Raw genomic sequence first — 72,089 nt, forward strand, 5'->3', positions numbered from 1 at the left:
AGGGATAGATTTAAAAAAGGAGTTACCAGGGTTATTAGCTTATGGCCATGCTAAGGGTATCTTTTCTAATCCTCATACAGTTCATGAGTTATCAGAGTGGAGAAAGTTTGGGGAAATATTGTGGGATACAGTACTAGACGATGATAAGTCAGCAAAGAAATTCGGGAAGTTATGGCGGGTGGTGTATAACACATTACTTCAGCAGGTCTCTGAGAGAAAGGCAGCAGAAAGGGCGACAGAAGCTCATAAGAGGAATATAGGGTATGGTCGTGAAGATGATCCCCTGGCACCTCCTGTAACTAAGGTACTTATGCCTAAGAGTCCCCAGCAAAGTGGTGTGGAGGATTTCTCTATAGGCGCAGTGGAACCGTCTGCACCTTTCCTGTCAGAGGGGGAGGGCGAGTCGGATGGTGGGGGTAAGAGCAAGCCAGCTTTGCCTCGGCCACCAGCTTCAGGCGGGTCGGATGGTGGGGGTGGGAGCAAGCCAGCTTCGCCTCTGCCGCCAGCCTTGCCTCCGCCGCTACCCCTCAGTGAGCCAGCTCCGGTTACAGCTTTGGTGGGGGAAGGGCCCATTTCCCCGCGCGAGCCGGCTCCAGCGGGGGGGCGGATTGCCCCCCGCAGGCTGGCTCCGCTTGAGTCGGCTCCGGTTTCACTGTCAGCTCCAGCGGGGGAGGGGGGGCCCCTGCTTCCCACGCACGAGCCAGTCCCTGCTTCACTGCCCCCCCCGCGCGAAAACTCGGTGTCTGCACCAAAGCGCCAGCAGCATAGCACCCTTAAAGAGCCAGATCCCATCCCAGGGGCACACCGTGATCCATGGGGGGAGATGGCTAAACAGAGGAGGGAAGCTTGGGCTGCTTTGGCCAAAGAAGTAATGCAAATGGGGGATGGTGAGGCGGTGGAAATAGCTTCTAGTCTTGCATGTCCAGTTACATGCACACCACAGTATGATGCACAGGGGAACCTTACGCATAATATAGCAGAATATACTCCCTTAGATTGGAAGCTGTTAACTCAGCTACGTTCTACGGTTAGTCAGTTTGGAGTAAAAAGTGAACCTGTTAAGCAAATGTTAGATTATCTTTTTAATACTCAGGTTTTATGTCCTAATGATTTAAGAGGAATAGTTCGGTTGATATTCACTCAGCATCAGCAGTTATTATTTAACGCCCATTGGCACGCGTTGGTAAATGAATCGGTTGCTGTACAACGAGCCCAGGGAGACCCATTACATGGGGTGACAGTAGAGGAGCTGATGGGCTTAGGGGCATATTTGCGTACAGAGGCACAGATGATATCAGGAGCTGATAAACTTAGAGAGTCTATGAGGTTAGTGCGTGCTGCAATAGATAAGGTTAAAGAGCCATTATATGGGCATTAAGCAAGGAAGGGAAGAATTATTTGGAAATTTTATCGATAGAACAGCTACTGCTATAGATCGGGCTGGTGTTGCACGGCGCTATTGAAGCAGGTGTGCCTTGCAAAATAGCAATCCATCAACCCAAAGAGTGTTAGCTACTTTAGGGACAAATTGGACTATTGAGGAAGCATTAGAGCGAATGGCATTAATGCCAACAGCTTCACAGGCATTTATAGAAGAAGCCTTAAAGGAATTAGGATTAGGGTTGCAAAAGCATAGTCTACTCAAAATCAGGTGTTAGCTGCTCTTGCTTCTCTCCGAAATGGCTCACTGGCATTCACGAAAGGAGGTTCAAAACCATTCATCAAGTGTTACCGATGCGGCAATGAGGGACGGACACAAGTTACCGCCGTGACATCGGAGACACCAGCTGCTGCCGTGACATCGCTGCTACCTCCTGTCTGCAACCCGCAACAACAGGGAGCCTCGGCTTGGATTTATCAGCATCAGTAGACGTCACACTAATGACGAACCGGCCTGAGAGGATACCCACTGGAGTAAAGGGTCCTCTTATATTAAATGGACAAACATGTGGAGCATTATTGCTGGGATGTTCCTCTATAACTATGTTGGGATTATTTGTTTTGCCTGGTGTTATCGATGCGGACTTTACAGGGGAAATACAAATTATGGTTTACACCCTTTATCCTCCGATTAAAATTACAAAAGGACAATGCATTGCACAATTGGTACCACTGTCACAAATGACATCAGGATTACAATCATTTACTGGGCAAGCACGGGATGAAAAAGGTTTTGGCTCTACTGGTGTTACACTTTTAACTGTGGATTTACAAAATAGACCAAAACAAAAGGTTGAAATTACCTATGGGCATCAAAGCATAACCCTTTATGGATTATTGGATACAGGAGCAGATACTAGCATCATTTCTCCAGAAGCATGGCCACAACATTGGCCTCTATTTCCCTCATCAAACATGCTCACAGGAGTGGGAGGATTTACATTGGCAAGCAGGTCGCCGTCTTTGTCTGTGTGCATTGAGAATCAACAAATATCTGCTGTGTTTTCAATTGTTCAACTGCCTCCTACAGTTTCCTGCTTAATTGGAAGGGACATTTTAACACAATTGGGAGTGGTGTTAACTAATCAGCACCCTTTGGGGTAATTGCCATTGCTTGGACTTTCCCCATTCCACTCACCTGGAAAACGGATACACCGGTGATGGTTAAGCAATGGCCATTAAAAGGGGAGAGTCTTATGCATGCCCATGAATTGGTACAGGAACAATATACAAAGGGACACCTACGACTGTCCACAAGCCCTTGGAATACACCTATTTTTGTAATCAAAAAGAAATCAGGGAAATATCGTTTGATACATGATTTGAGGGCTGTAAATGACCAAATGGAACCAATGGGGGCCTTACAGCCTGGTCTTCCAAATCCAGCTATGATTCCAGAACACTGGCCACTTTTAATTATTGACCTAAAGGATTGTTTTTTCACTAATAGCCTGCATCCTGATGACATGAAGAGATTTGCTTTTACTTTACCAGCAATAAATCTTGGGGAACCAGATAAAAGATTTGAATGGACATCTCTTCCGCAGGGCATGCGCAACTCCCCCACTTTATGTCAGCTTTATGTTGATGCTGCATTACAGCTAATACGTCGTAAATGGCCAGCAACTATAATATATCATTACATGGACGATATTTTGTTTGCACAGCAACAGCCATTCTCCTCTTTACAGATTAACACCATTATAAATACTCTTGCTGCATATCCACTTGTTATTGCTGCAGAGAAAATTCAGACTACAAAGCCCTGGAAATATTTGGGATGGACTTTGACGGATCAAATAGTGATACCACAAAAATTGGAATTACAATTGGACATTAAAACTCTACATGATGCACAGAAGTTGCTGGGAGACTTACAGTGGCTGAAGCCTATTGTGGGAATACCAAATCACTTATTAGAAGCCCTACAGCCTTTGTTAAAAGGCGTGGACCCTACTACTCCTGTACACCTGACAAAGGAGCATCGTCTTGCCTTGCAGCAAATTAGTAACTGTGTACAGCAAGGGTATGTGTCTCGTCGACAACTCGACCACCCCATTGACCTTACTATTTGGAATAGCCCTTGCCACTTGCTTGGTGCTCTCTCTCAGTTGCAAAAGAAAACGGGGGAGATACGGGTGTTGGAATGGTTATCACCACCACTACAGCATAAGAAAACAATATCTTCAAAAATTGAACAATTGACTGCATTAATCAAAAAGGGGCGTCTCAGAATTCTTGAAGTGGATGGTAGAGAACCTGCTACTATTAGATTACCTATGGAAAAAGAAACCTTGGACTGGTACTTGATAAATTCAAAGAATTTACAAGAAGCATTATTGATGTCACCTGCTAAAGTAGAGACTAGTAAATTAGTGCCTAGAGTTTTGCAATGGATGACAGAATGGAATTCGATCACTCGACCTTTGAGAGAAGAAAACCCCATAGAAGGAGCTATTACAGTTTTTACAGATGCAGGAAAGAAATCAAGGCGTGCTGCTGTTACCTGGCAAGAAAAAGGACAATGGAAGCATCAACTCCTCACAGCAGACCCTGCAGTTAGCTTACAAACTTTGGAATTGTTAGCAGTAGTATGGGCGGTGTCCAACTTACAGAAGCCTTTAAATGTGGTCACAGACTCTATGTATGTTGCAGGAGTAGTCAAACGAATAGAGGAAGCAGCAATTAAGGAAGTGAATAATAAACGATTGTATGAGTTACTGATACAGTTAAGGAAGGCTTTACGAGAAAGAAAGGCAGCATATTCTGTGATTCATATTAGGAGCCATAAGTGGTCTGAAGGTTTAGGAGAAGGGAATGAACGTGCAGATAAATTGGTTACCCTACCCATTGATAATTCTTGTCCTAATGACAAGCACACATTGGCCAGAGAAGCACATAGTAGATATCATCAAAATGCAAGAGGTTTAGCAAAACACTTTGAGCTGAGTTTGTCAGAAGCCAAGGCCATTGTCAGAGCATGTCCAACATGTAGTTATCATAATGGTGGGATAGGTCTAGGCATTGGAGTTAATCCTCGAGGTTTAAAAATAAATGAGATATGGCAAATGGATGTTACACACATAGCTAGATTCGGTAAAGTCAAGCATGTGCACGTCACCATAGATACATACAGTCATTACATATGGGCTACGGCTCAGGCAGGACAGAAAGCTATACAGGTTATCAGACATCTGTTAAGTTGTTTCGCTGTTATGGGAGTTCCAAAGAGTATCAAAACAGATAATGGTCGAGGTTATGTAAGTGCTAGGGTCCGGAAATTTTTGAATCAGTGGTCTGTTAAGCACGTGACAGGTATTCCACACTCTTCTACTGGACAGGCAATAGTGGAAAGAGCAAACGGTACCCTTAAGCAGTATATTGAAAAACATCAAGATTTGACAGATCCACAAGCATGTTTGGCTAAGGTTTTGTATGTGATTAATCATTTATGCATTTTTGGGGAAGATGATACCCCCCCTGCAATGAAACATCATTCAAGGTCAGGTCAGGAAAATACTAAGGAAACAGAGGTCTGGGTTAAGTATTAGAACCCGAGTACAGGATTATGGGAAAAACCTGCAAAAGTATTATATTGGGGTCGGGGGTATCTTTGTGTTTCCTCACCTACAGGGCCTTTGTGGGTGCCTGCTAAGTGGACTAAACCTGTTTTTGATGCAGCCTCTGGTGGATCGCCTTACGGAGGAGGACAAGGAGCGACTGGGGAAGAAACTGCTTCTAGTCCTACAACCACTACTGTTTCAATTGAAGGGGTATTCGGAAGCGGTGGACAGAGCACTGACACGTCACTACCGGACGGCCCAGGAGTTGATTCGTTTCATTGACTCATTATCAACTTTTCACTTAACAGATCCAGCGAAACTACATTGCCTTGACTGTCACAATCCACATTGTGCTGCCTGGATAGCTCTACGTTGTGGGGGTTGTGAAAGAACTTTTTGGATAGAACAATCATTATTACGGGATTTGTGGTGTCATACTTGTGAACACGAGCATACGTGGGGAAAAAGCTGGCAAGATGAATTAAGGAGACAAACGGGGCAAAACGCATATATATCTTTAAGTCTTTATGAGTCTCCTGAACAGAAAGTTCTTGCTTATTATCGATGGGAAATACAATGTATTGTAAATAGAATTAAGGTTCAAAGTAAATCACGTATAGTTTCTATAAGGTGTAGGAAATTAGTGCCTTTAACACAGCATTCAATTGTAGGACCCTTCCAAGGAGATCCTGATAGAGCATTAGATTGCTGCATTGATAAGTTGCAAAAATTAAGTTTGAAAGTGGCAGGACCAGTGAAATTAGGAGCAGCAAGGTTGAAGACAGATAAGAAAAGGAAGGCAAAAAGGGAACGGTCTCATTTGAATAGGGGTATCAGTGATTGCTAATTAATTTTCTATGATTAGAACACTTTTACAGTTGTGGGACCCTCGGGAGGATATAGTTGTTGAGGAGGATAACGAACAAGAACTACGATTACGAAATAAGATACGTCTCGTGTTAAAGAAAGACCTTGAGCTGTTAGCCTCATATAGTAAAAAGGCTGAAGAGGCTTTGCGATCACCACCATTGAATTGGTTGCTTTGGATTGAAGAACCACAATTTTATACTGGTCCTTTCTTATATTCACTTCCTTGTTATGTTTGCAAAAGGGATAATGATAAGTGCTATGCATGGGTAGCTTTGCATTGTGCAGATTGTAATCAGGTTTATTGGTATTCACAGAGGTCAGTAGATTATTTATGGTGTGCCCCTTGTTCTGGAAGGTGGATTCGAAATTATTTCTGGGTTAGAGCTCTTGAACAAAGTACTGGCCTGCCAGGACGGACAGGATTACAGCTCTTTGAGAGTGCAGAACAAGTGATTATAGCATATCTTAGGTGGAAGTTACAGGAAAACCTTAGAATATTTGAAATTACTAAAGCCTCACGCATCATAGCAGCTCGCTGTAAAGCTGATTTGCCTTCAAACTTACCTCATGCTATACCTGTGAGCAAGGATGCTGATTTAGAATTAGATCAGTATATTCAAAAATTGACTCAGCCTTACAATAGACAATCTAGCGAACCAGGGAAAAGACAGCAAAGAAAGGAAAAACGACGTAAGCAGAAGGAAGAAAAGGAGAAGCAAAGCAAGCAGAAAGAAAAATGAGGTTTGCTTTTGTTATACTGCTCAATGCTGTAGCAAGTGAAGCAGTAGGAGTAACACACTTTAGTCAACCAAGGGAAAATTTAGGGGTGACACTTGCTAATCAAACTAACCAATCATCACTTTGTCTTAGTCTTGGAGGAGTCACTAACCCATTTCGAACATGCCTGGTGGGACTTCCGGTGTGGTCTCCGGGAGAATTATGCAGTTTGATAAACAATCAAACCTTATGTATGTCTAACATGTCAAACATCACATTACCAGTACAAAAAGGGTATACTGCAGGTCAGAGTGATGGCTATCGTCAATGCTTACTAATCCAGTCACTTAACACCTCTTTGCATTCTCCTCCTGAAGAGTTGGATCTTTTTGGAAGTACAAATGCCAGCATATCTAACACTACAGCTGGTGGATGGTTTAGCTTCAAACTTTTGGGTGCTCAGAATTTAAACCAACCTAAAGAAACATGGGCCACCCTAGATTCATCCCTGAATGTGAGTGAATTCTCTCCACAGCATTACAGTCAATGTAACGGCACAAATATCACAGCACCAATGAAATTACCCACAGGAATATTTTTGATTTGTGGAGACAGGGCATGGAATGGTATACCAGCTAAACCACAAGGTGGACCCTGTTTTTTGGGAAAATTGTCATTGTTTCATCCTAATGTGTCCTTGCTAATGCAGCTGAGTCAAAATTCAAACAGGAGAAAACGTAGCATACATGACTTAGACTTCAGCAAGTTAGGAGATCCATGGTTTTGGGGTACATTCAAACAGGTGGTGGTTTCAACTATCTTACCAGGAGGATCTGCCAATAAAGCCATGAATTTAGCAAAACAATTAGGATGCTGGGCAAGGGATGAGCTGAACAAGACATCACAAATTCTAGACATGTTAACTGCAGATGTGCAAAGTGTTAACCATGCTGTTTTGCAAAATAGAGCTGCTGTAGATTTTTTGCTCTTAGCACAAGGGCATGGATGTGAAGAGTTCGAGGGAATGTGTTGCATGAATCTGTCTGATCATTCAGTGTCCATTCACACTAAGATAAAAGAACTGCAACAGGGACTTCACAAACTTAAAGAAGAAGACGGTTTAGGAATTGACGAATGGCTTAAAGGCTTAGGACTTGGACCGTGGCTGAGGAACCTTGTGATCTATGCTATAGGACTGCTGGGTGTAATTTTACTGTTTTAGCTTATTTTGCCTTGTATCTTTAACTGTATTCAAAACATGGTCAGCCGTACAATAGCAAAAACATGGCAAACTAATCTCCTTGCACAAGAAGAAAAAGGGGGAAATGTGGAGAGTATTATTAATAATTGGTTAGCTGAGAAAGGCCATACTGACATAATGCCACTGGTTAAGCTGAAGGAGAAAAGTCAGCAGTCAGCAAGCTGAAAGGAAGAGTCAGCAGCGACCTTGCTGCAACATGAGGATAGGGAGTTGAGATTAGTCCTGAATATATCCTAAGAATATGTAGAAAGTATCAAAAGTAGAACCATAGGAATGTAGAAGTAGGCGTAGGTGCTGATATGTAAGCTGACCAATCCTGAGCTCAACTTTTGCAATATGTATGAAGCTCATTATTAACTGTATTTAACCCGCCGTACTGATCAATAAAACTGAGCCTGTGATGATCAAATTGATGTCCTGGTTCCCTTCCGCCGACAAAAGATCTTTCCAGTTTTGAAACGGAGAGCAGCTGTTTTTGCATGGATTTCTAACTGCTATGGGCAGGCCCCGTTTCCATCATCCCCAGTGGGAGAAGACCCGGTGGGGGATGAGTTGGGGCTTCCCAGCCCCCCCTGCTTTGCGGCGGGGGGGGCTGAAACTTCGTCGCGCGAAGAAATTTTTTTTACTCTTTCTCCGGAGCCTGCACAGATGGACTGGTCTCTTTCCCCTCCTTCTCCTCCGCAGGGGGGATGGGAGTGGATGGGCCTTCCACAGCCGGCCTCTCAGACCCCGCCCCACTCAGAGATGGGGGTGGCACCGGTCCCCGGGGCCCCCCCGCCCCTGCCAGTGCCGCGTCTGCTTCCAAGACCCGCCTCGCCAGCACGGCCGCCGCTCCGGGCGATCCCGTCTCCGCCTCTCCAGGTGGTCCCGCCCGCGGCTTCACCGGCTTCCTTTACTGTGGCTGAGTCGCTGTTGCTAGGCAACAACGACGCGTCTCCAGCTTCCGGCTCAGCGGAGGAGGGATTCTCTCCAGCCCCTTCGGCCCCTCCGCCGCTTCCACTGGCTGCCCCAGCAGTTCTGCCGCTATCAGAGACTCTGTCGTCCGTATCGGCATCAGAGACTGCCCTGGAACCAGCGGCTTGTTCGAGCTTGGACGATCCCGGGCCGGTTGCCTCTGTAGCAGCGGCCCCGGTGGCTGGTCTCTCCTTCCGTGGAGCGAAGGGTGTCCACCAGCTGACTGTGGGGGCAGTGTATCTGCCTGCGTTCAAGATCAGCATTCTCGGCAGGTTGAGGGGTGGCTTTTCGGGGATTGTCCCATGGAGGTTGCCATCTCTGCCGCCTCTCTTGCGCCCTAGTGGCGGGGGGCAGGTGCATCCCGAGAGCTCTGCTTTTGGTCCCCAGCCTGGAGGGTGTGGGGATGAAGCCATGGGGCGGATAAGAGACAAACCCAATGCATGTGCATTGCAGGGGAAGAGGGCACAGATGGAGGAGACCATAGCTGGTTTGCTGTGGGAAACAAACATCTCTAGACCCCAGATGGGATTTCTGGGGAAGGCTTCTATTTCCCTGCTGCTGGCATGCCTCAGTGCTTTTGGGAAAAGGAAGCGTGTCACCACCCGTGCTGCCATTGTGCTGGCAGCAGGGTGCAGGCCTGTGGGAATGCAGAGGTTGCCTCATGGCTTTGGCCTGGGCCATTGGGCTCAGGAAGTTCCTGGGCCAGGGCCATCACTTGGCCTCTTGATGTTTCTGGGAGTTGTGGTTTCTCCTACTGGTTCTGGCCCCACTTTGTGGGCCAGTTTTGGGGTTCCTGGTCCATCATGGGCCAGGGCTCCCAGGGCTTTTCCTTCTCTGGCACTGCTCTGCTCGGCTGCTGCTCTTTTCTTTTCGATAAAAAAAAAAAAAAAAAAAAAAAAAAAAAAAAAAAAATTGAAAATAGCGGGCAGCAGCTCTGAAGCACTGAAACAGCAGTTCTGAAGCACTGAAGCATTGAACGGCCAGAAAAGGACATTCTAAAAGTTGTTCAAATTGTTTGAAATTGTTTGAAATTGTGTTATGATTGTCAATGGTTTGTGATAACTATTGATGGGACTTTTGCAGCAAGTCTGTTTTCAGGACCAAAAAGGATTCTCAGATATCCCAAGAGAAACAACTTCCGCTCATGGACTGTTCCTGAGACTCAGCTGGTTGGACTTGAATTTTCTTTGCATTGTTTTTTGCATTTTCTTCGATTGTAGGATTGTTTTAGTGATTTGTTAGTATTGTATATTTTACAGGTGAAGAAATTTCCTGTTCATTTCACATCAGCATTTTTCTTTTTAATTTATACAATTTAGAAAGGTGAGATATCTCAGACATTTTTTCATAGAAATCCTGCCTTTGGGATTTGTTCATCTTCTGGGAGGCTGAGGCCCCGGAAGGAGAATGTAAACAATTGTTATCGGCTGCTGTGAAATGTAACAGGTGCCCCTGTGATTGGCTCATGCTCCGTGTTTACACTTAAGGGCCAATCACAGGACCAAGCTCGGGGACAGATTCCCTGGACACAGAACTTTGTTAGGCATTCTTTCCTATGCTATTCTTAGCTTAGCAGCCTCTGCAACTTCTCGCTTTACTCTTTTTAGTATAGTTATAATGTATTTTATATCATATATCAATAAATCCAGCCTTTTGATCATCAAACAAGATTCTTGAACTTCTCCCATCCTGGAGACCTCATCAGGACACTGTAATAGTGTTACACTCTGGGTCCTCTCCTCGTGGAACAATGGAGGCCACTGTGACACTGCAGGGCGTTGTTGAACTGAGGGGCCATTGTGACACTATGAAACCAAGGAGAGCCTTTTGAGACCCTGGGACCCCATGGAACCAAGGGGCCATTGTGACACTGCAGGGACTGGTGGAACTAAGGTGTGGGGGGTTCAGTGCTGCTAAATGCCAGTCCCCCCACCAGAGTATACTTACTCATTTTCTGCTGTGAGATAGAAGGAAAGCAAAGCAGGCTTAAGGCTTTAAAAGGGTATAAGGAAAACTTTATTAACAGTAACTAAAAGAAAAAATAATTTCAATCACAATAAGACTTTTAAAACTTTTCTCCTCTCCCCACAACCTTCTCTTTCCCTCTCAGCTGAGAAACAACTCAGTCAGTTTATCACCTCTAGAATAGTATTTGTTCAGTTCACTTAGGGAGAAGAGTCCCTTTTGTCATTTTATGGACACTTCTCCACAAGAAAACAGTTTTCTTGTGGCTTTTAATTTCCATGAAGAGCAACTGCGCAGGACTCTGCAATCGTGAATCCCTCCCATCTTTTTGCAGCCTTCTCACAGTTGTGTTTATGGACTATGCACACTTATGGGATATTAATTTAACTGTGAGATGTTTAAGAGCAAAGCTACTCTTTATTTGTTTCTGAGATAATCTTCATCTCTGGGAACAGAGGTCTTCTTCTTCTTTTCCCGGGGGCAAAGGGTATTCATCATTCTTCACTCTCTGTCTATTCAAACTTCTCATGGGATCACAGCTACTTCAGCATCTGCTTGCTTTAGCAGAAATGTCTTTGCTCAAACCTACAATTTGAACACTTCATCCCCACATACTTTAAATGAGTTTTTTCCCTTTTTACAGGGAAAAAAGAGCCTGCTATATCAATTATATTTTCTCCATAGCCTTACAAGAGAATTTCAGCCCAGGACTGAGGCATTTCCTCAACCTTCCCATGTGGGACTTCACTTCTTCTCGCTGACCATCATGTCTCATGTTGTTCTCTACATGTCTTCACTCTGTCCGTCTCTCTCACCCGAGGCAGGACTAAAGGTCTGTAAGCCTTATCTATGCACTGAAACAGTTAATATCTCACCTGGGGCCTGCAGATGCTCATGTGATTCCTGCTGTGTGGCGGCAGAAGCAATCGCGGTGATGGATTTTTCAGGCTGCCCTGGGGGCTGTGTCAGGATCAGCCCAATGGCCAGTCTCTGGCCCCTGCTGTGTTCAATTCCAGGCCCAGGGCCACTCTCTGTGTGGGCTGAAAGGCCGCCTCTGACCTCAGCCATGTGATCTCGTGCAGAGGCCACACTGAAATGGCTGAGATCTCAGCTGGAACACGCCACGGGCTGATGGCCTCCCCTGCCCCTGCCTGGCAGCTGCTGGTGCCCGGCTCTGCTGGGACAGGGCTGGGCAGGGTCCCTGAGAAGGGGCCCGGCCCCGTGGCAGTGCCCATCCAGCCTGGCTGAGACGGGAGCCAGGCCGGCCTTGTTACCTGTTCCCAGGCTGGAAAGAAAAGAGAGAATTTCCTGGAGTTTGTTCATTTTTAACATGTGTGTTCATAGAGGCATGTTCAGCTTTCTAGTGGTTTAACAAGGTGTCAGTATTGAAAACCAGTCACTGATTGCTACTTTCAGGCACAGAGGAAGCTCTCAACAGCTCTTCTCAGAATAATCATTTCTATGGGTGGCTTCTTCCCTCCTCACCAAATGTCAATTAATGCTAAACTAGCTTATAAGAGAACTATTGTGACACTCGGGTGCCCCATGGAACCAAGGGTTCCTTGTGACACTGCAGGATCTTGTGTAAGCAGGGGTCCATTGTGACTGCACCTACAGGGAATCCATTGGGGGTCTCTGGGGCCTCATGGAACCAAGGGACCACTGTGACACTGTGTGGCCTTGTGGGACCATGGAGGCCATTGCGACACTACAGGAATTTGTGCAATGATGGGGCCATTGCGACACTGCAGGGCCCCATGGAACCAAGGGGCCAGTGTTGCTCTGCAGGGACTCATGGAATGAAGGAAACATGTTTGCCACCGTGGTGCCCCCTGGGACCAAGGGACCATTGTGACACTGTGGAACCAAGGAGAGCATTGCTGCACTGTGAGACCTCAGGGAATCCGGGTTCCATTGTGTCACTGTGGGACCAGAGGATCCAAGGGGCCTAGTGACACAAAGAGGTGCCATAGATAAAAGGGGCTATTGTGAACCTTTAGGGAATCCTGCAATCATGAAGACATTGTGATATTCTAGAGCTTCATGGAACTGTGGTGATCAACGTGTACTAGCGTGGATGTGCTGAAAGGTTGGAGTTCTCTGCAGAGGGACCTGGACAGGCTGGATCCAGGGCCCAAATCCAACAAGGTGAGGTTGAAAAAGACCAAGTGCCGGGTCCTGCACTTTGGCCACAACAACCCCTGCAGTGCTACAGAGTGGGGACAGAGTGGCTGGACAGCGGCCAGGCAGAAAGGGACCTGGGGAGACTGATGGACAGCAGGCTGGACATGAGCCAGCAGTGTGCCCAGGTGGGCGAGAAGGCCAATGTCTCCTGGCCTGGATCAGGAATGGTGTGGCAGCAGGAGCAGGGCAGTGATTCTTCCCCTGCACTCAGCACTGGTGAGGCCACACCACGAGTGCTGTGTCCAGTTCTGGGCCCCCAATTTAGGAAGGCCATGGAGGGGCTGGAGTGTGTCCAGAGAAGGGCAACAAGGCTGGGGAGGGGTCTGGAACACAAGTGCTGTGAGGAGTGGCTGAGGGAGCTGGGGTTATTTATCCTGGAGAAGAGGAGGAACAGGGAGACAAGGCAGTGCCAGGGAACAGGTTGGAATTGATGATCTCCAAGGCCATTTCCAACCTGGATGATTCTGTGACTCTCTGGAACCACCCTTGGAGCAGTTGCAGGAGGAGCCCTGGGCCTCCTCTTCAGCAGCTCCAGCAGCCCAGGTCCCTCAGCTTCTCCTGCCAACCCCAAAGCCCATCCTGTCAGTCCTGCAGAGCCTCTGCAGCTCCTCCTCAGTGCCCAGAACAGGGAGCCCCAGAGCCAGACACAGCAGCCCAGATGTGCCCCCCTGGCCTGGGGTGCCTCTGGCAAGGGAGCAGCACCAGGCACTGCAGGAGCCTGCAGACAATTCCTGCAGCACTTGTAGGATGATCCTGCTGCCCAAGGGATGTTCCCATGGTGCCAAGTCAGGAACTGCCATGGGGAGTGGGGCCAGAGAGGAAAGGGCAAACCGGGATGGGTTGTTTGAAGGGAGGGAACAGGGGTGGAAGAAGAAGTAATCTAGATCAGGAAAGGGGAAAGAAAGCACAGGTGAAGCCAAGGAAATGCTCAGGGCAGTTTGGGGGTGGTCTCCAGGCAGCCCTGGCTCTGAGCAACAGCGTCTGCAGTGGGACAGGATACTCCCAGCCGATGGGAACAAACTTTCTGGCTGAATGCAGAGCCCAGGACAAAGCTGAGTAGTTTCCCTGGTGTCACCCAGCCCTTGCTGGCCCCAGGGGCTGATGGCATTTTTGCTCCCTCAGGTTCATGTCCCCACACCAACAGCATGCGGGTGCTCCCCCTGCTCTGTGCAATGCAAACAGGGGCTGCTGAGCCAGTGCTGCCGTGTCTGTGCCTGCAAGGATGGGGCACCTGTGTGAGCTGGGGCAGAGGCCAGGGCTGCAGAGGGGGGATGTTGTTGGCAGCTCCATCAGGACGCTCTGGGACACTTCCCTGGGCTGTGCAGCGCACTGGGGATGGATCAGCCCCTGCTCTGCTGCTCCTTCCTGTCTGCCCCAGGGCCCTTGCAGAGCACCAGCCATGCTGTTTGCCCCCAGCCTGCCCACGGCCAGCCTGGGGCTGCTCACGGGGCTTTTCTGTGCTGAGTATAGGCCTGGGCGTGTTCTTGAGAGAGCCTGGGCAAGGAGCCTGGAGCCCCCAGGCCCTGGCCTGAGGCGTCAGCGCTGCCCCAGCAGTGCCCAAGGCCTGTCCCTGCTGCAGCCCCGGCACTGCCACCCCCAGGGCTGTGCCCGGCCCCGAGAGCACTCAGGCCCTGCAGCAACACCAGGGCCACCAGGGCAACGGGGCAGGGCCACGGCAGCAGCACTGGCAACACCAAGTGCTGCTGCTGCTGGGCACAGCTGCTGTGCCAGCCCTGATCTGCCCCAGCTCTGCACACAGACATTGCTGCTGCAGCTCCAGAGAAGGCCACAAAAGGGGCATCTCTGGTGAAAATTCTGCTGAGAGATCCTTTATTTCATTTAAAGCCACTGAGAACACAGCTTATGTTGACACAGTCTGGGGGCACAGGAAAGGTGGAGAGAAAGAAAATTAGAAATGGTAGAAACAATGGCCTTGGTTTAGAGAGAATATTAAAAATGAAAACAGAGGGGGAAAATAACCAATCCAACAAAAACTACCAAATCTCACTTTTATTACAAGAGATATGCAGAAATTGGCTACCAGTTTAATGTTTTCTAAATTTTCCAGTCATTAGTCTCCCCACTGCAGCCTTGAGCTCCTGGTTCCTCAGGCTGTAGATGAGGGGGTTCAGAGCTGGAGGCACCACTGAGTACAGAACTGACAGGGCCAGATCCAGGGATGGGGAAGAAATAGAGGGAGGCTTCAGGTAGGAAAATGTGCCAGTGGTGACAAACAGGGAGACCACGGCCAGGTGAGGGAGGCAGGTGGAAAAGGCTTTGTGCCGCCCCTGCTCAGAGGGGATCCTCAGCACAGCCCTGAAGATCTGCACATAGGAGAAAACCATGAACAAAAAACAACCAAAACCTAAAGATGCACCAACCACAATGAAGCCAATTTCCCTGAGGTAGGATTTGGAGCAGGAGAGCTTGAGGATCTGTGGGATTTCACAGAAGAACTGGCCCAGGGCATTGCCATGGCACAGGGGCAGGGAAAATGTATTGGCTGTGTTCAGCAGAGCAGTGAGAAAGGCACTGGCCCAGGCAGCTGCTGCCATGTGGGCACAAGCTCTGCTGCCCAGGAGGGTCCCGTAGTGCAGGGGTTTGCAGATGGACACGTAGCGGTCATAGCACATGACGGTCAGGAGAGAAGCTTCTGCTGTGATAAAGAAAAGAAAGAAGAAAACCTGAGCAGCACATCCTGAGTAGGAGATGGTGCTGGTGTCCCAGAGGGAATTGTGCATGGCTTTGGGGACAGTGGTGCAGATCATGCCCAGGTCGCTGAGGGCCAGGTTGAGCAGGAAGAAGAACATGGGTGTGTGGAGGTGGTTGCCGCAGGCTACGGCGCTGATGATGAGGCCGTTGCCCAGGAGGGCAGCCAGGGAGATGCCCAGCAAGAGGCAGAAGTGCAGGAGCTGCAGCTGCCGCGTGTCTGCCAATACCAGCAGGAGGAAGTGCCTGGTGGAGCTGCTGTTGGACATTTGCTGTGGCTGGCCATGAGGACCTGTTCATGGAAAAAGGGACAGTGAAATGTTAGAGGAGATATTTGTAACCAAAATCAAAGCCATTTCCCGTACATCCTCCTCTGTAACACACATGGATTATTTTAATTGTCAATTAATTCTGTGTTTAAGAGTTCTGAGGTTTTCTGATTGAGCTCTTCCCATTTGTGTCCTGGTATTCTTGGATATCAGAAACCCTCTACATTGTTTCTGCACTCAGGGAGACCAGAGCAAGTTCTGTGAGACAATATAATGAGAGGAGATGGAGGGCAGATTGTCTCTCATTCTGACCTATTCAGTTTCTCTGGGCTTTAACCTTTCTCAGGTGGAGAGTGATCATCTTCCCATTTTTTCCCTAAAATGTCACCAGGTACTGCTGAGAAGAGATGGATACACCACAGCCCAGCTCCACTTTTGTAGCCAAGGACTCACATTGCTCATTTCACCAACCCAGCAGCATTTTCAGTGTCACAACACCTCTGCCTCTCCCCATCAATCTTATAACTCAGAGATGCTCTAGGACATGTTTGCATCCTGGATTGGAACTTCCAGCTTGGACTGAAATCTCAGAGACTTCCAAGTGTCCTTATGATGGCATTGGATTGAGGGAGATGCAGCTCCTTACCTGGCTGCCCTGACAGCATTGCCCAGAGCCAGGCACTGGGGACAGCATCACCCTGAGCCAGCTGTGCCCCCTCCAGAGCCCCCAGGGCCGGGCAGCTGCTCCCAGCCCTGTGCTCTGCAGGGGGAACTCGGCCCGGGGCTGCAGAGCTGCCCCACGGCTCTGCTGCAGCTCTGCCTGCACAGGAGGGGCTGCACACCTTGGAGCCCCGGCCCTGAGGGCAGAGGCTGGGCTGGGGCACAGGAGGGAGGGGGCTTGTTCAGAGGGAGGGGCTGCACTGGAGGGTATCCTGTGGGCATCTCTAAACTCTCCCTGCCACAGCATTGCTGGGTTTTGTTTTCTCTCATTGCCCAATCTTCTCTCTGCTTCCTGGAGATTTCCCTCCTGCAGGTGTTTCCCTGTGCCTGATCTCTCCCTGACAGAACTCACAGACCCCAAATCTCTGTGCCCCCTCCTTGGCCCTACAGAACGCTGCCTGTTTGCAGGGCACTGGCTGGGGGCAGGTTCTGTTTGCAGGTGGGACAAAGGACAGCTCAGACTGAGACTGATGGGTCCAGCAAAGGGAATGCTGGTGCTGTCCATGGGCAGAGAGGCTGAAAGTACATTAGGGAACTCCTGTGAATGTACGGAACACTAAAATAATAGTTCCAATATCTCAGGAACTTTTAAAATTTCATAATTAATAATTCATAATCAATCTTTAATGTTAATCCCCCCCCCGCTGCCTGCCATTCTCCAATATTAGGAAACTGAATACAAAGTCCTTGGAAATGTCCTAATTTTCAATGAAATCCTTGTATTGGAAATATTTTATGACTGAACAGCATTCCTCAGCATGTCAAAGCTTCATGAGCATTTCACCTCCCCTGCACCAGAAATATTCAGAGATTTACTCACAGAGTCTGTAGGCATTGGGATGTTCCAGCTTTAGGAGATGGCTCCAGGAGCTGCAGCTGCCTTGTCCTGCAGCCAGAGGTTCCTGTGCCAAGGGCTGGCAGTGATTGTGCCTTGGCACTTCTCAGCCCCTTCCCAGCCCTGACTGATTGAAGATCTCTGTGCCTCTGTGCAGTGCCCAGGGTGGCTGCAGGCAGTGCCCCAGCCCTGCTGGGCTGGTAGAGAAGCTGCTCCTCAGGAGAAATGTCTTTATGAAGCTCTTCTTGGTTTGCCAGGAGCTGCCTCTGGGCCAGGAGCCCAGCCCAACTCAGCAGCACAGACACAGCACAAGGACTTTAATGACCCTCTCGGGGCTTTGGTGTTGTTTATATCAGACTCAGTCCCTGAGAGAGTCTTCAAAAAACATCTCAAGAACTCAAACTTAAATTGAAAGTGTGAGGATTCTTGAAGTTTTTATGGGTCCCACTGAGGGACACGACTGGGAAAGTGTCCCCAGGTTCCAGTTAGAGCAGAACACTGGAGGCAGTGATGACAGCTGGGGACAAACAAGGCAAAGGTTTCTCCTGTTCTGAGCAAAGCTGGATGTGTTTGAGGAATGCAAAGGGCCAAGGCCTGAGCCCCAGCCCCTGGCCAGGCAGATGCTGTCCCTCCCTCCTTGCTCAGGGCTCTTGCCGGGATGGGCACTGGCATGTGGGGATGTGCAATGGCAAGGGCAGGAGCATGGGGCGGCCCCTGCCAGGCTGCTGAGCAGGGACAAGGAGGCAATGAAGCCCCAGGCCTGCAAGGGTCACTTGTCTCCTGCTCCTGCCTCAGGCCCAGGCCCAGCAGCCATGGCCAAAGTGCTGCCCAAGTTGGCTCTGGCAGGGATGTCTTGCAGCTGCTGCCCATCCCTGTGCCCTGTGCAGCCCAGGATGTGCTATGGTGTCCCTGCCCTGCGCCTCTGTCCCTGCAGGCTGTCGGCATCCCCCGGCTGCCCCACCTGGCTGGGCCCTTCCTTTGCTGACAGCTCTGCCTCCTGCCTGCCTCTGCCTGCCCACACAAAGCATTGGGCTGACCCAGGCTCCTTCTGGGGGCCATGTTGCACCCCAGCCCTGCCCTCGGAGGGCAATTCCTTTCTCTTTGGGTCCTGTCTGGCCCTCCCTACCTGCCCTTTGCATTAATTCTTTCTCTGTGGGTTCTCTACTATGTCAAAAGGAGCCACCATCTCTGAAACCACCGTTCAGTCCCTCCAAGGATTCTTCTCTGCTGTCCACGGTCTCCACCCCACTGAGCACAGAGCTCCACTGTCCCTATATTGTGCTCATGTGCTTGAGGCCTCCAAACCCCATCTTGGGAGATCTCTCAGCCCTCTCCAAGGTATTGGCTAATGAAAACATTCTGCTCATAGTCTAAGAAAATCACCTCAGGACAAGACCAGTCAGACCTGTGTCTCCTGGCTACTTTTGCCTTGGAGCAATCCTTGGATAGATGGAATATTTTAGGCCGAATTTCAGTTTTGCCCATGGGCACTTTGATGTGAACAATGATTCTCTTCCATTGGAAGGAAAACAGAGGCCCGGTGTTTCAGGGGCAGATGAGCAGAAGCCACCAAGGACCAAGGTGAGCCAGACCTTTCTGCAATTGCAGCTTGTGCCTGAGAGAAATCCTTGGATACACATAATTTGGGAGGTAGAATATAAGTTTTGGCCACTGGTCCCTTGATGAAAAGGCCGTTTCTTTTCCACCTGAAGGAAAGCAGAGAGCCCCAGGGTTTGATGGTAGATGAGAAGAAGCCCCTGGGAGGCCAAGCCAGCCAAACTTGTCTCTCCTGGCAGCTTTTGATTGGGACCTATCCTTGGATATATGAAATTTAGGGGCCAAATCTCAAATTTGGCCACGGCCCCTGGACGAGGAGACTGTTCTATTTCCATGGGAAGGAAGGCAGAGAGCCCCAGTGTTTCAGGGGTAGATGACAGGTGGCCATCAGAGCCCACAGCGCCAGCCAGAGCTGGCAGGTTTTGTCTGGGAGAAACCCTTCATATAGTGAATATTTTAGGAGGAGTAGCAATTTTGGTCATGGAGGAATAAGAAGATTCTTTTCCAAAGGAAGGAAAGCACAGAACCCCAGTGCTTCAGGGGCTGATGAACTGCAGGCAACAGGGACCAAGGCCAGCCTGACCTGTCTGTAATAGCAGCTTTTGTGTAGGAGCAATAATTGGATATAGGACTTCTGGTGGTAGAAACCCAATTTCAACCATGGGCACCTGGTGAAGGATGGTTCTTTTCCTTTAGGATGGAAAGGACAGAGCCCCAGTGTTTCAGGGCAGAATTCAGGCAACCACCAGAAGCCAAGGCCAGCCAGACCTGTCTGTACTGGGAGATCTTGTCTGGGAGAAAAAACCCTTGAATGCAGGAATTTTGGAGGACAAGTACCAGTTTCGGTCATGGGTTCTTGTGCAGGAGGGATATTTCTTGTCTTCCACAGGAAGGAAAGCACAGAGCCGCAGTGCCTGAAGGCAGGTGAGACCCAGCTCTCAAGAAGACAAGGTCAGCCAGACGGGTTGTAATGGCAGCTTTTATGTAGGAGAAATCCCTGGATATTGGGAATTTTGGAGGGAGAATCCCATTTTGGCCAAGGATGCTTGAATGAGAAGAGCAGTTCTTTTCCATTTGAAGGAAAGCCCAGAGCCCCAGGGTTTCAGGTGTACATGAGAAGAGACCCTGTCAGGCCAAGCAAAACCTGTTCCCTGTTCCCTTGGATTCATGGGGCCCTGCAGGGTCACAGTGGTGGTATCACATTGGATCCTTGGTTCCATGAGGCCCAGATGTGTCACACTGGCCTCTTATTTCCATGGGGCTCCAGAGTGTCACAATGGTCCCTGGCTTCCATGAAGCCTTGCGGTGTCACAGGGGTCTCCTTGGTGCTGCAGTGTCACAATGGATCCTTGGTTCCATGGGGACTCACAGTGTCAGAAGGGTCTCCTTGGTTCCATCAGGCCCTGCAGAGCCCCTTGATTCAACGAGGCCTCCAAGAGTCATCATGGCCTCCAGAATTCCATGAGGCTCCACAATGTCACAATGCACCTTTGGTTCCATGGGGCCTTGCACTGTTCCATGGATCCTTAGTTCCATGTGACCCTGTAGTGTCACAATGGCCTCCTTGGTTCCATGGTGCCACACAGTGTGGCAACTACCCCTTGGCCTTCCAGGACTGCAGAGTGTCACAATGGTTCCTTGCTTGCATGAGGCTTTCTAGTGTCACAATGGTCTCCATGATCCCAGAAGGCCTTGCAGTGTCACAACAGACCATTGGTTTCATGGAGCCCCAGAGTGTCACTATGGTCCCCTTGGCTCCACAAGGCTCTCAAGTGCCACAATGGCCCTTTGGTTTCTCAAGGCCACCAAGTGTAAAAATGGCCTCCATGGTTCCATGACACTCTGCTGTATCACAATGGCTCATGGTTCCATGAGGCCACAGAATTTAAAAAGGGACCCTTTGTTCCATCAGGCCTTGCTGTGTCACAATGGACTTGTGGTTCCATGAGTTCTCACACTGCCAGCAGCAGTCTCCTTGGTTCTGCAGTGTCACCATGGACCCTTTGTTCCATGAGTTTGCAAAGTGTCACAGCTGACTCCTTGGTTCTGTGAGGAACCACTGTCACCAAATCTCTGAAATATCAGAATAAGGCTCCTGAAATCTAACTTCGTATTTCAGAAGGTGTCATTTATCCAGGCCTAACTCATAAACTTATGTGGACATGTAATTCTACCAGTGTGTTGCATGTACACAGATGCAAAATGGGAATTACTATTAATCCACTTCCATAAAACCCACCTCAAGTTCCCAGATTCACTCCTTGTTTTCTCTATCCCTGCACCCTTGAGCCAGATGTCTTCTCTTACAACCATCCTTGCTGGGAAAGCAGCCCCTGCATGCCTTGTTTCTGTGCTCAAAGTTCACAAGCAGGGTAAAAATTGAATGAACGCTTTTGTTAACAGCCCCAGGCTCTGTGTGAGCAGGCAGAGGCAGGTAGGAGGCAGAGCTGTCAGCAAAGGAAGGGCCCAGCCAGGTGGGGCAGCCGGGGGATGCCGACAGCCTGCAGGGACAGAGGCGCAGGGCAGGGACAGCGTAGCACAGCCTGGGCTGCACAGGGCACAGGGATGGGCAGCAGCTGCAAGACAGCCCTGCCAGAGCCAACTTGGGCAGCACTTTGGCCATGGCTGCTGGGCCTGGGCCTGAGGCAGGAGCAGGAGACAAGTGACCCTTGCAGGCCTGGGGCCTCATTGCCTCCTTGTCCCTGCTCAGCAGCCTGGCAGGGGCCGCCCCATGCTCCTGCCCTTGCCATTGCACATCCCCACATGCCAGTGCCCATCCCGGCAAGAGCCCTGAGCAAGGAGGGAGGGACAGCATCTGCCTGGCCAGGGGCTGGGGCTCAGGCCTTGGCCCTTTGCATTCCTTAAACACATCCAGCTTTGCTCAGCACCAGAGACACCTTGGCCTTGTTTGTCCCCAGCTGTCATCACTGCCTCCAGTGCTCTGCTCTAACTGGAAACTGGGGACACTTTCTCAGTCATGTCCCTCAGTGGAAGCCATTAAAACTTCAAGGATCTTTGGAGTCTAAATTTAATTTTGAGTTCTTGAGAAGTATTTTGAAGACACTCTCAGGGACTGAGTCTGATGTAAATAACATCACAGCCCTGAGAGGGTCATTTAAATTTTCCTAGTCCAATTATGGAGAAAGATTTCAAGGACCTTGTAAGAAATACACATTCCTATTTTAAAGGATATATTTTATTTTATTTCTCTTTAGAGCAGAGTTGGTTGCATAATTCTGTTATTGATATTGACCCAGAGTCTCTCCTCAGCAGCTCCGGCCTGCTCACAGAAGCTGTGCCTGGAGCTCTGACCCAGTGTGGACAACCTTGCTCCACATTGCCCAGCCCCATCCTGTCTGTCCTCACTCCCCTGGGACCTGCTGTGCTTGCAGAGCTGTCTGCACTCAGCCTAAGAGGGGTTTTCACTTTTTGGGGATTTTTTGAAGCAGTCTCAAACTCCTGAGTTTCCCCACTGCAAACAGACACACTGCTCAGGTGTGTGCCTGCCCCAGGTGCCACCAAAGCCACTGCAGAGCTGCCCTGGGCCAGCTGTGAGGGTGGATCATCAGCCCAAGCTGCACGGGGCCACTGCAAGGGGCTGTGGCCATGGGCACTGCACTGACCCCACTGCTGGGTTTGGCTGCCATGGCCACCGAGAGAAATTAAAGTGTCCTTGGAAACACTGGGGAGGACTGGGACATACTGGGGAACACTGGGAATGCTGTGGGAGACACTGGGACATACTGGGAGTGACACTGGGGGATACTGGGAGAACCTGGGGACGCTGGGGATATTGCAGGGAAGACTGGGGGACACTGGGGCATCCTGTGGATGACATTGGGAGGAACTGTGAACGACTGGGAATGAACTCGGGTGTGTTGGGTAGATTGGGGTGCACTGGGAGGAACTGGAGGGGCACTGGGGTTGAACTGGGTTCTACTTGGGATGAAATGGACTTTACTGGGGTTATACTGGTCTGTGCTGGGAATGAACTGGGCTGTAGTGGAAGGGACTGGAGGAGGGTGTTTTGGCTATTCCCACCTACAAGGCATCCCATTTGCTGAGGCTCCCGCCCATCAGCAGTTCCAGCTAATCAGCACCTGGGATCCGGGTCTTGGGGCGGAGCCTAAATAGGCACCGTATTTCTTTTGCCTACATCTCCCATCATGCCCCGCGCATGAAAGGAGCCCCATAGAAGCAGGGACTGCAACTCCCGTAATGCCCTGCGCTCCAAAAAACAACGGGATCCGCCCTTATCTTTCCCATAAGTGTCCCCGAGACACTCCAGGATCCTTCAGTGCCTCCTCAGCGCCCATTCCTGACCCCCTAAAAAGCGTCCTCGGATCCCCTGAGTGCTCCCAACCCCACAGATGCCCGGTACAGCTACTTCTGGGAATTCATCTCCTCTCATCCCCCGCGGCCCCAGAGCCCCTCAGAAAACAGTCCCGCGCCTAAAACTCCTGCTGTGACCCGTGCCCTAAAGAGCCCAGTTAGAGATCCCAGACCTCCTCCCAAGGACTCTGAAGACGTTTACGTTCCCCTCGAGGGCCTCAAGTCGCGGCTTGGACACAAAAGTGTCCCGCAAGAGCCTTCTCTGATCTCCAAATATCGTGTTCGAGCCCCTTTCGGGACTACAGCTCCCATGATGCTCCGCGGAAAACGTCCGGCGCTATTCCAGCCGGGACTTCTTCTCCCGTCGTGCCCCGCGCCCCACCGAGAGCCATTGCAGCTGCACCTCGAACTCCCGTGATGCTCCGCGGCCCCGTTAGACCGTATGATACTGCGCCTACAACTCCCATCAACACCCGCGCCCCAGAGCGCCCGGTTCGAGTCACCCAAGGGCCCGCCCGGACCCCGAAGGGCCCCAAATTCCCCTCCCTGACCTCCAAGGGCCCCCCTGCACCCCCAAGTGCTGCCCCAGACCCTGAACTGTCCCTCAGAATCCCTGAGTGCCCCTCCAAGTGCCCACCCGTCTCCCCCAAGTGTCCTCCAGACCCTCAAGTTCCCTCTGAATTCCCTCCCCAGACCCAAAACTGCCCCAAATATGTTCCCGAAATGTCTCCATGGACTCCAAGGTGCCCTCACCCGCCCTCCCCCCCGGCCCCGTATTGTAAAAAGAATTTTAAGCAGATGGCAAAAAGAGTACAAATGTATCTAATTACCAGAAAGATGAATAAATAAATTACTGCTAGAACTTAATTAATTAATGAAGGTGGGAGAAACCACAATTACTTGTTTTTAAAATTTTAAAAGTTTAATACTAATGGAATGGTTATTAAAATACTAATACAATTTGAGTAATAATAATTTGGACAATTTGAATTGGGATAATATGAGACAATAAAGAGAAAGAGTTACGGACATCCAGGTACCTTTTTCTGGGCAGCACGAGCCCAGTAAAGGACACCCGTTATCAAAGGATTAACCCTTAAACCAATAGCCCGTTGCATAGTCATAGACTTCATACATGATGCATAAATTCCAGTCAAATACAGGATTCCGTCTGGTCATCATCAAATTCTTCCTTCTAATCTGAACAGCGCCTTTGAGGCGGGAAGAAGTTTGTTTCTTCTGATAAGAGGGCAATAAATTATTTTTCTCTTAAAGATTTAGGTGTCCTGGGGCTGCTATCTGCTGTGGTGCCTCATTCCATTCTTAAAAATCCCACTAACATAGTTTCTATTTTAACTACAAAAGCTACCTTTTAATTACAGGACTACATTTAGTATTAAAATGTTAATACAGCACTACTAATCAAGAAATCAAAATACATGTGGTAAATATCTGCATAGAGCCATTTAATATGCACTTTTAATAAAGGGAATTGTCTTACTTAGAAACATTGAGCATTAACTTTCTCGGCTACTAAAAATGCCTTGATTTTTTCTATATAAATATAAAGACTAGGTAATAAAAACCAATAGTGTAGTTATAAATATAAATACTTATAACAAATATATAAATAATAAAATATTAACATTAAATAATGCATTACAGAATAAAAATTAATAAATTGCATGAACATTTTTGGATGTTTTGGGATCTCAGTGAGGTTGGCGGTGCGGGTCAGGTTGTCCAAACAGGCTCAGCCTGCAAGGGGCTCATTCTTATCCATGCCCAGACCTCCTAAGGAGACAATCAGCATCAAGATCACTTGGGGAACGCTTCTCTCACCTCTTCAGTGAACTGAAAAATAATAAAATGCACCCTTGATTAAAAACCAATCAGGAGGTGCATTTTGGAATCTCCCTCCTGAAGACAACTCCAAACTGAATCCAATCCCTGCACAAGCCCTGGAGACTCAAAGACAATGGAAGGGAGACAAAGAGCTCCTGAGGCCTTTCTGTATTTTAATCAGCACCACACTGGATTTGGGGCTGGCTCCAGGAGCCTCAGGCACGCAGAGAAGGATGAAGAAACTGCTCAAGGAGTCAGCAGCAAAACTCCAAGTGCCTTGGAGCATGGCTGGGCACCAGGGAGGGCAGGGAGTGCCCAAGGCTGCCCAGGGCCTGGTGAGAGCAGATCCTTGAGGGCAGGATTGCAGGGAGCCCAAGGCTCTGAGCAGGGAACTGCAATGCTGAGCAAGGCCTGGCTTGGCTGCAGGAAGCAGAAAGGCCAAGCCCTGAGCCCAGCCTGGGCCAGCAGGGCCTGTCCCTCACGGCTGCCTCGGGGCTCTTGGTGGGCCAGGGGGATGTGAGGGGCAGCAAGGACAAATGGCATCAACTTGCAGCCCCTGCCAGCTGTGATAAATGGGCCCCGGAGACCAGCTCCTTTAAAAGGCCTTTATTAAAGTCAGCTCTGGGTGGGGAACCCGAGGGGTTGCGCACACTGCCACTGCTCCACTGGACGACGCTGAGGAGGAGGAGTGCAGCTTTGTCTTTTGGCACAGCTGGGGCTTCCATCCTCACGAGAGTCCTTAGGAAGGTGATGTTGGCTCGTATTCCAGAGGTATCTTTCAAGCTGGGTACTATCAAAATTATGGTGACAGGACGGAATCCAGCTCTGGTCTAGAGTGGGTGACTTATTGTGGTTCTGGTGGGTTAAAGTCAAAGTTTATGCGCTGGTTTGTTGTTTTGAGAGGGTTCATATAGTTCCCACAGCCTCTCATTTGAATTCAGTCCGGGTGCAAGTCCTCCGGGGTGCAGGGGAGCAGGGGAAGTGGTTCTGGATGGGAATGGATACAAATCCCAGGTGAGAGGGAAAGGGGTACAAATACAGAGTATGACGGGGAGAGATACAAATACAAGGTAAAATAGTAACATCTAACAGTGGCAACTAAAGGCAAGTCTTAGAATTCTAACATTCAATGTTTAGCAGCACACTAACATGGGGTACAAATAGAGAGTATGATGAGGAGAGATACAAATAGAGGGTAATATAGCAACATTTAACAAGGACAACTAAAGGCAAGTCCTAGAACTCTAACATTCAATGTTTAACAACAGACCAACACTTCAAATTAAGACTTTATCAACTTCATAAACATCAACGACCAATTACTACTCTAAAAAAGAGCTGTCATCTCCAGGATTTTATTTCCTCACAGTATCCCCTCTCTTTCTTTTTAATTGAGTTTAAGCGCACATCAATATGTAATTTCTGTTTCGTCGATATAAAACTTCCTTAACTTCTGATACTGGTCATAAACACATTTAGCTGTTTTATGTTCTTCTTCTTGACTTTCAATCATCATTATTTTGGTTTTGGCTTAGGCAGTTGTTTCTGAAAACTGTGTACATGATATAAACTTAATTAAACATGGGAGTAGGCAAGGTAAAACTATTAAACTTATTAATGCCGCCACTACTATAAAGATTACTTTCTTCCACCATTTCCCTTTAAAAGACCAAAAATCATCCCACCAACTGGTGCCTATTAGGGGAGTCCACTCCTGATTTCCCACATATGCTATTTTTCATATTTCTGTTGAGATGTTTCTTATTACCTCACTTCTATCATCGATTTTAAGGCAGCACTCTGATGAATTAAATTTTCCACATATCCCTCTTTCATCGGCTACTAAGTAATCAACTGCAAGTCGAATTTGGTAGATGACAGTTCTAGTTTGGGCCAGTTGGTAATTAATATGGTCAAGGACAAGTGATGTTCTGTTGGACACTACTTCTAGTACTGCCTGGAGTCGAATGATCCTACTGAGCATGTAAATTGGAGTACGATATCCCCAGGATCCATCCTGGGCCCAAGTTGCAGGTCCATATGTGTTAATTATCTCTTCTGCTGTCCAGATTGTTCCCTTCCAGGTTTGTTTTCTCCCCAGGTCAATTATATTCCTCTTTTTCTGGTTAGTCTTTCTCAAATTGTCATACAATGGAACCCCTAAACTTGACCTGGATTCCTTTGGCAATAGAAAGAAAGCAGGTTTGATGACACCTATAGTGCAGCTTCCCATCCAGTCTCCTGGAAGAGTAGTATAGGCTGTGTTGCCACAAATCCAAAATAGATGATCGGGGGCTTTCCAAAAGATGTCTCGGACTTCCCAAGGGTATTCTCATTATTTACATATTTGTCTTATTCCCCAAAAGGGGTTTACCCCTTTTTCTGCACATTTGTACAGCCTATAGCCTTCAGGATAAATGCACCCCTTTTCCTTTTTCCCAGTGGACCATTATTGATTTGGCTCTTGGGGAATCCATCTAGCATTTAAGTCTTCAATCTTTAGATACCTCTTGCATGCCATATTTCCCACTGGGCTATTATATCTCTTCCCTGTCCTTATTATGCATTCTTCCCCAATTACTTTAGATTTTAAGTCCCATTGTTCTTTCCTTCTTTGTCCTAAAATGTGAGGTTTCTGTCCTGTGTTGCCTTCTAGATCAAGGTAGGCGACCTGGTTCTGAGGTACAGCTCGACAGCCCTCTCTCTAGGGCCGTTCGGGCCAATGACATACGCAGACACCAATGTGGTGGACGGTCAAAAGGCGTTTATTACTTCTTCTCATGGGGTCTTATAGTCTTAGGGGTCTCTACGTCAAAAAGGGGTTTGTCCTTCTTACCTATGGTTAGTAGGGGATGGAAAAGTACTGGGTAAGGGATGGAAAGTTACTGGCTTCAGTGGGGCAACATTCCTATTGTTAGTGGGACCACATTCCTATGTTAATTTCTTATCTATGAGTACCTGAGGGTCTTATCTATGGGGAACCGAGGGTCCTGGCTTTCCGTGACATCGCGAAATCCTCCGCAGCGCCTCTTCCCTAGCTACCACATCTCCCCCTCCCTTTTCACAAATGAATGAGGTAGTCGTGTACATAGATACTGAATTGAGGTATAAAGTTGTAACTTGACAAGGGAAAGGGATTTTGGGAGACCTGAGTAAGCTTTTGCCGGAAAAGTTTCGAAAATCTTGTGACTGGCAGTGTTTTTTGGTGGAATTCCCTGGTTGAATTCACAGCAATTTTCGTCGCCCTATGAACAGGATGTTGGTCAGTTCCAGGCGGCTCTGAACGAATGAGACCAGCTTGTTCAGCAGGCATGGTCCGAAGGTGACCGTTAGAAACAGCATCGCCAATGGACCTATCAGGGCAGAAATCAAAGTGGTTAGCCATGGTGATTGATTGAACCAGGATTCGTACCAGCTCTGTTGGGCTTCCCTGTCTTTCTGCCTCTGGGCCAGTCTGTTCCGGAGTTCTGCCATGGAGTCTCTCACAACTCCCGTGTGGTCTGCATAGAAACAGGACTCTTCTTTCAAGGCGGCACACAGGCCCCCTTGCTGCATGAACAGGAGGTCCAGGCCCCGCCTGTTCTGCAAGACCACTTCTGAGAGTGAGGAGACTGACTTCTCTAGATAGGAGATGGATTTCTCGATCCTCTGCAGGTCCTCGTCAATCGTTGCCTGCAGTTGGGACAGTCCTTGATGCTGGGTCGCTAGGGATGAGACACCCGTGGCCGTTCCTGCTGCTCCCAGGCCGAGCAGCATTGCGATAGTTACACCTGTCATTATTTCTCTTTTGTGGATCCGGCTGGGTCCCTCAAGAAGATGGTACATCTCTTCATCTGAGTGGTACAAGACCCTAGGAACAATCAGAACTTGGACACAGAAGTCGTTAGAGTCATTGAATTTGGGAAGGAACACACAAGGATGTGGAGAGCATTATTAATAATTGGTTAGCTGAGAAAGGCCACACTGACATAATGCCGCTGGTTAAACTGAAGGAGAAAAGTCAGCAGTCAGCAAGCTAAAAGGAAGAGTCAGCAGCGACCTTGCTGCAACATGAGGATAGGGAGTTGAGATTAGCCCTGAATACATCCTAAGAATATGTAGAAAGTATCAAAAGTAGAACCATAGGAATGTAGAAGTAGGCGTAGGTGCTGATATGCAAGCTGACCAATCCTGAGCTCAACTTTTGCAATATGTATGAAGCTCATTATTAACTGTATTTAACCCGCCGTACTGATCAATAAAATCGAGCCTGTGATGATCAAAATGATGTCCTGGTTCCCTTCCGTCGACAAATGGTGGAGAATGCGGGCATAACCGAATCTCTGCCCTTTTTCTCGGATTAAAAGAAAAAGGGATTACGCCACGGTCCGGAAGTTGGGTTTGGGTCCCAGCAGCCGGGACGGTGCCGGAATTTGAAGCACCCTTAAGGTTCACAACGGTGACTTAAGCCAATACGTGTCGCAGGAGCCTGGAGAGCTGCAACAGCGCGCGCTGATTAATAGGTATGGATAGGCAAGCGGCATATGATTTATTTACCGCCTATTTAGAGCGGCGTGGGATAAAAGGGATAGATTTAAAAAAGGAGTTACCAGGGTTATTAGCTTATGGCCATGCTAAGGGTATCTTTTCTAATCCTCATACAGTTCATGAGTTATCAGAGTGGAGAAAGTTTGGGGAAATATTGTGGGATACAGTACTAGATGATGATAAGTCAGCAAAGAAATTCGGGAAGTTATGGCGGGTGGTGTATAACACGTTACTTCAGCAGGTCTCTGAGAGAAAGGCAGCAGAAAGGGCAACAGAAGCTCATAAGAGGAATATAGGGTATGGTCGTGAAGATGATCCCCTGGCACCCTCTGTAACTAAGGTACTTATGCCTAAGAGTCCCCAGCAAAGTGGTGTGGAGGATTTCTCTATAGGCGCAGTGGAACCGTCTGCACCTTTCCTGTCAGAGGGGGAGGGCGAGTCGGATGGTGGGGGGAGGGGCAAGCCAGCTTCGCCTCCGCCGCCAGCCTTGCCTCCGCCGCTACCCCTCAATGAGCCGGCTCCGGTTACAGCTTCGGCGGGGGAGGGGCCCATTTCCCCGCCCGAGCCGGCTCCAGCGGGGGGGCTGGTCCCCCTCCGCAGGCAGGCTCTGCTTGAGCCGGCTCCGGTTTCACTGTCAGCTCCAGCGGGGGAGGGGGGGCTCCCGCTTCCCCCGCGCGAGCCAGCCTCTGCTTCACTGCCCCCCCCGCGCGAAACCTCGGTGTCTGCACCGAAGCGCCAGCAGCATAGCACCCTTAAAGGGCCAGATCCCATCCCAGGGGCACACCGTGATCCATGGGGGGAGATGGCTAAACAGAGGAGGGAAGCTTGGGCTGCTCTGGCGAAAGAAGTAATGCAAATGGGGGATGGTGAGGCGGTGGAAATAGCTTCTAGTCTTGCATGTCCAGTTACATACACACCACAGTATGATGCACAGGGGAACCTTACGCATAATATAGCAGAATATACTCCCTTAGATTGGAAGCTGTTAACTCAGCTACGTTCTACGTTTAGTCAGTTTGGAGTAAAAAGTGAACCTGTTAAGCAAATGTTAGATTATCTTTTTAATACTCAGGTTTTATGTCCTAATGATTTAAGAGGAATAGTTCGGTTGATATTTACTCAGCATCAGCAGTTATTATTTAATGCCCATTGGCACGCGTTGGTAAATGAATCGGTTGCTGTACAACGAGCCCAGGGAGACCCATTACATGGGGTGACAGTAGAGGAGCTGATGGGCTTAGGGGCATATTTGCGTACAGAGGCACAGATGATATCGGGAGCTGATAAACTTAGAGAGTCTATGAGGTTGGTGCGTGCTGCAATAGATATGGTTAAAGAGCCAGGAGGGTTACCGGCTTATATGGGTATTAAGCAAGGAAGGGAAGAATCATTTGGAAATTTTATAGATAGAGCAGCTACTGCTATAGATCGGGCTGGTGTGGCAGATTACATGAAGGGGGCGCTATTGAAGCAGTGTGCCTTGCAAAATAGCAATCCAGCAACCCAGAGAGTGTTAGCTACTTTAGGGGCAAATTGGACTATTGAGGAAGCATTAGAGCGAATGGCATTAATGCCAACAGCTTCACAGGCATTTATAGCAGAAGCCTTAAAGGAATTAGGATTGGGGTTGCAAAAGCAAGCAGAGTCCACCCAAAATCAGGTGCTAGCTGCTCTTGCTCCTCTCCGAAATGGCTCTCTGGCATTCACTCAAGGGGGCTCGAAGCCATTCCTCAAGTGTTACCGATGCGGCAACGAAGGACATACACGCCGAACGTGCCGAGCAACTGGCGTATGGTGTCAACACTGCCGATCCAGCTCCCACAACACTACGGCTTGTAGGCGCCGGTCGGGAAACCATTTGCAGAGCGCGAATCATGGGGGCCGCGCCCAGACACAAGTTGCCGCCGTGACATCGGAGACACCAGCAGCTGCCGTGACATCGCTGCCACCTCCTGTCTGCAACCCGCAACAACCGGGAGCCTCGGCTTGGACTTATCAGCAGCAGTAGATGTCACACTAATGACGAACCGGCCTGAGAGGATACCCACTGGAATAAAGGGTCCTCTTATACTAAATGGACAAACATGTGGAGCATTATTGCTGGGACGTTCCTCTATAACTATGTTGGAATTATTTGTTTTGCCTGGTGTTATCGATGCGGACTTTACAGGGGAAATACAAATTATGGCTTACACCCTTTATCCTCCGATTAAAATTACAAAAGGACAACGCATTGCACAATTGGTACCACTGTCACAAATGACATCAGGAATACAATCATTTACTGGGCAAGCACGGGATGAAAAAGGTTTTGGCTCTACCGGTGTTACACTTTTAACCGTGGATTTACAAAATAGACCAAAACAAAAGGTTGAAATTACCTATGGGCATCAAAGCATAACCCTTTATGGATTATTGGATACAGGAGCAGATACTAGCATCATTTCTCCAGAAGCCTGGCCACAACATTGGCCTCTATTTCCTTCATCAAACATGCTCACAGGAGTAGGAGGATTTACATTGGCAAGCAGGTCGCCGTCTTTGTCTGTGTGCATTGAGAATCAACAAATATCTGCTGTGTTTTCAATTGTTCAACTGCCTCCTACAGTTTCCTGTTTAATTGGAAGGGACATTTTAACACAATTGGGAGTGGTGTTAACTAATCAGCACCCTTTGGGGTAATTGCCATTGCTTGGACTTTCCCCATTCCACTCACCTGGAAAACGGATACACCGGTGATGGTTAAGCAATGGCCATTAAAAGGGGAGAGTCTTATGCATGCCCATGAATTGGTACAGGAACAATATACAAAGGGACACCTGCGACTGTCCACAAGCCCTTGGAATACACCTATTTTTGTAATCAAAAAGAAATCAGGGAAATATCGTTTGATACATGATTTGAGGGCTGTAAATGACCAAATGGAACCAATGGGGGCCTTACAGCCTGGTCTTCCAAATCCAGCTATGATTCCAGAACACTGGCCACTTTTAATTATTGACCTAAAGGATTGTTTTTTCACTATTGGCCTGCATCCTGATGACATGAAGAGATTTGCTTTTACTTTACCAGCAATAAATCGTGGGGAACCAGATAAAAGATTTGAATGGACATCTCTTCCGCAGGGCATGCGCAACTCTCCCACTTTATGTCAGCTTTATGTTGATGCAGCATTACAGCCACTACGTTGTAAATGGCCAGCAACTATAATATATCATTACATGGACGATATTTTGTTTGCACAGCAACAGCCATTCTCCTCTTTACAGATTAACACCATTAAAAATACTCTTGCTGCATATTCACTTGTTATTGCTGCAGAGAAAATTCAGACTACAAAGCCCTGGAAATATTTGGGATGGACTTTGACGGATCAAATAGTGATACCACAAAAATTGGAATTACAATTGGACATTAAAACTCTACATGATGCACAGAAGTTGCTGGGAGACTTACAGTGGCTGAAGCCTATTGTGGGAGTAGCAAATCACTTATTAGAAGCCCTACGACCTTTGTTAAAAGGTGTGGACCCTACTACTCCTGTACACCTGACAAAGGAGCATCATCTTGCTTTGCAGCAAATTAGTAACTGTGTACAGCAAGGGTATGTGTCTCGTCGACAACTCGACCACCCCATTGACCTTACTATTTGGAATAGCCCTTGCCACTTGCTTGGTGCTCTCTCTCAGTTGCAAAAGAAAACGGGGGAGATACGGGTGTTGGAATGGTTATCACCACCACTACAGCATAAGAAAACAATATCTTCAAAAATTGAACAATTGGCTGCATTAATCAAAAAGGGGCGTCTCAGAATTCTTGAAGTGGATGGTAGAGAACCTGCTACTATTAGATTACCTATGGAAAAAGAAACCTTGGACTGGTACTTGATAAATTCAAAGAATTTACAAGAAGCATTATTGATGTCACCTGCTAAAGTAGAGACTAGTAAATTAGTGCCTAGAGTTTTGCAATGGATGACAGAATGGAACTGGATTACTCGACCTTTGAGAGAAGAAAACCCCATAGAAGGAGCTATTACAGTTTTTACAGATGCAGGAAAGAAATCAAGGCGTGCTGCTGTCACCTGGCAAGAAAAAGGACAATGGAAGCATCAACTCCTCACAGCAGACCCTGCAGATAGCTTACAAACTTTGGAATTGTTAGCAGTAGTATGGGCGGTGTCCAACTTACAGGAGCCTTTAAATGTGGTCACAGACTCTATGTATGTTGCAGGAGTAGTCAAACGAATAGAGGAAGCAGCAATTAAGGAAGTGAACAATAAACGATTGTATGAGTTACTGATACAGTTAAGGAAGGCTTTACGAGAAAGAAATGCAGCATATTCTGTGATTCATATCAGGAGCCATAAGTGGTCTGAAGGTTTAGGAGAAGGGAATGAACGTGCAGATAAATTGGTTACCCTACCCATTGATAATTCTTGTCCTATTGACAAGCACACATTGGCCAGAGAAGCACATAGTAGATATCATCAAAATGCAAGAGGTTTGGCAAAACACTTTGAGCTGAGTTTGTCAGAAGCTAAGGCCATTGTCAGAGCATGTCCAACATGTAGTTATCATAATGGTGGGATAGGTCTAGGCATCGGGGTTAATCCTCGAGGTTTAAAAATAAATGAGATATGGCAAATGGATGTTACACACGTAGCCAGATTCGGTAAAGTCAAGCATGTGCACGTCACCATAGACACATATAGTCATTACATATGGGCTACGGCTCAGGCAGGACAGAAAGCTATACAGGTTATCAGACATCTGTTAAGTTGTTTCGCTGTTATGGGAGTTCCAAAGAGTATCAAAACAGATAATGGTCGAGGTTATGTAAGTGCTAGGGTCCGGAAATTTTTGAATCAGTGGTCTGTTAAGCACGTGACAGGTATTCCACACTCTTCTACTGGACAGGCAATAGTGGAAAGAGCAAACGGTACCCTTAAGCAGTATATTGAAAAACATCAAGATTTGACAGATCCACAAGCATGTTTGGCTAAGGTTTTGTATGTGATTAATCATTTATGCATTTTTGGGGAAGATGATACCCCCCCTGCAATTAAACATCATCCGAGGTCAGGTCAGGAAAATACTAAGGAAGCAGAGGTCTGGGTTAAGTATAAGAACCCAAGTACAGGATTATGGGAAAAACCTGCAAAGGTATTATATTGGGGTCGGGGGTATCTTTGTGTTTCCTCACCTACAGGGCCTTTGTGGGTGCCTGCTAAGTGGACTAAACCTGTTTTTGATGCAGCCTCTGGTGGATCGCCTTACGGAGGAGGACAAGGAGCGACTGGGGAAGAAACTGCTTCTAGTCCTACAACCACTACTGTTTCAATTGAAGGGGTACTCGGAAGCGGTGGACAGAGCACTGACACGTCACTATCGGACGGCCCAGGAGTTGATTGGTTTCATTGACTCATTATCAACTTTTCACTTAACAGATCCAGCGAAACTACATTGCCTTGACTGTCACAATTCACATTGTGCTGCCTGGATAGCTCTACGTTGTGGGGGTTGTAAAAGAACTTTTTGGATAGAACAATCATTATTACAGGATTTGTGGTGTCATACCTGTAAACACGAGCACACGTGGGGTAAAAGCTGGCAAGATGAATTAAGGAGACAAACGGGGCAAAACGCATATATAGCTTTAAATCTTTATGAGTCTCCTGAACAGAAGGTTCTTGCTTATTATCGATGGGAAATACAATGTATTGTAAATAGAATTAAGGTTCAAAGTAAATCACGTATAGTTTCTATAAGGTGTAGGAAATTAGTGCCTTTAACACAGCATTCAGTTGTAGGACCCTTCCAAGGGGATCCTGATAGAGCATTAGATTGCTGCGTTGATAAGTTGCAAAAATTAAGTTTGAAAGTGGCAGGACCAGTGAAATTAGGAGCAGCAAGATTGAAGATAGATAAGAAGAAGAAGGCAAAAAGGGGAACGGTCTCATTTGAATAGGGGTATCAGTGATTGCTAATTAATTTTCTATGATTAGAACAATTTTGCTGTTGTGGGACCCTCGGGAGGATATAGTTGTTGAGGAGGATAACGAACAAGAACTACGATTACGAAATAAGATACACCTTGTGTTAAAGAAAGACCTTGAGCTGTTAGCCTCATATAGTAAAAAGGCTGAAGAGGCTTTGCGATCACCACCATTGAATTGGTTGCTTTGGGTTGAAGATACACAATTTTATACTGGTCCTTACTTACATTCGCTTCCTTGTTATGTTTGCAAAAGGGATAAAGATAAATGCTATGCATGGGTAGCTTTGCATTGTGCAGATTGTAATCAGGTTTATTGGTATTCACAGAAGTCATTGGGATATTTATGGTGTACATCTTGTTTTGGAAGGTGGATTCGAAATCATATCTGGGTTAGAGCTCTTGAACAAAGTACTGGCCTGCCAGGACGGACAGGATTACAGCTCTTTGAGAGTGCAGAACAAGTGGTTATAGCATATCTTAGGTGGAAGTTACAGGAAAACCTTAGAATATTTGAAATTACTAAAGCCTCACGCATCATAGCAGCTCGCTGCAAAGCTGATTTACCTTCAAACTTACCTCGTGCTATACCTGTGAGCAAGGATGCTGATTTAGAATTAGATCAGTATATCCAAGAATTGACTCAGCCTTACAATAGACAATCTAGCAAGCCAGGGAAAAGACAGCGAAGAAAGAAAAAACAAAGTAAGCAGAAAGAAGAATGAGGTTTGTTTTTGTTATACTGCTCAATGCTGTAGCAAGTGAGGCAGTAGGAGTAACACACTTTAGTCAACCAAGGGAAAATTTATGGGTAACGCTTGCTAATCAAACTAACCAATCATCACTTTGTCTTAGTCTTGGAGGAGTCACTAACCCATTTCGAACATGCCTGGTGGGACTTCCGGTGTGGTCTCCTGGAGAATTTTGTAGTTTGATAAACAATCAAACCTTATGTATGTCTAACATGTCAAACATCACATTGCCAGTGCAACAAGGGTATACTGCAGGTCAGAGTGATGGCTATCGTCAATGCTTACTAATCCAATCACTTAACACCTCTTTGCACTCTCCTCCTGAGGAACTGGATCTTTTTGGAAGTACAAATGCCAGCATATCTAACACTACAGCTGGTGGATGGTTTAGCTTCAAACTTTCGGGTGCTCAGAATTTAAACCAACCTAAAGAAACATGGGCCACCCTAGATTCATCCCTGAATGTGAGTGAATTCTCTCCACAGCATTACAGTCAATGTAATGGCACAAATATCACAGCACCAATGAAATTACCCACAGGAATATTTTTGATTTGTGGAGACAGGGCATGGAATGGTATACCAGCTAAACCACAGGGTGGACCCTGTTTTTTGGGAAAATTGTCATTGTTTCATCCTAATGTGTCCTTGCTAATGCAGCTGAGTCAGAATTCAAACAGGAAAAAACGTAGCATACATGACTTAGACTGCAGCAAGATAGGAGATCCACGATTTTGGGGCACATTCAAGCAGGTGGTAGTTTCAACTATCCTACCAGGAGGATCTGCCAATAAAGCCATGAATTTAGCAAAACAATTAGGATGCTGGGCAAAGAATGAGCTGAACAAGACATCACAAATTCTAGACATGCTAACTGCAGATGTGCAAAGTGTTAACCATGCTGTTTTGCAAAATAGAGCTGCTGTAGATTTTTTGCTCTTAGCACAAGGGCATGGATGTGAGGAGTTCGAGGGAATGTGTTGCATGAATCTGTCTGATCATTCAGTGTCCATTCACACTAAGATAAAAGAGTTACAACAGGGACTTCACAAACTTAAGGAAGAAGACGGTTTAGGAATTGACGAATGGCTTAAAGGCCTGGGACTCGGACCGTGGCTGAGGAACCTTGTGATCTATGCTATAGGATTGCTGGGTGTAATTTTACTGTTTTTGCTTATCTTGCCTTGTATCTTTAACTGTATCCAAAACATGGTCAGCCGTACAATAGCAAAAACATGGCAAACTAATCTCCTTGCACAAGAAGAAAACGGGGGAAATGTGGAGAGCATTATTAATAATTGGTTAGCTGAGAAATGCCACACTGACATAATGCCGCTGGTTAAACTGAAGGAGAAAAGTCAGCAGTCAGCAAGCTAAAAGGAAGAGTCAGCAGCGACCTTGCTGCAACATGAGGATAGGGAGTTGAGATTAGCCCTGAATACATCCTAAGAATATGTAGAAAGTATCAAAAGTAGAACCATAGGAATGTAGAAGTAGGCGTAGGTGCTGATATGCAAGCTGACCAATCCTGAGCTCAACTTTTGCAATATGTATGAAGCTCATTATTAACTGTATTTAACCCGCCGTACTGATCAATAAAATCGAGCCTGTGATGATCAAAATGATGTCCTGGTTCCCTTCCGTCGACACAAGGACTCACTCCGGATCGCTGGCAAACCCACATCCCCGATGAGGATGGGACTGCCCACTTATTGTTTTTCCTGTTCAGCCTGCCAATTTTGGTGCAGATGTTACCTCCCCGCTTAGCTAGGGCTGAATTGCCAAAGCATCTGCCTCGGCCTGTGACTTGACTCAGGGTGATTCCTTTGCGAGGGGTGTCCCATCTGCACTGGTGAGGGGCGTCGGCTGTGGAATAACTGAAGGGAGTGTCTAAAGCGACTCCTTCGTAAAAGGGGGGTTTGACATCGTAACAAAGCCAGCAGGATTCGGTTAGGTTAGGGTTGGATTCGTTCAGGGATACAAAGGTAGCTTCTAACATATGAAGGATTGGGTCTGAGTCTGACTCGGTTAAGCGACTCATCTGAAAGGTTTCCGCTTGACTGGTCGGGACATTGCTGACCCCTGTGGGTAAGGTTTTGGGGTAGGTTATGTTTCTCCCTTTCGGCACGCTTTTAATCACTTTGTTGGGTCCGACTGCTCGGGATGCTGACGGCTGGAGCCTGATAATTTGCACGTTCACACTCTCTTTTGACCCTTGAAGGACCACTGTCCACGTTCTGCCTGTGGCCCAGCTAGGGTGATCTGGCTGCAAGACCGTCATGTTTTAATCAGTGCATGCCCGAAAGTTAGGGATTTTAATTTGGTTTTGATGGGGGTTTTCGCGAAAGAAGAAGGGTATTTTGCAGCCGATGGGTGCCCAGGTGAACTGTAAGAATTTGTCTGGCTCTTGTGGATCCCACCCAGGCCCCGACGGTCTGGCATCTGTAACTATGGTTTCGCAGCCCCAGTGCCCACAATATCCCCACCCTGGGTGATTGCAGTAGCTTTTCCCAGGTTTTGAAGCTGGGCACCAGTAAGATAGGTACAAGTGTTTGATGTGTAGGGAACAGGGGTTTACCCTTGGCTGTCCTGGAAACAGGTCGGTGATGCGGAGCACGAAGGATGGAGTGTTCGGTGTGGTGATTTCTCTGAGTGCTTTGCCACTACCAAGGTGTCACATGACCCACCTGAATGGCCGATGGGGGTAGTGATCTGGGCTGGCTTGCCCTCTGGCGACAAGCCCCAACAGCAAAATCACACAGAAACACCCTTGGTGCTTGGGTCTCACCCGTGTGGGTCTCTCGGGTGCTGCCTGACGGCTTGGTGGTCGGTCACTTTCGTCTGGAACCGGAATGTACGTGTCACGAGGACGTCCCACGAGCAGGTCCTGTAAACAAAGACTCGCAGTTCTCGTCAGTCTCATTCTGCTCGCTATGAAGGTCCGGTTTAATCGACTTAAGTGGACACCACCTGATTTTGCCGTCCTTTTTGACAGCTGTGCACCCTCTCCCCGTGAGCATCAGCCTCCAACCCCGTTCCCATTCGCCTAGCTCGTTTCTGATTACCACCTGTGGGCCCTCTTCTAGCGCTCGAGTGGCCCAGTGTTTTTGGACGGGACCGTTTGTTTCATCTCCCCTAGGGAATTGATTCAGTGCCAGCAAAGCAGTTGCCAGCATACGTGCCTTATCTCCTGGGGGAATGGCATTGGCAAAGCCCTCTGCTTTTGCCAACACTTCTAGCTTGGTTTTCAGGGTTTGGTTTGCTCTCTCAACTATGGCCTGCCCGGTACTGTTGTATGGGATGCCTTGCACTAACGTGATGCCCCATTTCGCAGCGAATTCCTGTACTTGTTTAGAGATGAAATTGGAGCCATTGTCCGTTTTGATCTGCTTGGGGATACCAAGCCAAGCCATGGCTGTCAGCCAGTGCTGAATTGTGTTTTTGGAGTTGGTTTTGGGGTGCTGTGTGGCTATGATCGACCCACTATAAGTGTCTACTGTCACTGCAAGCCATGCTCGGGGCTTCATCAGTTCGCACCAGGTGAAGTCCGACTGCCGGATTTCTGAGGGCTTGAGACCTCTCGGGTTGACCCCGTAGGTCCAAAGGGGTGACTTCTGGCAGTAAGGGCAAGTGGCTACCACGTGTTTCGCGTCCGCCGTCAGGATTCCGCATCTCTTCGCCAGTGCTTTGACTCCAATGTGGAGCGACTCGTGCAGTTGACGAGCTCTTTGCAAGGTCCTAACGCCTTTTGCTGCGGCGTCCGCTTTATCGTTGCCGGTCTGGAAGTAACCTTTGACTGGGTCATGGCTGTTGGTGTGGATGACTGACACGGTGCCCTGTCGCGAGGAAAGTGCTTCTTCCAGCATTAGGGCTGCTGCTGATGTCGACGCTCCTGGTCCTGCCATGGATAGGCAGAGCCTTTTCACGAATATAGAGTCCGTTACGATGTTGAGGTGTTCGTCTTGGAAGAGTCCGCACGCCAAAACCACTGCTGCTGCCTCCAGTTGTTGCACTGACAGTGTGGGGTCACACGCTTTGACGCAGTGCCATTGCTCTCCTGCCTGCCACACTGCTGCTGCAGTTGAAGTCGTGGAGGAAGCATCTGTGAAGACCGTTGGTCCTGGCTGCGGTCTGTCCTTGACCTTCGGTGGCACGCCCATGTTGACTACGGTCAGCAGCTTTGTCCAGGGTGGTCTGGAGGAGTAGGAGATTTCTCCTCTGAAGCCGGAGAGAGCAAGGGCCAGGTACTCCGATATTGTGGCTGACTCCGAGGTCGGCTGCTTGCGAAACGGAAGGTGGATGCTTGTCGGCTCTGTCCCTAGGTGTTTCAAGGCGAGTCTCCTGCCTTTCATGATGAGGCTGGTGATGCATTCGATTCCCGGGGAAAATGCACGAGCGGGTCTTCCAAGGACCACCCATTGGATCGGTCGGGCCTTTTCAGAAGGTCCTTGGGCCAGTGCTCCCACTCCCCCCTTTGGTGTAAAGTGGACATACAGGTCCAGTGGCATGGCTGGGTTCCACCTGGCAAGTGTGCCAGTGGACATCTGGTTTTCGATGAGGTCGAGGGAGCTCGTTGCCTGCGGCATCAGTTCCTTGGGTTCCCAGGAGTGCTTTCCTTTCAGGAGGTCATACAGAGGGTCCATGACCTCGGGAGGAATCAGGACAATGTTGCGAAGCCACTGCAGCGATCCCACCAGGCGTTGCACGTCGTGGAGCGTCTCGACTTCTCGGTTGATCTTCATCTCCGGGGGTGTCACGTAGGCGCTTGTGATTCCTACTCCCAGGAAGGTCACGCAGGGTCCTCTCTTGATCTTTGCGCTCGCGATCTCGAAGCCGTTGGCCTGAAGGGTCTCTGTGATTGTGGTCACCAGGTCATCTACTTGGCTTGTTGATGGTGCTGCAACCAGGATGTCGTCCATGTACTGGATGATGGTTGCGGTGGGATTGGAGTGTCTGACTGGCGTCAGTGCTTTGTCCACGGTGATCTGGCATATGGTTGGACTTTCGACTAGGCCTTGTGGAAGCACTCTCCATTGGAAGCGAAGGTTGGGCCGCTCGCCGTTCCGAAACGCCATGGAAAAGGCAAATCGTTCTCTGTCCTCAGGGTGCAGCGGTATTGAAAAGAAACAGTCCTTGATATCCAGTACTGCGCACGGCTGCCCTGGGGGGATGGCTGAGTTCGCGGGTAGCAGTGTCTGGACTGGACCCAGGGGTCGGATCTTCTTGTTCACCTCCCTCAGGTCGTGGACGAGATGATAGCCTTGTCTGGACCTCTTGGGGATCACGAATACAGGGGTGTTCCATGGGCTGGTGGAGGGTTCTCTGTGACCCTTTTGCAGTTCGCGGTCGACCAGTTCCAGCAAGGCTGCCATTCGAGGCTCTGTCAGGGGCCGCTGCTCGACCCATACGGGGTCTGATGATTTCCAAGTCAATTTGATTGGCAGCGGGGGGTGCACGGTAGTGGCCCTCAGGATAAATTTGTAATCCGAAATCCTAGCAAGGAAAGAACATCCCTTCCCAACAGGGGTGGAGAATTTTTCAAAATGTAGGGGTAGATTGCTACTGTCTGTTCTGGTCCCTTTTTCGTGTGAAGTGTTATAGCCACCAGCTGGGTGCTTTTCCATGCCCGGGACTGCCCCCCCACTCCATTCACTGGAGGGACTTCTTTGATTTGCCAATGTCCGGGCCAGTGTGCTTGGGGAATAATTGTGCAGTCTGATCCCGTGTCCGCCCAGAACTGGAGCCCTATCACGTGAGGATCCTGACTGCCATAAAGGCGGCATTTCCCCCACACCATTCCTTCCCTATTTTGATGACCAAGGCCACCCAGGGATCCCGCTCTGGGACGTCCCCTGCTGTTCCTGTGACTCCGGCGCGACTTGTGGCGGTGGGGGGTGCGAGGGTATTGAGGGCGGTGCTGCGCAACTCTGCCATTGTATTGCTGGAGGGGATGCAAAGTTGACTGCTCCCTGTGGGGCCATAGGGTATGAGGGTCCCCTGCCCCACTGGGGGTTGCTGTAGCTGGGCCGCTGCATGTTCCAGGTGGGAGGGGGCTGGATACGGCCTGGCTGCCCCCTCCCTCTCCCGTTTCCCTGAGGCCTGGATCTGCATTCCTTAGCTAAATGCCCCTTCCTTCCGCACACCCAGCACGGCCCCCTACCTCCCCCTTGGCGTGGTGGAGCATCTGCTGATAGGCGCCTTGGCTGGAGGCAGTTTACTGCCAAGTGGCCTGCCTGGCCGCACTTAAGGCATGCCATCACACTGGTTATTGCGGTGTGAACTGCTGCTTGAATGGGAACAAGATGTTCCTCCTTTGCAACGTGTCTGATCATGGCAGCTATATTGGACCCCTGCGGCAGTGACCTTAAAATGTCTTTGGTGGCTGAGTTACATTGTTGGCGTAGGCAGTCTGCCAGCACGGGACCCTTCGCCTCTGGGGGTAACGCAGAGGAATCTAATGCAGCCTGAAGTTTGTCCACAAAATGAGTGAAACTTTCTCTCTCACCCTATTTTATGAGAGACCACGGGGATGGTTTAGCTACCACTTTTGAAGTGTCACGGATGGCTTCTCGGGCAGCACGGGTTGTTGTCATGACCTCATGGACCCGCAAGCCCTCAGCCTGTTGCTGGGGGGTGATCATGGTGGGGTCTGTGCCCATTAGCCTCTGTATTCTGGAGCCGTGCAGTGGGTGGTCTGCCCCCGTTACCAAGGCTAGCTGTTTGAGGCAATTATCCTCCCATTCTTGTTTAAAAACGATCATTCTCGCACCATCAAATATCATTTTACACGTCTGCTTAATATCAAAGGGAAGCATATCGTCCCCACCAAAAAGGCTGTCAATGAGTGTGCAAACCATGGTAGAATTAATTCCCTTATCCGCAATTGCTTTAACAATTGCCTGCACATCTTTTGGATTAACCGGTGAATAAATCCTTTGGTTTCTGCCTGCCCCCCCACACGAACCGGGAACACTAGAGTGGCAGAGGGAGCCCATTCCGTGCAAGCCATTTTTATTTTCCGCCAGTTTGTAAGCGGGGTTCAGTTTTTCTCTGGTAACCCCTTCACCCATGCAGGAGCGCTGTGGCTAGTGACCTTACATGCTGCTGCTCTCTCTCTGTTAGAGCTAGAATCTGAGTCGGAATCTTCCGACCCTGTCTCGGGCTCCGAGCTCGAGTCCGAGTCCGAGCCGGAAGTCGAGTAAAGAGACGCTTCCAGGCTGCTCTGCCTTTTCCTCGGGCTCCGACCCCGCCCCTTCTTGCGGGGGTCGGGCCGTTCCCTCCCCCTGGGGTCCCCCCGCCTCCTGCTGGGGGAGGTCCTTGCCCTACAAGGACTTAATTTGAATAAAGCGCTCTGATTGGTCTTACGCGCCTCCGCGGGGGCCGTCCCGTCTCCCCGCTCGCCGGCGCATGCGTTGGTCAGCGGGTTGACTGCGTTTCCGCCCCCCACCTCCTCCTTTCCGCCCTGACCATGCGGTCCGGCGATGTTTTCAAACGCATATGGTGGGGGGGCGTTTCTATCGGCCCCCATGGGGTCCGACATTCTGGCCACGTTCCGCGCCTCCTCCGCGAGCCCCTGCCAGAACGCCCGCGTGTGCTCCCCCCTCTCCGATGGTGAGTCCGCTCCCTGAGGGGGATCCGGCGTTCGCGCCTCCGCGCGCCCGCCCGGGTCAAGCACCTCCGCGGTTTGTGTCGCCGCGCCCACCCCCAACTGCGGCACGGCTAATAAACAAGTTCGAGTGGCTTTCCAGGTTTCTTGCTCTTGTCGAGCTTTTTTCAGAGCCTGGACAACTCTGCCCCACGATTTTAGGGCTTTCCCTGAGCCCAAGGACATAGCGTCATCCGCCAGGGCTTTTGTACAGTTATCCCACACGTCCGAATGTAGGACGTCCACGGGGCTTTTAATAGCCCCAAGATTAATCAATCTCGTCAATGCGAGAGTTAAATCCTTAAGTTTACATTCTATACCCCATTGTGCATGCATCTCTGTTACGACCTTCGCTATGGCTTCCATGGTCCAAGCTGGTCCGGGAGGCGTACCCCCCCGCTGCGATCAGTCCCGCTGTCGCAGCCGCCGTCCTCGTTCCAGGAGTGTCCCCGTTCGCCGGGCGCAAGCCGCTGTCCCGGGTTTCCGGCACCAAATGTTGCCTTCTAGATCAAGGCAGGCGACCTGGTTCTGAGGTACAGCTCGACAGCCCTCTCTCTAGGGCCGTTCGGGCCAATGACATACGCAGACACCAATGTGGTGGACGGTCAAAAGGCGTTTATTACTTCTTCTCATGGGGTCTTATAGTCTTAGGGGTCTCTATGTCAAAAAGGGGTTTGTCCTTCTTACCTATGGTTAGTAGGGAATGGAAAAGTACTGGGTAAGGGATGGAAAGTTACTGGCTTCTGTGGGGCAACATTCCTATTGTTAGTGGGACCACATTCCTATGTTAATTTCTTATCTATGAGTACCTGAGGGTCTTATCTATGGGGAACCGAGGGTCCTGGCTTTCCGTGACATCGCAAAATCTTCCGCAGCGCCTCTTCCCTAGCTACCACAGTCCTGATTGTTCCCACCTTAGAATTTCTCATGGTCCTAAACTAATTCCCTCCCATGGCCAAATTTCTGTCATTTTAGTACTCCCACAGACCCAGCAGTTGGTTAGATTTAGTTCCTTACTAATTCTTTCAACTAGGTCTAGGAATAGGTTCTTCCCTAAGCGCATTTCTATTTCATCCTTTTTGATGGTTACTGTTAATTGTCTTTCCTGTATTAGATCTTTCAGTCCTTCCTGATTACTTTCATGCTCAAAACAAAACCAAGTTTTTCCTACAGGGCATTCTCCAAGTAAGCGTTGCCTAAATGAGGCAGTGCTTCTCGCAATCCAATAGACTTTCCCGACCTCTTGACAGGTAAATAACTGGGAGTAGTTAAAAAATAAGGATTTACATTGGTGTGAACCCTTATCAGTGACCCAAGGTTCTCCCCATCGTGTAGGGGGTGATAGTACATGGATTTTCCTTACTCCCTATACTTTCCATAAACAGGAATAACACCAGTCCTCCCAAGAGTCCAGTATGAACCATTGCAATGATCTCACCCGGCCTTGCCTCTTAGGATTGGGGAACTTTCTCCCTTCTCTTTCCTCCCACTTTCTATCATTTTAATAGCTCCTGAGGAATGTTCTGTAGGAGAGTAGGTTTGAAACCCCAGGGTTTTCCTTGGAGAAAAATAGATTATTAGAACTCTATTGAACCTTTTGAACTTAACTATCATATTAACATTTAATTCTTATAACTCTTCAACTTGTAACCTTGAACAGTTTAAAAGAGATGGAGGAACCCATTCTCTATATTCAAGATAATATATGAAATCTTTACACCAAACAGTTAACAAAATGTTCACTCTAATCTCTAATCCAATAATAGCATAATATACTCCAAAACAAAGGCTCCAACACAAACTAGAAATTCTACATTCATAAGTCAACAACAAAAACAATAAATAATAATGACTTGAAGAAAAAGTATAACAATTTGAATATATTAGTCTCTTGTGCTTTTATCAGTCTTTCTAAGCAACCTTTGGTCTCTTTCTAAAGGTAACTTTGAGATTGTCTGAGTTCGGGATTGCAACCCACGTGGAAGCGTCTGTAGCTGGTGCTGTTGGATCCAGTCTGCTGTTTGGGGGGGTAGGTACCGGTCCTTTGACTCGAGTGATGTGAGTCCAGCCTCTTTCTCGTGTCCTTCCTGCAGTGTACGTCATGAGTAATACCTGGAAGGATCCTTCAAATTTTGGAGTTAATGGAGTATTGCTCCATGACTTCATTAGTACCCAATCTCCCGGACTTATTTGGTGCACATCTGTATCAAGGGGGGAAGTTTGGGGAAGATATCCTCTTTTTCTCAGACTCTCTAGGGTCTTTCCAATGGTTTCTATTTACTTTTGGTTAGCTGTTTCCCCTTCTAAATAGTCCCCACTACTATATGGAGTCATAAAAAATGGGAGTGCAAACATCATTTCATAGGGCGGAACCCCTATATCTGATCAGGGTCCTGTCCGATCCTTAAAAGGGAGAGGGGTAGACATTTGAGCCAGTTCATCTACGTTTCTGCAACTGATTTTGTTAATATATTTGTGAGGGTTTTATTCATTCTTTCTACCCTCCCAGAGCTCTGGGGATGCCATGGGGTATGTAATCTCCGTTGTATTCCTAAAGCCTCAATTATTTTATGTAATGCTTGTGCGATAAAGTGTGCTCCCCTATCTGAATCAATATTGTTCACCAACCCGTATCGGGGATTGATGTTAGAATTCTAAGATAATCTTGGCTACTATTACAGCTTTTCCAGTCTCTTTTCTAGTTGGAAAGGCTTCTACCCAATGAGGAAGGTGGTCAACTATTACCAATAAGTTGTTGCAACTCTGTACAGGGGTCATTTCAGTAAAGTCTATTTGAATGTTTTGGAATAGTCTTTGGGCTAATTCTTTCCCCCTCGCATGGTCTGCCTCATCACTTTTTGATTTAGTTTTTGGCAAATTATGCACCCCTCAGTTACTGCTTTTGCTACCTCATGTATTCCGATACATAAGTTTTCTCTTAAATAGTGATCACATAACCCTTGGACCCCCCAATGGGTTAATTCCTGTATCTCTGTTAACATTTTCTGGGCTAGGGCTTTATTTAAAAATTTACGCCCATCTGGTGTCAACCACTCCCCTTGGTTTCCCCGATGCATTTTTAATTCTTTTATTGCTTTTAGTTCTTTCTCACTGAATACTAGTTTTCCTTTCCTTTCTTCGCCTAACACTTTGTTTAACCTGAGTAATTTCACTGGCTCCCCTGGGTTTAACACTGCCTCCTTAGCCACTCGGTCAGCTAACTGGATGGTACCCTTTTTCCTCGATGGTATCCCCTTTCTGATGTCCCTTAACATGTACCACTGCGATCTCTGCAGGTTTAGGTAGAGATCCTAATATTGATCTTATCAGTTCTGTGTGCACTAAGTTTTTTCCTTTGGAGTTCAGATACCCACGATCCTCCCAAATCTTTCCAAATGTATGAACGATCCCAAAGGCATACCATGAGTCAGTGTAAATTGTCCTTTGGCTGCCTTCCAATAAGTCAAGTCCCCTCTTTAAGGCATAGATGTCACAACACTGAGCTGACCAATTAGAAGCAGTTTGCCCTTCTCGGTAAATCTCATGTCTTCTGTTTCTGTAGTTTCAATTATTGCATATCCAGACATCCTTTTTCCCTCCACTACTCTCGAAGACCCATCAGTAAATAATTTTATTCCATAAGGTAGAGGTATCTTTTCTAGATCTTCCCTAACTTTTGTCTGAAAGTCCACTAGTTCCAAGCAGTTATGCTCTAGTTGTAATAATGGCTCTCCAGAGATAAACTGCACTGGATTTAGAGTTTTAGAGGTTTCCAGCTCTAGGTTATCAGCATCTATTAAGATTATTTCATACTTTAATACTCGGGAGTCAGTAAGCCACTTCTGGGCTCTTTGGCCTTAAAATTGTTTTTAAATCATGTGGTGTATGGATTCTTATTTTACATCACAGGGTCAGTTTTTCAGTCTCTTCAATTAAGGTGGTTGCTGCAGCAACTGCTTGAATACAGGTGAGCCACCTCCTAGCTACCGGGTCTAGCAGTTTGGAGATGTAAGCTATTGGTTTCTTGCACCCTCCCCACTCTTGGGCTACCACCCCATATGCAATTCCTTTTTCGGTATTTCCAAATAGGTCAAATTCTTTTTCCAGATTGGGCAAACGTAGGACAGGTGCTGAGGTTTGTTTATCTTTCAAATTATTTCGTTTTTTGTCATCCTCATTTCTCCATTCTATTGGGTCAGGGTTTACTAATTTGTCATTTAAAAATTTTACACTTTGTGTATATTGGTCTAACCCTACATTACAGTACTCAAATAAGCCTAATAGTTTTCTGACATCTCTCTTAGTTTTTGGTGCTGGTATGGATAGTATGCCTGAAATTCTTTCAGGACTTAATTTCTTATATCCTTTCCCAATTATGTGTCCCAGATAAGTAACTTCTGCTTCCACAAATTGCAATTTATTCTGAGATACTTTTTAAAACCTTTGCTCCTAGGAAATTTAAAAGGCATATACTTGTTGCCCTGACATTATTCTGTTCCTCTCCAGATATTAATAAGTCGTCTACATATTGTAGAATTTGTACTTTACTCTCTGGGGTGAATTGTTCTAAAAGCCCTTCTAAGGCCTGTCCAGAGAGATGTGGGGACTCGGTACATCCTTGGGGTAGGCACGGCCACCTTAATTGTTGTTTCCTCCTCTTCTCTGGATGTTCCCACTCAAACACGAACCAATCCCTACATTCCTCAGCAAGAGGACATGCCCAAAATGCATCTTTTGAATCTATAATAGTAAACGAGGCATGCTCCCTTGGGATCTGACTCAAGAGGGTGTAGGGATTTGGGACCACTGGATGCCTGATAATAGTTCTCTTATTTTTCTTCCTTAAGTCTTGAACCAATTGGTATTTTCCATCTGCCGTCTTGATTGCTAAAATTGGAGTGTTGTGGGGAGACATACACGGCTCCAGGATACCTTCCTCTAATAGCTGCTCAATCACAGGGGTCAGTCCCTTTTTTCCCTCAATAGACCTTGGGTATTGCTTTACTTGAACGGGAGGAATTCCTTTTTGCATTTCAATTCTTATTGGTGGGATGTCTAGATAGCCCCTCTTTCCTTCTCCTGCCCAAACCTCTTGGTTTATCTGCTCTCTATCTCCTGATGTCAATTTCATGATCTGGACTATCATTCTCCCATCCTTTGGGATAATCCTCACTCCTAATGAGACTTGTAGGTCCCTTCCCAGCAAATTACTTTCTAGATTAGGTAAATAGATCAAGTCAGCCACACACTGCCTTCCATTTCCTTTAATTTCTACGTTTTCAGCTATGGAGGCTCTAAATGGTTTTCCCTCTGCTCCCATCACCTCACAGACCTTTCTCCCAGTTGTCACTCCTGCGGGTAATTTCTTTATACTTGATGTGTCTGCTCTGGTATCAACTAAAAATTCAAATTCCTCACTTTGGGGACTGACTTCAAAGTTTACCAGAGGCTCTTCTTGATGGTACATTGGGTCCCCTAGCATGTAAAGCCCCTGACACCCCTTGTTGTCATCCCTCAGGAGTCTCTCAAGAGCCTCTTGTTCTTTTACCATTGCCTCATCCAAAGAGAGTTTATTGCAATCCCTTCTTATGTGTCCTATCTCTCCAAAATAATAACATTTCCTGTCGCTCAGTGGTGCCCCATGTCTCTTGTTTGTATCCACCCATGGAGGTAGTATAGGTTTATCTTTGGGTGTATCAAAGGAGGACTTGTGTCCATTTTCACTGATTCTCAATGGTTGTCCCTGCTGATCTCTTTACCCCTAGACTTTCCCTGGCTACAGCTACCATGATTCTAGCTTTAGCTTTAGTTTTCTCTTCTTCTCTCCTTAAATATATCTTTAAAGCTTCCTTTAACAGTTCATTTATTCCCTTCTCCTGCCAGTCATCCATTTTCTCTAACTTTCTCCATATGTCCAGCCACGATTTTGTAAGAAATTGCACTTTTAGAAGTACTTGGCCTTCAGAGCTATCAGGATCTCTATTGGAATATAATTAGAAGTTCCTTTTTAATCTATTAAGGCCAGGTAGCTGGGGTTTCATCCTTTTCTTGCATGCTATCAAAAGCTAGTTTTGTGTTATAACTTCAGGGAACTGATTCCTTTATTCCTCTAACCATCAGGGACCTATACTCTTCCATGTTCCTTTTATCTTCCTCTTCATTAGGGTCCCACTCAGGGTCCTGTAAGGGTAATTTCTGGTCACTGGGATCTCCTGAACAATTTTCTCACTCCCAGATCCTCATTCCTGCGGGCCTAATCATCCTTACTTCTTCTGCGCTGAACAAAATTTTAAAAATAGAGTTCAGCTCTCCCCAGGTGTAAATGCTGGGGCCTAGAAATTGGTCTACTTGGTTCGATATACCTACTGCATCCTCCACTAAGTTCCCTAACTCCTTTTCAAAGCCTCGAATTTCAGTGGCTGTTAATGGGGCATTCACAAACCCAAGTCCCCCACGTATCCCACCTATGGGGACTTCTCTAAGAGGAAAAAGCTTCTCCACTGTGGTAGATAGGGACAGGCGTTTGGAAGTTTATGCGATGTAACGGAAAGGCAGGACCCCCTGTTCCCCTAAGATAAGAGATAACCCTAGAAAGTGGCCTCCTAACAGTAGTGTCAGTAACTTCCCACCCCTGGTAACTTTCCTCTCCTTACTAACCATAGATAGTAGAGGCAGAGCCCCCAGTGACGTAGAGAATCCCTTAGACTATAAAACCCCACGAGAAGAGTTAATAAACGCCTTTGGACCGTCCACCACATTGGTATTTGCGTGCTCACTGGCCTGAGCGACCCTGGAGAGTGAGTCGCCGTGCTGTTGCTCAGAACCAGGTCGCCTTGCCTTATATCAGAAGGCAACAACTGGTGCCGACACCCGGGAGCCGATCAGCGCCCAGGGAACAGGGATTCGCCTGGACAGAGGATGGCGGCTGCACAGCTGCCCTAGTGCAGCGGGGGGGACGCCCCCAGACCAGCGTGGACCATGGAATCCAAAGCGAAAGTCGTAAGTCAGACTCATGAGCAATGGGGAATTAAATGTGAGCTCAGGAATTTTAATCTTGCTATTGCAAGGCTCCTAGAGCTGGGGACGATCAAACGTCCGGTAAATATATTATATTCGGAAGTGTGCAAGAAGTGCACTGCCGCCTTACCAGAGGACACTAAGTCCTCAGGCAGTGGTGAAAGCCTCAAAGCGTGGGGAAAAATAGAAGAAGCCCTACGCAAGGCGTTAGAAGAACAGGAGACATGGAAAGCCTCGCGTACATGTTTATTAGCTACACCAAAGCTGGGGGGAGGAGCTGCGACGCAAACCGCCTCTGAGAGCAATCTGATGGAAGGCAGGGGCCAGGCGCATTCCACCTCTCCCCGATCCCGAGCCCAGACCCCCCGGAGCCCCCAGGATTAGATTCCTCTCCATTACCCTCAGAGGCGAAGGGTCCTGTGCTGGCAGAGTGCCTACGCCAGCAATGCAACTCAGCCACCAAGGACATCTTAAGATCACTGCCACAGGGGTCTAATGCAGCTGCCATGATCAGACATGTTGCAAAGGAGGAGCATCTAGCTCCCATTCAAGTAGCAGTTCACACTGCAATAACCTGTGTGATGGCATGCCTTAAGTGTGGCCAGGCAGGCCACTTGGCAGTAAACTGCCCCAGCCAAGACGCTCACCAGCAGCTGCTCCACCACGCCAAGGGGGACTTAGGGGACCGTGCTGGGCATGTGGAAGGAAGGGGCATTTAGCTAAGGAATGCAGATCCAGGCCTCAGGGAAACGGGAGAGGGAGGGGGCAGCCGGGCCGTGTCCAGCCTCCTCCCACCTGGAACATGCAGCGGCCCAGCTACAGCAACCCCCAGTGGGGCAGGGGACCCTCATACCCCATGCCCCCACAGGGAGCAGTCAGTTTTGCATTCCCGCCAACAGGACAATGGCAGAGCTGTGCAACACCGCCAGTAATACTTTCTCAACCCCCACCGCCACAAACCGCGCTGGTGCCACAGGACCAGCAGGGGACGCCCCAGAGTGGGATCACTGGGTGGCCTTGGCCGTGAAAATAGAGAAAGAACCCCTGATGGTGTGGGGGACATGCCGCCTTTATGGCAGTCAGGATTCCCACGTCATAGGGTTTCAGTTCTGGGCGGACATGAGATCAGACTGCATGATTTTTCCCCAAGTGCATTGGCCCGGACATTGGCAATTCAAAGAAGTCCCTCCAGTAAACGGAGAGGGAGGGCAGTCCCGGGCATGGAAAAGCACCCAGCTGGTGGCTATAACGCTTCACACGAAAAAGGGACCAGAACAGACAGTCACAATTTATCCCTACATCCTGCAAAATTCTCCACCCCTGTTAGGAAGGGATGTTCTTTCCATGCTAGGATTCAGGATTACAAATTTATCCTGAGGGCCACTGCCGTACACCCTCTGCTGCCAATCAAATTGACTTGGAAATCATCAGACCCCGTATGGGTCGAGCAGCGGCCCCTGACAGAGCCTCGAGCGGCAGCCTTGCTGGAACTGGTCGACCGCGAACTGCGAAAGGGTCACATAGAACCCTCCATCAGCCTATATAACACCCCTGTATTCGTGATCCCCAAAAGGTCTGGAGAAGGTTATCGCCTCGTCCACGACCTGAGAGAAGTGAACAAAAAAATCCGACCCATGGGTCCAGTCCAGACACTGCTACCCACGAACTCAGCCATCTCCGCAGGGCAGCCGTGCCTGGATATCAAGGGCTGTTTCTTTTCAATACCCCTGCACCCTGAAAACAGAGAACGATTCGCCTTTTCCGTGGCATTCTGAAACGGCGAGCAGCCCAACCTCCGCTTCCAACGGCGAGTATTGCCACAGAGCCTAGTGGACAGCCCTGTCATATGCCAAATCACCGTGGACAAAGCACTGATGCCAGTCCGACACTCCTACCCCACCGCGACCATCATTCAGTACATGGACGACATCCTAGTTGCTGCGCCATCGGCAAGCCAAATAGATCACCTGGTGTCCACAATCACGGAAACCCTTCAGGCCAACGGCTTTGAGATCGTGAGCGCAAAGATCAAGAGAAGACCCTGCGTGACCTTCCTGGGAGTGGGGATCACAAGCTCCTACATGACCCCCCCCAAGTTGAAGATCCGTTGAGACATCAAAACACTCCACGACGTGCAACGCCTGGTGGGATCGCTGCAGTGGCTTTGCAACATCGTCCTAATTCCTCCCGAGGTCATGGACCCTCTATATGACCTCCTGAAAGGAAAGCACCCGTGGGAACCCAAGGAGCTGACGCTGTAAGCAACGAGCCCCCTCGACTTCATCGAAAGCCAGATGTCCACTGGCACATTTGCCAGTTGGAACCCAGCCGTGCCACTGGACCTATATGTCCACTTTACACCAAAGGGGGGAGTGGGAGCACTGGCCCAAGAACCTTCCGAAAAGTCCCAACCAATCCAATGGGTGGTCCTTGGAAGACCCGCTCGTGCATTTTCCCCAGGAATCGAATGCATCGCGAACCTCATCATGAAAGGCAGGAAACTCGCCTTGAAACACCTAGGAACCGAGCCGACAAGCATCCACCTTCCGTTTCGCAAGCAGCTGACCACGGAGTCAGCCACAATATCAGAGTACCTAGCCCTTGCTCTCTCCGGCTTCGGAGGAGAAATCTCCTACTCCTCCAGACCACCTTGGACTCAGCTGCTGACCGTAGTCGACATGGACATGCCGCCAAAGGTCAAGGACTAACGGTCTTCACAGATGCTTCCTCCACGACTTCAACCGCAGCAGCAGTGTGGCAGGCAGGAGAGCAATGGCACTGTGTCAAAGCGTGTGATCCCACACTGTCAGTGCAACAACTGGAGGCAGCAGCAGTGGTTTTGGCGTGCGGACTCTTCCAAGATGAACACCTCAACATTGTAACAGACTTTATATTCGTGGCAAGGCTCTGCCTAGCCATGGCAGGACCAGGTGTGTCAACATCAGCAGCAGCCCTAATGCTGGAAGAAGCACTCTCCTCACGACAAGGCACTGTGTCAGTCATCCGCATCAATAGCCACAACCCAGTCAAAGGTTACTTCCAGATCGGCAACGACAAAGCGGACGCCACAGCAAAAGGCGTATGGACGTTGCAGGAAGCTCGTCAACTGCACGAGTCGCTCCACATCGGAGCCAAAGCACTGGCAAAGAGATGCGAAATCCCGACAGCGGACACAAAACATGTGGTAGCCACCTGCCCTCACTGCCAGAAGTCACCCCTTTGGACCTACGGGGTCAACCCGAGAGGTCTCAAGCCTTCAGAGATCTGGCAGTCGGACTTTACCTTGTGTGAACTGCTGAAGCCCCGAGCATGGCTTGCAGTGTAAGTAGACACTTATAGCAGAACGATCATAGCCACACAGCACCCCAAAACTAACTCCAAGGCCACAATTCAGCACTGGCTGACAGCCATTGCTTGGCTTGGTATCCCCAAGCAGATTAAAACTGACAACGGTTCCAATTTCACCTCCAAAGCAGTGCAAGAATTCCCCTCAAAATGGGGCATCACATTAGTGCAAGGCATCCCGTATAACAGTACCAGACAGGCCATAGTTGAGAGAGCAAATCAGATCCTGAAATCCAAGATAATAGTATTGGCGAAAGCAGAGGGCTTTGCCAATGCCATTCCCCCAGAAGATCAGGCACGTATACTGGCAACCACTTTGCTAGCACTGAACCAATTCCCTAGGAGAGATGAAACAAACAGTCCCGTTCAAAAACACTGGGCCACCCAAGCGCTAGAAGATGGCCCACAGGTGGTAATCAGAAACGAGCTAGGCGAATGGGAACGGGGCTGGAGGCTGATGCTCACGGGGCGAGGGTACGCAGCTGTCAAAAAGAACGGCAAAATCATGTGGTGTCCACTTAAGTCAATCAAGCCCAACCTTCGCAACGAGCAGAATGAGACTGACGAGAATTGCGAGTTTCTGTTTACAGGACATGCTCGTGGGACGTCCTGGTGACACGTACATCCCCGTTCCAGAGGAAAGTGACATACCACCAAGCCGCCAGGCAGCCCCCGAGAGACCCGCATGGGTGAGACCCAAGCACCAAGGGTGTTTCTGTGTGATTTTGCTGTTGGGGCTTGTCACCAGAGGGCAAGACAGCCCAGACCACGACCCCCATCGGCCATTCAGGTGGGTCATGCGACACCTTAGTAGCGACAAGGTGCTCAAAGAAATCACCACACCGAACACCCCATCCTTCGTGCTCCACATTACTGACCTGTTTCCAGGACAACCAAAGGTGGACCCCTATTCCCCACACGCCACACACATATACCTATCCTACTGGTGCCCGCCTTCAAACCCAGGAAAAAGCTACTGCAATCACCCAGGGTGGGGATATTGTGGGCACTGGGGCTGCGAAACCATAGTTACAGATGCCAGAACGTCAGGGTCTGGGTGGGATCCACAAGAGCCCGACAAATTCTTACAGTTCACCTGGGCACCCACAGGCTGCAAAACACCCATCTTCCTCCGGGGAAGTTGCTATCGAAACGGCCATAAAGTCCCTAAAATTTCAGAAATTCACTGGCTAGAACATGATGGTTTTGCAGCCAGATCACCCTAGTTGGGCCATAGGCAGAATGTGAACAGTAGTTCTTGAAGGGTCGAAAGAGAGGGTGAATGTGTGAATTATCAGGCTCCAACCATCGGCACCCCGAGCGGTCGGACCCAACAAAGTGATTAAAAGCGCGCAGAAAGGGAGAAACAAAACCTACCCCAAAGCCTTGCCCACAAAGGTCACCAGTATCCCGACCGGCCATGCGGAAGCCTTTCAGACAGGCCATTCAGCCGGGTTGGACTCAGACCCAATCCTTCGCATTCTAGAAGCTACCTTTCTATCCTTGAATGAATCCAACCCGAACCTAACCAAATCCTGTTGGCTTTGTTACGATGTCAAACCCCCCTTTTACGAAGGAGTCGCTTCAAACACTCCCTTCAGTTACTCCACAGCCGATGCCCCTCACCAGTGCAGATGGGATACCCCCCGCAAAGGGATCACCCTGAGTCAAGTCACGGGCCAGGGCAGATGCTTTGGCAATGCAACCCTAGCTAGGCAGAAAGGCAGCGTCTGCACCGATGTTGTCAAGCCCGACAGGAAAAACAATAAGTGGGCAGTCCCATCCTCATCGGGGATGTGGGTTTGCCAGCGATCTGGAGTGAGTCCGTGTGTGTTCCTTGCCAAATTCAATGACTCTGATGACTTCTGTGTCCAAGTTCTGATTGTTCCTAGGGTCGTGTACCACTCAGACGAAGAACTGTATCACCTTTTTGAGGAACCCAGCCGGCTCCACAAAAGAGAAGTAATAACAGGTATAACTATCGCAATGCTGCTGGGCCTAGGAGCGGCCGGAACGGCCACAGGAGTCTCAGCCCTAGCGACCCAACACCAAGGACTGTCCCAGCTGCAAATGACCATCGATGAGGGCCTGCAAAGGATTGAGAAATCCATCTCCTTTCTAGAGAAGTCAGTCTCCTCACTCTCAGAAGTGGTCTTGCAGAACAGACGAGGTCTAGACCTCCTGTTCATGCAGCAAGGAGGCCTGTGTGCCACCTTGAAAGAGGAGTGCTGCTTCTATCCAGACCACACGCGAGTCATTAGAGACTCCATGGCGGAACTCCAAAACAGACTGGCTCAGAGACAGAAAGACAGGGAAGCCCAACAGGGTTGGTTCGAATCCTGGTTCAATCAATCACCATGGCTAACTACCCTGATTTCTACCCTAATAGGTCCATTGACAATGTTACTTTTAGCTGTCACCTTCGGACCATGCCTGCTGAACAAGCTAGTCTCATTCATTCAGACCCGCCTAGAATGAGCCAACATCCTGTTCATAGACCGGCAACAAATGCTGTGAGTTCAACCAGGGAACACTGTCAGTCACAAGATTTTCTAAACTTGCCTGGCAAAAACTTACTCAGGTTTACCAAACCGCTTTCCCTTGTCAAGTTACAACCCTATACCTCATTTCATTTCCTATGTATATGACTTCCTCATGCATTTGTGAAAAAGGCGGGGGGAGATGTGGTAGATAGGGACAGGCGATCGGAAGATCACGCGATGTGACGGAAAGGCAGGACTCCTTTTCCCCTAATCCCTTAAGATAAGAGATCACCCTAGGAATGTAACTAGGAATGTAGCTCCCCTAACGATAGTAATGCTGGTAACTTTCCACTCCTTACTAACCATAGATAGTACTGCAGACCCCCTCTTACTTAGAGAAGCCCCTTAGACTATAAAACCCCACGAGATGAGACAATAAAGGCCTTTGAGCATCTACCACATTGGTATCTGCGTGCTCTTTGGCCCGAGCGACCCTGGTGAGTTTGGGTTGCTGTGCTGCTCCTCAAAACCAGGTCACTTTGCCTTATATCAGAAGGCAATACCCATCAACCCGTGCGCTCCATAGACCCTTGTTATACGCGCGCATACAACTCCCACAATCCCTCGCGCCCCGTTGAGCCCCATTATATCCGCGCCTACACCTCCCATCATGCCCTGCGCCCCATAGAGCCCCGTTATACCCGCGCATCCAACTCCCATCATCTCTCATGCCCTATAGGTCCCTATTATATCCGCGCCTACATCGCCCATCATCCTCCGCGCCACACTGAGTCCCGTTATATCCGTGCATACAACTCCCATCATCCGTCACGCCTCATAGAGTCCCGTTATATCCGCGCCCTATAGATCCCTATTATATCCGTGCATACGACTCCCATCATCCCCCACGCACCATAGATCCCTATTATATTTGCGCCTCCAACTCCCATCCTCCCCCGCTCTCCATAGAACCCCGTTATACCAGGGCATATATCTCCCATCATCCCCTGCGCTCCATAGACTCCCGTTACATCGGCACTCCATTGAAGCCCCAAAACAGATAGCCTTCAAGAAATAATGAGTTAAAACATAGAATGTGAGGCATTTGAAGAAAGCATAGCATTTAGGAAACACATAGAACAATAAATCGGCTAAAGCATGGAACACAATGACAGGAAAGAGAGGGACAGGGGAACTGATGGGCTAAGCATGTTCAGAGCCAACAATGTCAAACTGACCCTAAGAGCCTTGCCAAGCCATGGGGCCCAAGCCAAGTACACCGGGAATTGGCCAAATTAGGAAAGGGGTTCAAAGGTTCAAGGAGGAAGACTCATCAGGAGACCCCAGCCCATGATGAAGGCAACCGGAACGACCACCAAGATGATCCTCAAAAGAGGTATCCCTGCCCATGCTCCGCCTACACCACACCCCATATGAATATTTATGCAAAGATGTGATTATGTATATGATCTGATGTAATCCTATATCCAAAACTGTATAAAAGGCTTGCCTTTGTTACGGGAAACTTAGAAATCCATTTTGTGATTTCTCCGACGTGTCGCAATAAAATACCTCCTGCTTATCTGACTTAATCTGAGTCTCTTAGGCAGTTATTCTCGCCTTTTGGGGCAAAATTCGGCATCACCATAGATCCCTATTGTACCCATGCATACAACTCCCATCAACCCCTGCGGCCCATTGATCCCATTATACCCGCGCATACAACTCCCATCATCCCCCGCGCTCCATAGACTCCCGTTATACCCACGCCTCCAACTCCCATCATCCCCCGCGCCCCACAGATCACCATTAATTCCCTCCCACACCCCAAACCCCCCCCAAAACCAGGAAAAAACCCCAAATTTATTTGACCACCAACACTCAGACACCTCCGAGCTCCCAAATCCTTTAATATTCACAATTTCCTCCTGTTTAACCCTTTCCTCCCACGCCGTTCAGCTCAGCGGGTTTGACTGAGCTCCATCTGCTCCATGGGTGTTTTTGGGGGCATTTTGGGTTTTTGGGGTCCCTCAGAGCAGGGCCCGGCCCCGCTGGGTGAGCAGGACCCCGAATCTCCGTTTCAGGGCCAGGTGGTGCCGTGAGAATTTGTCATCGGGGGAGAAGCGGGCGGGGTGGGCCGAGCGTGTGGGGAGCCCGGCCGGGGACACTTTCTGAGGGGAAAATTACACAAAATGCTGTAAAATACAGCAAAATCCTACAAAATACCCAAAATCCACCCCAAATCCCCCATCAGGACAAGCAAACTCCCCCAAAATCCCCCTAAAATCCTCAAAATTCCCCCCAGATTCCTCTCCTCAGGACACTCAAAATTTCCCGCCAAATTCCCCCCTCAGGATACCCCAAAATTCCTCCAAAATCCCAAAACTGCCACCTCAGGATCCCCAAAATGCCCCAAATTCCCCCTCAGGACACCCAAAATCCCTCAAATTTCCCCAAAATGCCCCAAATTCCTCCCAAATTTCCTCCAAATTCCCCCTCAGAACATCAAAAATCCTCCAAAATTCCCCAGGTTCTCCCCAAATTCCCCCGCAGGACATCCAAAATGTCACAAAATCTCCCCAAAAATTGCCTCCACTAAATCCCCCAAATTCCCTCCTCAGGACACCCAAATTCCCCCAAAAAGCCCCAAATTCCCCCCTCAGGACACCTAAAATCCCTCAATATCCCCCAAAATGCCCCAATTTCCTCCCAAGCTCCCCCAAAATCCTCTGAATTTCCACCCAGATCCCCCAAATTTCCCCCTCAGGACACTCAAAATCCCTCAAAATCTCCCAAATTCCTCCCAAAAAACCCTTCAGGACACCCAAAATCCCCAAATTTCCCCTCTCAGGACACCCAAATTCTCCAAAATCCCCTCAAATATCCCCCTCAGGATACCCAAAATCCCTCAAATTTCCCCAAAATCTCAAAATTCCCCCCAAATTTCCCCTCAAGACACCCCAAAGTCCCCAAAAATGCCCTAAATTCCCCAAAAAATGTTCCAATTTCCCCAAAATCTCTGAAATTCCCCCTCAGGGCACCCAAATTCCCCCAAAATATCCCAAAGTTCCCCCTCAGGACACCCAAAATCCTCCAAATTCCCTCAAATCCCCCTTGAGGACACCCAAATTCCCATAAACTCCCCCAAATTCCCCCCTCAGGACATTGAAAATCCTCAAAATTCCTCCAAAGTCCCCCAAATTCCACCTTAGGACACCCAAAATTCCCCCAAAATGCCCACACTCAAACTCCCCCAAAATCCCCCTCAGGAAACCAAAAATTCCCCAGATTTCCCCCAAATTCCCTCAAAAATCCCTGCTCAGGACACCCAAAATGCCTCAAATTGCCCCAAAATGCCCCAAATTCCCCCCTCAGGACACCCAAAACCCCCCAGATTCCCCCAAAATCCCCAGATTTTCCCCTCAGGACAACCAAAATCCCCCAAGATCCTCCAAAATCCCCCCCAAATTCCCCAAAATCTTCTAAATTCCCCCTCAGGATCCCCCAAATTGCCCCAAAATCCACAAACTGCCCCTCAGGACACCCAAAATCCCCCAAATCCCCCTAAAATCCCTCAAAATCCCTCAAAATCCCCAAATCTGTCCCAAAATTCTCTCAATTCCCTCAAATTCCCCCTCAGGACATCAAAAATCCTCCAAAATTCCCCAGATTCTCCCCAAATTCCTCCAAAAATCCCCCAAATTCCCCCCAAGGACACCCAAAATCCACAAAAATCCCCACAAGATTCCCCAAATTCCCCCAAAATCCTCCAAAACCCTCCCAAATTCCCTCAAATTCCCCGGAATCCCCTAAATTATCCCTTCAGGACACCCCAAATCCCCTCAAACTCCTCCCTCAGGACACCCCAAATCCCCCCAAATGCCCCAAATTTCCCCAAAATCCGCCATCAGGACCCCCAAGCTCCCCAAAATCCCCTCAAATTTCCCCCAAATTCCTCAAAATTTCCCCCCAATTTCCCCAGACACTCAAAATCCCACAAATTCCTCCCAAATTGCCCCCAGACCTCTCAAATTTGCCACAAAATCTTCCAAATTCCCCCCAAGGACGCCCAAAGTCCCCAAATTCCCCTCTCAGAACCCTCAAATTCTCCCCAATCCCCTAAATTCCCCCCTCAGCACACCTAAAATCCCTCAATATCCCCCAAAATGCCCCAATTTCCTCCCAAAATCCTCTGAATTTCCATCCAGATCCCCCAAAATTCCCCCTCAGGACACCTCAAATTCACCAAAAATGCCCAAAGTGCCCCCTCAGGAGACCTAAAATCCCACAAATTACCCCAAAATCTCCCAAATTTCCCCCTCAGGACACCTCAAAATCCCTCAAAATCTCCCAAATTCCTCCCAAATTTCCCCTCTCAGGACACCCAAAATCCCCAAATTTCCCCTCTCAGGACACCCAAATTCTCCAAAATCCCCTCAAATCCCCCCCTCAGGACACCCAAAATCCCTCAAATTTCCCCAAAATCTGCCAAATTCCTCCCCAAATCCCCAAAAATTCCCCTTCAGGACACCCAATTTCCCCCAAAAATACCCCAAATTCCCCCTCAGGACACCCAAAATCCTCCAAATTCTCCCAAAATATCCTGAATTTCCCCAAAATCCTCCAAATTCCCCCAAAATCCCCTCTAAGGACACCTAAAATCCTTAAAATTCCCCCAAATTCCCTCAAATTCCCCCTCAGGACGCCCAAATTACGCCGGAATTCTCCAAAATCCCCCAAATTCCCCCTCAAGACAACAAAAATCTCCCAAATTCGTCTCAAATTCCCCAAATTCCCCCCTCAGGACACCCAAATTCCACCAAAATCCCCAAAAATTCCCTGTCAGAACATCCAAATTGCCCCAAAATGCCCTCAAATTTCCCCCTCAGGACACCCCAAATCCCTCAAAATCCCCAATTCCCCCCAAATGCCCCAATTTCCCCAAAATCTCCCAAATTCCCCCCTTCAGGATCCCCCAAATTACCCCAAAATCCACAAACTGCCCCTCAGGACACCCAAATTCTCCCAAAATTCTCAAAAAAAAAAAAGAAATTTCCCCAAAATTCCCTCTCAGGACACCTAAAATCCCTCAAATTCCCTCAAAATCCCCCAAAATTCTCCAAAATCCCCCAAATTCCTCCTCAAGACAACAAAAATCCCCCAAATTCCTCTGAAATTCCCCAAATTACCCCTCAGGACACCCAAAATCCACAAAAATCCACAAAAATTCCCCAAAATCCCCTCTAAGGTCACCTAAAATCCTCAAATTCTTTCAAAATCCCCCAAATTCCCCCTCAGGACACCCAAAATCCCTCAAAATCCCCAAATTTCCCCCAAATGCCCCAATTTCCCCAAAATCTCCCAAATTCCCCCTTCAGGGTCCCCCAAATTACCCCCAAATTCCCCCTCAGGACGCCCAAAATCCCCCAAATTCCCCCCAAATCCCTCAAAATCCCCAAATTCCTTCCAACTTTCCTCCAAATTCCCTCAAATTCCCCCTCAGGACATCAAAAATCCTCCAAAATTCCACAGATTCTCCCCTAATTCCTCCAAAAATTCCCCCTCAGGATACCCAAAATCCACAAAAATCTGCACAAAATCCCCCAAATTCCCACAAAATTCCCTCTAAGGACACCTAAAATCCTCAAATTCCCTCAAAATCCCCCAAATTCCTCAAAAACTCCCCCAAATTCCCCCCTTGGGACACCAAAATCCCCCAAATTCCCATTTTTAGTCCCGAATTTTCCTTTCTGGGATCAAAATTCTCCATTTTAGTCCCAAATTCTCCCCTTTTTCACCCCAAAATTCCTTTTCTTGGACCCAAACTTTCCATTCCTTGATACAAATTCTCCGTTTTTAGTCCCCAATTTTCTCTTTTGGAGCCCAAATTTTCCCTTGTTTCAGCCCAAATTCCCCTTTTGGAGTTTTATCTTCCCACATGAGCACCCAAATTCCCTTTTTTGGTACAAATTTCCCATTTTTGGCTCCAATCTTCCCACCTGAGTGCCCAAATTCCCATTTTTAGTTCCAATTTCTCCCTTTTTGGACCAAATTTCCCCTTTTTTAGTCCCAAATTTCCCTTTTTTCAACCCCAAAATAAAAAAAAAGGGGGGAATTTGGGACGAAAAAAGAGAAATTTGGGTCCTAAAATGGAGAATTTGGTTCCAAAAATGGGAATTTGGGTGCCCCGATGGGGAGATTGGAGCCAAAAAAGGAATTTTGGACTAAAAAAGGGAAATTTGTGCCCCCAGAATTTTCATTTTTGGCCCCAATTTCTCCCTTTTAGACCAAAATTCCCCATTTCTAGTCCCAAATTTTCCCTTTTTTCACCCCAAACTTTCCCTTCCTGTACCCAAATTCCCATTTTCAGTCCCAAATTCCAATTTTTGAACTCAAATTCTCCTTTTTGGGGGCACAAATTTCCCTTTTTAGAACCAAAATTCATTTTTTGGGTCCAATCTCCCCATCTGGGCACTCAAATTCCCATTTTTGGACCCAAATTCTCCCTTTTTGGTCCCAAAATCCCCCTTTAGACCCAGATTTCCCTTTTTTAGTCCAATTTTCCCCTTTTGTAGACCAAAATTCCCCTTTTTTAGATCTATACTTCTCATCTGAGCACCCAAACTCCCGTTTTTGGTAAAATTTTCCCTTTTTTGGACCCAAATTCTCCCATTTTCAGCCCAAATTCGCCATTTTTGGACCCAAATTTCCCTTTTTTTATACCCAAATTCTCCCTTTTTGGACCCAAATTCTCCTTTTCTGGTACAAATTTCCCTTTTTTGGACCCAAATTCTCCTTTGTTAGTCCTAAACTCCCCCTTTTTTAGTTGCAAATTTCCCTTTTTTTAGTTCCAAATATTCCTTTTCTGGTACAAATTTCTCATTTTTGCCCAAAATTCTCCATTTTAAACTCAAATTCTCCATTTTTAGCCCCAAATTCCCTCTTTATGGACCCAAATCCCCCCTGTTTAGTCCCAAATTCTGCTTTTTTTGTCCCAAATTTCCTTATTTTATTCCCAAATTTCCCTTTTTTAGTCCCAAATTCTCCCTTTTTAGTCCCTATTTCCCCATTTCCAGTCCCAAATTCCCATTTCTTATTCCCAAATTCCCCTTTTTTCTAACAAATTTCCCCTTTTCGCCTCACAACTCCCGTCCCAATTCCCCCCTCAGCCCACCCAACCTCTCCCTCATCGCTCCCAAACCGCTCCCAAGGCACCCAAACCCCGCGGATCCCCCCAGAACCCTCCCCAAAATCCCCCAAATCGCCCAAAATTGCCCAAAATTTGCAAAAATCGCCCCAAAATCCCCTCGGTACCTTGAGGGTATTAAACGCGCTCCCCGCGCTCGTTCTCGTAGCACTGCAGGAACATGGCGGCGGTGGCGGGAAACAGAACCGGTAGTCGCCTCAGGATTGAAGGAGATGTGGGCGGGGTTTGTAGCAGAAGTTAGAGGAGGGGGTGATGGGAAATGTAGTCCCAAAAGGGCACGGGAGTAGAGAAAGGAAGTGGGCGGGGTTGAAAGCGAAAGTTGGCGAAGGGGGTGATGGGAAATGTAGTCCCGAAAAGGAGCGGGAGTGCAGAAGGGAAGTGGGTGGGGTTTTCAGTGGAAGTGAGCGAAGGGGATGATGGGAAATACAGTCCCGGACGGCAGTGGAACTACCGGGCGGAAAAAAAGATAAATTTGGGACCAGAAAGGGAAAGTTTGGGTCAAAAAAGGAGAATTTTTGTCTAAAATGGGAATTTGTGCCCAAAAATGGAAATTTGGGCACTCAGGAGAGGTTTGGACCCAAAAATGGGAATTTGGGTCGAGGAAAAAAGAATTTGGACAAAAAAAGAGGACATTTGGGTCCAAAGAGGAGAATTTTGGACTAAAAAATGGAAATTTGTGTACAAAAAGGGGAATTTGTGCAATAACAAGGGGAAATTCGGCCAAAAAATGGGAATTTGTGCTGAAAAAAGGGAAAATTTGGGTCCAAAAGGAGAATTTGGGACTGAAAAAGGGAATTTGGGTCCAGAAAGGGAAAGTTTGGGTCAAGAAGAAGAATTTGTGTCCAAAAATGGAGAATTTCGACCAAAAAAGTGGAATTTGGACGAAGAAAATGGAATATTGTGCCCAAAAAGGGAAAATTTGGGTCCAAAAATGGGAATTTTTGTCCTAAAAGGAGAATTTTGGTTGAAAAAAGGAGAATTTGATTTAAAAAAGGGAATTTGAGCAACAAAAAGGAGAAATTTAGACCTCAAAAGGGAATTTGGGTGAAAAGAGGAAAAATTGTAGCCAAAAATGGGAATTTGGGTGCTCAGATGGGAAGTTTGGACCCAAAAATGGAAATTTGGGACTAAAAAATTGAAATTTGTGCCCAAAAAAGGGAATTTGAGCAACAAAAAGGGGAATTTGGGCTGAAAAAAGGGAAAATTTGGGTCCAAAAAATGAGAATTTGGGACTCAAAAAGGGATATTTGTGCCCCACAAATGGGAAATTTGGGTCCAGGCAAAAATAATTTGGACCAAAAAAAGGAAACTTGGGGAGAAAAAAGGGGAATTTGGGGCCAAAATTGGAAAGTTTGGGCTCAAAAAGGGGAATTTGAGCAACAAAAAAGGTAAATTGCGTAAAAAAAAAAAATGGAATTTGTGCTGAAAAGAAGGAAAATTTGGGTCCAAAAAAAATGGAAATTTTTTGTGGGAGAAAAAGGGAATTTGGACGCAAAAAAGGGGAAATTGGGCTGATAAATGAAGAATTGTCGCAGAATGAGGCCTTTGTCGGGGTTGAACCATTTGTCGGGTGCAGGGAAAACTCGGACACTCAATATGAGTCAGCAGCAAGTTCCGTGTGGTAGCTAGGGAAGAGGCGCTGCGGAAGATTTCGCGATGTCACGGAAAGCTAGGACCCTCGGTTCCCCATAGATAAGACCCTCAGGTACTCATAGATAAGAAATTAACATAGGAATGTGGTCCCACTAACAATAGGAATGTTGCCCCACTGAAGCCAGTAACTTTCCATCCCTTACCCAGTACTTTTCCATCCCCTACTAACCATAGGTAAGAAGGACAAACCCCTTTTTGATGTAGAGATCCCTAAGACTATAAGACCCCATGAGAAGAAGTAATAAACGCCTTTTGACCGTCCACCACATTGGTGTCTGCGTATGTCATTGGCCCGAACGGCCCTAGAGAGAGGGCTGTCGAGCTGTACCTCAGAACCAGGTCGCCTGCCTTGATCCAGAAGGCAACATTTGGTGCCGGAAACCCGGGACAGCGGCTTGCGCCCGACCAACGGGGACACTCCTGGAACGAGGACGGCGGCTGCGACAGCGGGACTGATCGCAGCGGGGAGGACACTCCCGGACCAGCTTGGACGATGGAAGCCATAGCGAAGGTCGTAACAGAGATGCATGCGCAATGGGGTATAGAATGTAAACTTAAGGATTTAACTCTCGCATTGACGAGATTGATTAATTTTGGGGCTATTGAAAGCCCCGTGGACGTCCTACATTCGGACGTGTGGGATAACTGTACAAAAGCCCTGGCGGAGGACGCTATGTCCTTGGGCTCAGGGAAAGCCCTAAAATCGTGGGGCAGAGTTGTCCAGGCTCTGAAAAAAGCTCGACAAGAGCAAGAAATTTGGAAAGCCGCGCGAGCTTGTTTATTAGCCGTGCCGCAGTTGGGGGTGGGCGCGGCGACACAAACCGCGGAGGTGCCTGACCCGGGCGGGCGCGCGGAGGCGCGAACGCCGGATCCCCCTCAGGGAGCGGACTCACCAACGGAGGGGGGGAACACACGCGGGCGTTCTGGCAGGGGCTCGCGGAGGAGGCGCGGAACGCGGCCAGAATGTCGGACCCCATAGGGACCGATAGAAACGCCCCCCCACCATATGCGTTTGAAAACATCGCCGGACCGCGTGGTCAGGGCAGAAAGGAGGAGGCGGGGGGCGGAAACGCAGTCAGCACGCTGAACAACGCATGCGCGGGCGAGCGGGGAGACGGGACGGCCCCCGCGGAGGCGCGTAAGACCAATCAGAGCGCTTTATTCAAATTAAGTCCTTGTAGGGCAAGGACCTCCCCCAGCAGGAGGCGGGGGGACCCCAGGGGGAGGGAACGGCCCGACCCCCGCAGGAAGGGGCGGGATCGGAGCCTGAGCAAAAGGCAGAGCAGCCCGGAAGCATTTCTTTACTCGACTTCCGGCTCGGACTCGGACTCGAGCTCGGAGCCCGAGACAGGGTCGGAAGATTCCGACTCAGATTCTAGCTCTAACAGAGAGAGAGCAGCGGCATGTAAGGTCACTAGCCACAGCGCTCCTGCATGGGTGAAGGGGTTACCAGAGAAAAACCAAACCCCGCTTACAAACTGGCGGAAAATAAAAATGGCTTGCGCGGAATGGGCTCCGTCTGCCACTCTGGTGTTCCCGGTTCGTGTGGGGGGGGCAGGCGGAAACCAAAGGATTTATTCACCGGTTAATCCAAAAGATGTGCAGGCAATTGTTAAAGCGATTGCGGATAAGGGAATTAATTCTGCCATGGTTCGCACTCTCATTGACGGCCTTTTTGGTGGGGACGATATGCTTCCCTTTGATATTAGGCAGACGTGTAGAATGATATTTGATGGTTCGGGAATGATCGTTTTTAAACAAGAATGGGAGGATAATTGCCTCAAACAGCTAGCCTTGGTAACGGGGGCAGACCACCCACTGCACGGCTACAGCATACAGAGGCTCATGGGCACAGACCCCACTATGATCACCCCCCAGGCGCAGCCTGAGGGCTTGCAGGCCCATGAGGTCATGACAACCACCCGTGCTGCCCGAGAAGCCATCCGTGAAACTTTGAAAGTGGTAGCTAAACCATCCCCGTGGTCTCTCATAAAACAGGGTGAGAGTGAAAGTTTCACTCAGTTTGTGGACAAACTTCAGGCTGCATTAGATTCCTCTGCGTTACCCCCAGAGGCGAAGGGTCCCGTGCTGGCAGACTGCCTACGCCAGCAATGTAACTCAGCCACCAAAGACATTTTAAGGTCACTGCCGCAGGGGTCCAATGTAGCTGCCATGATCAGACACGTTGCAAAGGAGGAACATCTAGTTCCCATTCAAGCAGCAGTTCACACCGCAATAACCAGTGTGATGGCGTGCCTTAAGTGCGGCCAGGCAGGCCACTTGGCAGTAAACTGCCCCCAGCCAAGGCGCCTATCAGCAGATGCTCCACCACGCCAAGGGGGAGGTAGGGGGCCGTGCTGGGTGTGCAGAAGGAAGGGGCATTTAGCTAAGGAATGCAGATCCAGGTTTCAGGGAAACGGGAGAGGGAGGGGGCAGCCAGGCCGTATCCAGACCCCTCCCACCTGGAACATGCAGCGGCCCAGCTACAGCAACCCCCAGTGGGGCAGGGGACCCTCATACCCTATGGCCCCACAGGGAGCAGTCAACTTTGCATCCCCTCCAGCAATACAATGGCAGAGTTGCGCAGCACCGCCCTCAATACCCTCGCACCGCCCACCGCCACAAGCCGCGCCGGAGTCACAGGAACAGCAGGGGACGTCCCAGAGCGGGATCCCTGGGTGGCCTTGGTCATGAAAATAGGGAAGGAATCCCTGATGGTGTGGGGGACATGCCGCCTTTATGGTAGTCAAGATCCACATGTTACAGGGTTCCAGTTCTGGGCGGACACGGGATCAGACTGCACGATTTTTCCCCAAGCACACTGGCCCGGACATTGGCAAATCAAAGAAGTCCCTCCAGTGAATGGAGTGGGGGGGCAGTCCCGGGCATGGAAAAGCACCCAGCTGGTGGCTATAACACTTCACACGAAAAAGGGACCAGAACAGACAGTAGCAATTTACCCCTACATTTTGAAAAATTCTCCACCCCTTTTGGGAAGGGATGTTCTTTCCTTGCTAGGATTTCGGATTACAAATTTATCCTGAGAGCCACTGCCGTGCACCCCCCGCTGCCAATCAAATTGACTTGGAAATCATCAGACCCTGTGTGGGTTGAGCAGTGGCCCCTGACAGAGCCTCGAATGGCAGCCTTGCTGGAACTGGTCGACCGCGAACTGCAAAAGGTTCACAGAGAACCCTCCACCAGCCCATGGAACACCCCTGTATTCGTGATCCCCAAGAGGTCCGGACAAGGCTATCGTCTCGTCCACGACCTGAGAGAGGTGAACAAGATGATCCGACCCCTGGGTCCAGTCCAGACACTGCTACCCGCGAATTCAGCCATCCCCGAAGGGCAGCCGTGCGCAGTACTGGACATCAAGGACTGTTTCTTTTCAATACCCCTGCACCCTGAGGACAGAGAACGATTCGCCTTTTCCGTGGCGTTTCGGAACGGCGAGCGGCCCAACCTTCGCTTCCAATGGAGAGTGCTTCCACAAGGCCTGGTCGACAGTCCGACCATATGCCAGATCACCGTGGACAAAGCACTGACGCCAGTCAGACACTCCAATCCCACCGCAACCATCATCCAGTACATGGACGACATCCTGGTCGCAGCACCATCAACAAGCCAAGTAGATGACCTGGTGACCACAATCACAGAGACCCTTCAGGCCAACGGCTTCGAGATCGCGAGCGCAAAGATCAAGAGAGGACCCTGCGTGACCTTCCTGGGAGTAGGAATAACAAGCTCCTACGTGACACCCCCCAAGATGAAGATCAACCGAGAAGTCAAGACGCTCCACGACGTGCAACGCCTGGTGGGATCGCTGCAGTGGCTTTGCAACATCGTCCTGATTCCTCCCGAGGTCATGGACCCTCTGTACGAACTCCTGAAAGGGAAGAACCCCTGGGATCCCAAGGAGCTGATGCCGCAAGCAATGAGCTCCCTCAACTTCATCGAAAACCAGATGTCCACTGGCACGCTTGCCAGGTGGAACCCAGCCATGCCACTGGACTTGTACGTCCACTTTACACCGAAGGGGGGAGTGGGAGCACTGGCTCAAGGACTTGCTGAAAAGGCCCGACCGATCCAATGGGTGGTCCTCAGAAGACCCGCTCGTGCATTTTCCCCAGGAATCGAATGCATCGCCAGTCTCATCATGAAAGGCAGGAGACTCGCCTTGAAACACCTAGGGACAGAGCCGACAAGCATCCACCTTTCGTTTCGCAAGCAGCCGAACTCGGAGTCAGCCACAATATCAGAGTACCTGGCCCTTGCTCTCTCCGGTTTCGGAGGAGAAATCTCCTACTCCTCCAAGCCACCCTGGACAAAGCTGCTGACCGTAGTCGACATGGACGTGCCACCGAAGGTGAAGGACAGACCGCAGCCAGGACCAACGGTCTTCACAGATGCTACCTCCACGACTTCAACCGCAGCAGCAGTGTGGCAGGCAGGAGAGCAATGGCACTGCGTCAAAGCGAGTGACCCCACACTGTCTGTGCAACAGCTGGCGGCAGCAGCAGTGGTTTTGGCGTGCGGACTCTTCCAAGACGAACACCTCAACATCGTAACGGACTCTATATTCGTGGCAAGGCTCTGCCTGTCCATGGCAGGACTAGGACTGTCGACATCAGCAGCAGCCCTAATGCTGGAAGAAGCACTTTCCTCGCGACAGGGCACCGTGTCAGTCATCCACATCAACAGCCATGACCCAGTCAAAGGCTACTTCCAGACCGGCAACGATAAAGCGGACGCCGCAGCGAAAGGCGTTTGGACCCTGCAAAGAGCTCGTCAACTGCACGAGTCGCTCCACATCGGAGTCAAAGCACTGGCGAAGAGATGCGGAATCCCGACGGCGGACGCGAAACATGTGGTAGCCACTTGCCCTTACTGCCAGAAGTCACCCCTTTGGACCTACGGGGTCAACCCGAGAGGTCTCAAGCCCTCAGAAATCTGGCAGTCGGACTTCACCTGGTGCGAACTGATGAAGCCCCGAGCATGGCTTGCAGTGACAGTAGACACTTATAGCGGGACGATCATAGCCACACAGCACCCCAAAACCAACTCCAAAAACACAATTCAGCACTGGCTGACAGCCATGGCTTGGCTTGGTATCCCCAAGCAGATCAAAACGGACAATGGCTCCAATTTCATCTCTAAACAAGTACAGGAATTCGCTGCGAAATGGGGCATCACGTTAGTGCAAGGCATCCCACACAACAGTACCGGGCAGGCCATAGTTGAGAGAGCAAACCAGACCCTGAAAACCAAGATAGAAATATTGGCAAAAGCAGAGGGCTTTGCCAATGCCATTCCCCCAGGAGATCAGGCACGTATGCTGGCAACTGCTTTGCTGGCACTGAATCAATTCCCTAGGGGAGACGAAACAAACAGTCCCGTCCAAAAACACTGGGCCACTCAAGCGCTAGAAGAGGGCCCACAGGTGGTAATCAGAAACAAGCTAGGCAAGTGGGAACGGGGTTGGAGGCTGATGCTCACGGGGAGAGGGTACGCGGCTGTCAAAAAGGACGGCAAAATCAGGTGGTGTCCACTTAAGTCGATTAAACCGGACCTTCATAGCGAGCAGAATGAGACTGACGAGAATTGTGAGTCTTTGTTTACAGGACCTGCTCGTGGGACGCCCTCGTGACGCGTACATCCCGGTTCCAGACGAAAGTGACCAACCACCAAGCCGTCAGGCAGCACCCGAGAGACCCGCACGGGTGAGACCCAAGCACCAAGGGTGTTTCTGTGTGATTTTGCTGTTGGAGCTTGTCGCTAGAGGGCAAGCCAGCCCAGACCACTACCCCCATCGGCCATTCAGGTGGGTCATGCGACACCTTGGTAGTGGCAAAGCACTCAGAGAAATCACCACACTGAACACCCCATCCTTCGTGCTCCGCATCACCGACCTGTTTCCAGGACAGCCAAGGGCAAACCCCTATTCCCTACACGCCAAACACTCGTACCTATCCTACTGGTGCCCAGCTTCAAACCCTGGGAAAAGCTACTGCAATCACCCAGGGTGGGGATATTGTGGGCACTGGGGCTGCGAAACCATAGTCACAGATGCCAGACCGTCGGGGCCTGGGTGGGATCCACAAGAGCCAGACAAATTCTTACAGTTCACCTGGGCACCCATCGGCTGCAAAATACCCTTCTTCTTTCGCGAAAACCCCCATCGAAACCAAATTAAAATCCCTAACTTTCGGGCATGCACTGATTACAACGTGACGGTCTTGC

This window comes from Melospiza melodia, unplaced genomic scaffold (assembly GCF_035770615.1).
Source record: "Melospiza melodia melodia isolate bMelMel2 unplaced genomic scaffold, bMelMel2.pri scaffold_34, whole genome shotgun sequence".
Classification (NCBI taxonomy): domain Eukaryota; kingdom Metazoa; phylum Chordata; class Aves; order Passeriformes; family Passerellidae; genus Melospiza; species Melospiza melodia.